Source organism: Camellia sinensis, chromosome 8, assembly GCF_055761805.1.
Source record: "Camellia sinensis isolate YWXY chromosome 8, ASM5576180v1, whole genome shotgun sequence".
Classification (NCBI taxonomy): domain Eukaryota; kingdom Viridiplantae; phylum Streptophyta; class Magnoliopsida; order Ericales; family Theaceae; genus Camellia; species Camellia sinensis.
The window spans coordinates 121,208,928-121,281,016 of record NC_138968.1 but is presented as its reverse complement, the minus strand read 5'-3'; the positions used below and the strand labels follow the sequence as shown (position 1 = coordinate 121,281,016).

General features: G+C 38.8%; 3 protein-coding genes across 10 annotated transcripts; 1 reads left to right on the top strand and 2 right to left on the bottom strand.

The window, feature by feature from the left end:
* Window positions 1–16,147: 16,147 nt before the first annotated feature.
* LOC114300929 (uncharacterized) lies at window positions 16,148–24,687 on the top strand. Of its 8 annotated transcripts, XR_003642859.2 has the most exons (6): window positions 16,148–16,284; window positions 16,547–16,602; window positions 20,276–20,386; window positions 20,545–20,766; window positions 24,039–24,190; window positions 24,277–24,687. XR_003642859.2 is itself a non-coding variant. In XM_082883262.1 (4 exons), exons 1-4 carry the CDS (start codon window positions 16,266–16,268, stop codon window positions 24,365–24,367), a joined length of 240 nt encoding a protein of 79 aa, XP_082739388.1. In that variant the 5' UTR covers window positions 16,148–16,265; the 3' UTR covers window positions 24,368–24,687. The 8 variants fall into 8 exon arrangements, 3 of the variants coding, with proteins under 3 accessions (XP_082739388.1, XP_082739387.1, XP_082739386.1); XR_014338125.1 differs by lacking the exon at window positions 20,276–20,386; XR_014338127.1 differs by lacking the exon at window positions 24,039–24,190.
* Window positions 24,688–34,732: 10,045 nt separating this feature from the next.
* On the bottom strand, window positions 34,733–36,848 carry LOC114300933 (protein FAR1-RELATED SEQUENCE 6-like). Its single transcript, XM_028245810.2, has 4 exons — window positions 35,925–36,848; window positions 35,342–35,481; window positions 34,829–34,884; window positions 34,733–34,773 (listed from the first exon to the last, which is right to left on the bottom strand). Exons 1-4 carry the CDS (start codon window positions 36,846–36,848, stop codon window positions 34,733–34,735), a joined length of 1,161 nt encoding a protein of 386 aa, XP_028101611.2.
* Window positions 36,849–37,144: 296 nt separating this feature from the next.
* LOC145798015 (protein FAR-RED IMPAIRED RESPONSE 1-like) lies at window positions 37,145–38,110 on the bottom strand. Its single transcript, XM_082885457.1, has one exon. The coding sequence runs from the start codon at window positions 38,108–38,110 to the stop codon at window positions 37,145–37,147; it is 966 nt and encodes a 321-aa protein (XP_082741583.1).
* Window positions 38,111–72,089: the final 33,979 nt, after the last annotated feature.

Here is a 72,089-nt window from a genome sequence, read left to right as displayed (position 1 = left end):
AAGCATGCAAGGGGGTAGATGACCCCCAACAGAAAAATGATCTTAAACAAACATGTTAAGGGCCTCAAAATAAGACTTTTTTCAGTTTACACCGAAGCTCAAATATGCTTTCAAGTGTAGCTAAAAGATGAAGCAAAATAAAACCCTAAAAGGGAGAAAGTGTGTTACCCTTGTAGCACAAAAAGACCAACAACCTCTTGTAACGCCCTCCAAATAATACATAAAACCCATTACTTTAAACATGCATTGATATAAAAGAAACCAATCATTTCTATTTATCAGAGTAATTCTTACAACTGTATTACATGTTAATAACAAAAGTAAATGCCCTATGGGCTTACAGCTTTCCAAGTTAACACTTGGTTATAAAAAGAAGAGTGCTAACTCAATACATATTAAGCCCTTGGCTTGAATTTACAAGTAATACATCAAAATAAACAAAAAGAGTCTTCAACTCTCATCCTCACCCAAGCTATGTCTTTGAAGGTGACATACTACCTGTACCTGAAAATAATGTCCCATAAAGGGTGAGCCAACGCCCAGTAGAGATATGCTAAACACAGTATGAGCAATAACTAAGACATTAGCAATTGATAAATGTTCAATTTCCATAAACCAATTCACAACCCGTTTCCATTCCTTATCAGTTTCACAATTTACATTAACGGCTCAGAGCCTGGCCAACCACTTATATGAGACACAGCCTCATATTAATATTTCCCATTTTACAATAGATAAACATACTAGTCGTATCAACATCTCAACAGATAAGCATACAAGCTGTATCCACATTTCAATAGATATGCATATTAGCTATATCAACACTTCCAATGATAAGCATATGAGCTGTATCAACACTTCCAAAGATAAGCATATGAGCTATATCAACACATTATCTGACAAGCATGTGAGCTGTATCAGTGGAGTCCATCCCCTATCTCCTCCCAAACAACATCCGGTTTAGAGGTCCATCCCCTATCTTTCCCTAAACCGTGGAGTACATCCCCTATCTCCTCCCATACACACAGCGTATATACAAAAAGGTCATATATATAATCAATCAATACATAACGTTAATGTATTCTATCAACTGCCATACTCTATGACATATCCAATTGATTAGTTTTAGTTTGCCTAATCATCATGCATTGTCTACAACAATCAAAACTACCCTCCACCGGTAGCCCAAGCAATTATTTCTAAACAGATAATAAAAGCTCCAACAGATAAAATATCAATGTTTTCCAAAGTGAGCGATTAATAAATCTAACTCCACTATTCTACCATATAATGAACCAATTTCATTATTTCCCACTCAATTCCATAAGTCTACAATTTTCCCAAATTAGTTTTACCAATTAATTTATACAACAAATTAGGGTTTTCTACCCCATTTCCCAATATTGACACAATGGCCTATATATCAATAACTAACAAGAATATCATTATTTTGAAAACCAAAATACATATTTTTGAATCAAAATTACAAAACTCCCTTTCAATATTTTCAAACCCTAACTTCCCAAAATCAACCATTTATACAAATACCCAAATATCTAGGTCAAAACCCATAATAGTGAGTAAGAATCCCTACCTCAAAAGATGACACCCAAAGAAGAAGATGGCGAAAACGAAGTTGCTCCAAACCACGAGTTTCTCGGATCAAAAGATAGCTCTCGACGATCAACAACCATTTCGTAAAGGCCAAAGGTGAGGAGACAACTCTTACTAGATCAATACCTAGAGAGAAGGCAAGGTTTTAGAGAGAGAAGCTCTCAAATGGCTTTTTCGAAAAAGTAAGAGAGAGAAATAATGAGAAAAAGTGATTTAAAACTGCCCCTCAGCCAACTGATATACGACATTCCCGCTCGAGCGGAGAATACAGCGCTCGAGCGTCAATAACAAAAACTAGGTATGCTCGAGCGCAAGAAGACCCGCTCGAGCTCCAAGACACAAGAATAAAGCACATCCGCTCGAGCGCGAAAATCAGTCCGCTCGAGCATAGATTTTTTCCTTCCAGAACTTACACCAAAAGGTACTACCCGCTCGAGCGCCAGAGTACCCGCTCGAGCGCCACCGCTCGAGCGTAAAGAAACCCGCTCGAGTGTAAAAATCACACCTGTAGAAGTTTTGCAGGGACACGAAAAACTAGGAGTGTGCAATATCTGCTCGAGCACAATAAGACCCGCTCGAGGGGAACGACCAAAAACCTGGCAACAAGATTTCAGACCAAGGTTCAACCCACCTGTTCGAAACAAGCCCAACACATCCTATAACTCAAACAAATGGAATTAAAGGATGACAACAAGATGGATACAACTACCAACTTCACGGAACCGAGTCCGGAATACAACAGAACAGTAAAGAGACAACCGGGATCGTTATAACCTCCCCCCCTTAAAGAATTTCGTCCCCGAAATTAAACACAAGTTTTTCAAAAACAGGTTTTCTCCATTCTCAACAATATTATAACATAATATTAAACAACTCGACCCATTACTGGTCAATCCCATCTCTTTTCAAGAGGCATATCACATTATTCATAACAACCTGCATTATCAACATGCCTGCATTTCCACAATACATTGAACATATACAATGTTATAACAAATTTCCATTAACCAAAACATTCACAATGTTTTACAACTTAAGACACATATAATGTTCTTAAAGTTCAACGATATTACAAAATTACAAATACATGGTTACACATCAACAAACAAGTCCGGATATTTCTCGCGGACTTCCAACTCACGTTCTCAAGTGGCTTCCTCCACTCTATGATGTTTCCACAAAACCTTCACCAAAGGAATGGTCTTGCCACGCAGGACTTGATCCCGCCTATCCAAGACCCGAACCGGTCTCTCCTCATACGAGGCATCCTCATCAACCTCCAAGTCGGTCCAATCTAACACATGGGATGGATCCGGCTCATACTTCCAAAGCATACTCACCTGAAACACGTCATGCACTCCGGACAACTGCGGCGGTAAAGCTAAACGATAAGCAACCTTGCCTACCCTCTCAAGGATCTCAAAGGGACCAATAAACCAAGGGGATAACTTCCCACTCTTCCCGAACCTCATCAAACCTCGCCTAGGTGATATTTTCAAGAAGACATGATCACCTACCTCAAACGCCAAAGGCCTCCTCCTACGGTCGGCATAACTCTTTTGGCGACTCTGGGCTGTAACAAGCCTCCTACGGATAAGTTCAACTTTCTCCGTCGTCTCCCTAACCAACTCCGGACCCAACAAAGGTGCATCACCCACCTCGGCCCAACACACTGGAGACCTACACGGTCGGCCATACAAGGCCTCAAACGGTGCCATACCGATGCTAGATTGAAAACTGTTGTTGTAGGCAAACTCCACCAATGGCAAGTGCCTCTCCCACGTCCCACTAAAGTCAAGGACGCAACCTCGAAGCATATCCTCAAGGATCTGAATAGTACGCTCGGACTGCCCGTCAGTCTAAAGATGATAAGTTGTACTAAAGGTCAACTTAGTGCCCAAGGCACTCTGCAAAGTCTGCCACAACCTGGCAGTAAAACGAGGATCTCTATCTGAGACGATCGTCACTGGGACTTCGTGCAACCTCATTATGTCCCGAATATACAAGTCGGCGAGATGATATACCGAATCTCTCACGCTCATAGGAATGAAGTGCGCCGACTTAGTCAACCGCTCTACAACCACCCAAATGGCATCACTACCCCGCTGAGTCCTCGGAAGACCTACAACGAAGTCCATAGTGACATGCTCCCACTTCCACTCGGCAATAGGCAAGGGTTGCAACAAACCCGCTGGCCTCTGATGCTCGGCCTTCACTTGTTGACAAGTAAGGCACTTCGATACGAAAACAGCCACATCTCTCTTCATACCCCGCCACCAAAACTAGCGACTCAAATCCCGATACATCTTAGTGCTTCCCGGATGCACCGCAAGACGCGAATGATGGAACTCTCGGAGTACTTCCTCTCGGCAAGACTCCGGCACAAACAAACGGTCTCGGTATCTCACACTCTGGTCAGGATACACCATCAAACCCTTCTCAACCTTCCCATTTGAGATCTTCTCTCAGAGGGATTCTACCTCAAGGTCACCTCTCTGTGCCCCTAACACTCGAGTCACAAGTGTAGGCTACGCAACAACAGAAAACAAGGCCGTAGCCTCAACAGATTCGCCCAGAAGCAAATCAAACTCGCCAAGTGTACCCAACATCTCCCATTCCCGGATGGCTATACAAGCTACATCACTAATGGATTTCCTACTAAGGGCATCGGCCACAACATTGGCCTTTCTCGGGTGATAGTGCAACTCAAAATCATAGTCTTCAATGAACTCCATCCATCTCCACTGCCTTAAATTCAAGTCTCTTTGTGTAAACAGATACTTCAAACTTTTGTGGTCCGAGAACACCTCGAACCTCTCACCATAAAGGTAGTGCCTCCAAATCTTCAAGGCAAAGATCACTGCTGCTAACTCTAGGTCATGTGTAGGGTAATTCTTCTCGTGTATTTTCAACTGACGTGAGCCATAAGCTACCACTTTCCCCTCTTGCATCAACACACAACTCAAACCCTCTCGTGAGGCATCACAATAGACTACATAACCCAACCCTCGCTCCGGAATAATCAAAACCGGAGCGGTGGTCAATCTAACCTTCAACTCTTGGAATGACTTTTCGCAAGTCTCACTCCACACAAACTTGACCCCTTTCCGCGTCAATCTAGTCAACGGCGAAGCTAGCCTGGAGAAATCTTTCACAAACCGACGGTAATACCCAGCTAATCCCAGAAAACTGCGGATCTCAAACACACTCTTAGGCTGTGCCCAATCTTGTACTGCCTCTACCTTGGATATATCAACAGACACCCCTTCCCTGGATACCACATGGCCTAAGAATTTGACCTCTCCTAGCCAGAACTCACACTTCCCAAACTTGGCATACAGCCTATGGGCCCTAAGCAACTCGAGCACCACTCTCAAGTGTTCCTCGTGCTCCTCCTCAAAAGGCAAATAGATAAGAATGTCGTCCACGAAAACGACTACAAATCGATCTAAGAATTCTCGGAAGATCCGGTTCATCAAGTCCATAAAGACTGCCGGTGCATTGGTAAGCCCGAATGGCATCACCAGAAACTCACAATGGCCATACCGCGTACGGAATGCCGTCTTAGGAATATCCTCCTCCCTGACCCTCAACTGGTGGTAACCCGATCTCAAGTCTATCTTAGAGAAACAACGAGAACCCTTCAACTGGTCAAACAAATCATCTATACGGGGCATAGGGTACTTATTCTTGACCGTAGCCCGATTTAACTTCCGGTAGTCTATACACAATCTCAAGGCACCATCTTTCTTTTTAGCAAAGAGGGCCGGTACTCTCCACAGCGAAACACTAGGGCGAACAAAACCCTTATCTAGCAATTCTTGGAACTGAGTTTTTAACTCACTCAACTCGGCTGGGACAAAACGATAAGGTGCCATAGAAATCGGCGCTGTGCCGGGCACTAAATCAATAGAGAACTCTATCTCTCGGTGAGGTGGCAAACTAACGAGATCCTCAGGAAAAACAACCGAATACTCACAAACCACCCTCGGCAATACAATCTGAGTCTCATCACACTCACCACTCATAAAGCTAGCAAGTAGACCACTAAGCTTATTCCGCCCTCGCGGATCATACATCGGTGGAAACACACTACCAACCCTATCCCCCAAGAAATGGAAACATTCCCTGCTCAAGGTACAAACCGTGACCCTCTGGCGGTAGCAATCAATAACAACTCGGTATGACGATAGCCAGTCCATACCCAAAATAACATCAAAACCCTTCATGAGCATGACCACAAATGGAACAGGAAGCTTATGGTCGGCGACCTCTATATCACAACCTCTAACACCTTGTTTCAAGATCAACTCACCACCAATAGGCGATACCACACATATAAGAGATGCTAACTGTGCTAACTCCAATTCCAAAACAGATGCAAATGCAGCAGATACAAAAGAATGAGATGCACCCGTATCAATCAATACACTAGCAACCGAGTTGCAAAACAGAAAGGTACCTCTCACTACTGACAGAGCCGGTACTAGGTCCTGCGCGGTAACAGCATATACGCGCCCTGTAGGCCCCTGATCCACCTGCTCACCTCTAGGAGCAAAAGACTGCTGCACTGACTGGGATGACGAAGCTCCCGGGTTGGCCCTCGAGGCCTGCACAGACTGAGTTGGCTGATAACTCTGCGTCTGCCTAGAACCAGACCCTCCTGAAGTAGCACTCAACTGTGGGCAAAACCTCTTCAGGTGCCCAGGCTGACCACACTGATAGCAAGACAAAGGCTGGCCGCTGCCCTGATTCTGGCTCTGAGGTCTAGCTGAAGAAGAAGCAGTTCGCTGACCCCCTCCCTTCTGCGGGCAAACCGAAGACTTGTGACCCAGCTGGCCACATGCAAAACAAGCCAAACCTCCCTGGGACTGCTGAGGGTTAGAACCCTTCTGTCTCCTGCCGTCACCCTGACCATCTTGGCTCTTCTTGGAGCCTCTCTGCCCCTCGTCTTCCTCCTGCATCATAATCTCCATATGAGCAGCAGCATCCACCAAACGTCTATACTCTCGGATAAGGGACCCTCCAACTCTCAACTTGAGTCCACGTCTCAACTTCCGCTCAAACTCAAAACAACGGCATTCCTCGGACGCCACCAGTTCAGGTGCGAACCTGGACAGACTAGTAAAAGTAGCCTCAAACTCAGCCACTGACAAGCCCTGCTATCTAAGTTGGCAAAACTACTCTCTCAGCTTCTCCTTAGCCGCTGAAGATAAAAACTTCTCCTGGAAAGCATTCACAAACGCCTCACATGCACCACCAACACTGCCCTTCTCGTACTTCCACCATTGACCCGCATCTCCCTTTAGCTGGAAGGATGCCAAGGTCACCTTTAAAGTCCCGTCCTCGATGCCAAGCATCTCGAACGTCTTGTCCATCTGTTCCAACAACTCGTCAGCCTTAAGTGGCTCCTTCGGATCCCCAACAAACTTGTCCGGATTGGATCGAAAGAATTCCCTCTTCAAGAAGAAAGGCCCTGCCTCAACAACCTGGGCCTGAACTGGAGCCTGAACTGGATTCTCAGCTCGAAAAATACCCGCAGACTCCCTCAAAGCATCGGCTATCCCTTGGGCTAAAGCGTCCATAGCCTCCTGAGCCTCCTGACCTGCTGGCTCGGCCACATTGGCCTGGCCAACCCCATCCTGCTGTGCCGGAATATCAACCGGTAAAGGCATCTCTTGCCTACCACGTCTGCCTCGTCTACCACGTCCTCGTCCTAACATCCTAATAAAGGTAACCAAGACCATTAGCACATTCACAAATGTGCCGAAGCTATAACACTCACGTCCTAATGCATGGACAACTGTAATTCACTCCACGTAAGCACATAAACACATAAGCACTTACAAATTTCATTTCCGGATAATGATAGTCCCGAGGCGTTACTAGAGTTCCGGTTAGAAACAGCATTGATCAAGTGCTTTTCCAACAAGACTCCTAGAAACCCAAGGATCCAATTAACATCCTAGAAACTACATTCCATACCCACATAGTCACATAAGCATGTTATCAATTAAACATATAGCATATGACACTACATCTAAGTCTCTATCAAGCGAGACAAACCCATTGTGATCCTAATCACTTCCCACGTACCTAAAGTATTCGAACCCGGTACGCTCTGATACCAAGTTGTAACGCCCTCAAAATAATACATAAAACCCATTACTTTAAATATGCATTGATATAAAAGAAACCAATCATTTCTATTTATCAGAGTAATTCTTACAACTGTATTACATGTTAACAACAAAAGCAAATGCCCTATGGACTTACAGCTTTCCCAGTTAACACTTGGTTACAAAAAAAAGAGTGCTAACTCAATACATATTAAGCCCTTGGCTTGAATTTACAAGTAATACATCAAAATAAACAAAAAGAGTCTTCAACTCTCATCCTCACCCAAGTTATGTCTTTGAAGGTGGCATACTACCTGTACCTGAAAATAATGTCCCATAAAGGGTGAGCCAACGCCCAGTAGAGATATGCTAAACACAGTATGAGCAATAACTAAGACATTAGCAATTGATAAATGTTCAATTTCCATAAACCAATTCACAACCCGTTTCCATTCCTTATCAGTTTCACAATTTACATTAACGGCTCAGAGCCTGGCCAACCACTTATATAAGACACAGCCTCATATTAATATTTCCCATTTTACAATAGATAAACATACTAGTCGTATCAACATCTCAACAGATAAGCATACAAGCTGTATCCACATTTCAAGAGATATGCATATTAGCTATATCAACACTTCCAATGATAAGCATATGAGCTGTATCAACACTTCCAAAGATAAGCATATGAGCTATATCAACACATTATCTGACAAGCATGTGAGCTGTATCAGTGGAGTCCATCCCCTATCTCCTCCCAAACAACATCTGGTTTAGAGGTCCATCCCCTATCTTTCCCTAAACCGTGGAGTACATCCCCTATCTCCTCCCATACACACAACGTATATACAAAAAGGTCATATATATAATCAATCAATACATAACGTTAATGTATTCTGTCAACTGCCATACTCTATAACATATCCAATTGATTAGTTTTAGTTTGCCTAATCATCATGCATTGTCTACAACAATCAAAACTACCCTCCACCGGTAGCCCAAGCAATTATTTCTAAACAGATAATAAAAGCTCCAACAGATAAAATATCAATGTTTTCCAAAGTGAGCGATTAATAAATCTAACTCCACTATTCTACCATATAATGAACCAATTTCATTATTTCCCACTCAATTCCATAAGTCTACAATTTTCCCGAATTAGTTATACCAATTAATTTATATAACAAATTAGGGTTTTCTACCCCATTTTCCAATATTGACCCAATGGCTTATATATCAATAACCAACAACAATATCATTATTTTGAAACCCAAAATACATATTTTTGAATCAAAATTACAAAACTCCCTTTCAATATTTTCAAACCCTAACTTCTCAAAACCAACCATTTATACAAATACCCAAATATCTAGGTCAAAACCCATAGTAGTGAGTAGGAATCCCTACCTCAAAAGATGACACCCAAAGAAGAAGATGGCGAAAACGAAGTTGCTCCAAACCACGAGTTTCTCGGATCAAAAGATAGCTCTCGACGATCAACAACCTTTTCGTAAAGGCCAAAGGTGAGGAGACAACTCTTACTAGATCAATACCTAGAGAGAAGGCAAGGTTTTAGAGAGAGAAGCTCTCAAATAGCTTTTTCGAAAAAGTAAGAGAGAGAAATAATGAGAAAAAGTGATTTAAAACTGCCCCTCAGCCAACTGATATACGACATTCCCGCTCGAGCGGAGAACACAGCGCTCGAGCGTCAAGAACAAAAACTAGGTACGCTCGAGCGCAAGAAGACCCGCTTGAGCTCGAAGACACAAGAATAAAGCACATCCACTCGAGCGCGAAAACTAGTCCGCTTGAGCGTAGATTTTTCCCTTCCAGAACTTACACCAAAAGGTACTACCCGCTCGAGCGCCACCTCTCAAGCGTAAATAAACCCGTTTGAGCGTAAAAATCACACATGCAGAAGTTTTGCAGGGACATGAAAAACTGAGAGTGTGCAATATCCGCTCGAGCGCAATAAGACTCGCTTGATCGGAACGACCAAAAACCTGGCAACAAGATTTCAGACCAAGGTTCAACCCACCTGTTCGAAACAAGCCCAACACATCCTATAACTCAAACAAATGGAATTAAAGGATGACAACAAGATGGATACAACTACCAACTTCACGGAACCGAGTCCGGAATACAACAGAACAGTAAAGGGACAACCGGGATCGTTATACCTCTGGACCACAAAGACAGCCTCTCAACCTCTGAAAATGGCCTCCAAGATGCTTAGAGTGATGGTGGAGGGGTTAGGTTGGGAGATGGTATGCAAAGGTGCAAGAACCATGCACTTTTTGAGCTTAGATGTAGAGATATAGAGGGAGAAGTCTTGTATGCCTTAGACAAAAAAAAAAAAAATTGAACGCTCTACAAGGAAGGGGAGCCCTTTGTTTATAGACAGGAGGGACTAAAGCTTCTCCTAGAAGCTTAAAACCAAGGGAAAACATCTTCCATACACGTGTATGGAGGATGCAGTCTGTGCCTCCCAGCTGGCATAGCTGGAATCAACTCACTGAGACAGAACTGATGGGAGCTGGCCGACCAGTTCAAGTGATCGGCAGACCACTTGCCCTGGTCGACCGACCAGGGCCAAAAGGTTCAAGTGGTCGGTAGCCTCCCAGGGTGGTCTCCACATGAAATGCAAGCAAGTGGTATGGTGGGAGACCAGTAAATGTGGCCCAAAAACCAAGGAGACCAGCTTCCTGTCAAGAAAATCGTCCGGCGAAGAGAAAGGTAGTCTCTAAGGAGAAAAGGTGGTCTCCCACCCTTGTACCACCTTCCAAACAATGAAAATAGAGTCCATGCCAAAAATGAACCAAGACCGATGCAAAACGAGGGTTCGGGGCCCAAAACGCGCAGCCGGGTGCCCCGAAAATAGGCTATTAAGCATCGAAAGTGGCGTGCGACCACAAATGTGGTCTCTCGGTCCACAGTGTCCCTCTAGAGAGAGGAAACAAGGTGTGTGCCAAAAACCATGCCAAACGGAGAAAGTTAAGCAGTTCCGAGCTGAGGCGCACGACCGGCGGCTCCGAAAATCGAAAACTGGTCTCCAAACGGGAAAAGTGACCTACAACCACGAAAAATAGCCTACGGCCACTGAGAGATGGTCTACGAGACCTCTCCCTCAATTCGGGAAGAGAAAACAAGACTTGGTTCACAAACCGAGGCAAAGCACAAAAGGGTCCCAAGGTCCGGGGGTAAGGCTCTCAGCCAAAACTCCGAAACCTCAGAACGAGCACAACATGCGCAATCATCGAGCGCTCAAACGATGACGTCTGAGTTTTAAGGTCGGTCAAAAATGGGGTGTCTACAGCTTCCTAACAAAGCTAGTAGAGTCCACATTGAAGTGCCTGTTCGGTCACACAATGCAAAACAAAAATTCGATGCTATAACGCCGAAATAAATGGTTTTGTCCAGCCTTTTGTGGCTATTCATTTACAGAGTCACATCCTCCCAAATGATGTGGTAATAATTTGTGCTGGGGCTGTTCGGTAATAAAATGCTAGTGAATTTTAATTAATCTAGTGTTGTGTTACCAGACAAAATAGTTTTTCCCATCATTATGTTGCCATACAATTGGAAAATTTTAATTTGCTTCATGACAAAGTCAGTGAAGCTTACTGTGAAGTGCCAGTTCAGTCACACAATAGTAGACAAATTACATTTGTCCGATGTTATGTTGCTGGAAAAAATATATTTGTCTAGCGTTCTGTTGCTATACATTTACAGAGCCACTTTGTTATAAATAATAATTTGGGGCTGATCGGTAATAGAATGCTAGACTTATATTTTTTTTTCGACACTGTGATGTCGAACTATGTTATTTTGTTCAATTTCGAAACGCCGAACAAAAGTCGCACACCAACCCAGAAAATCGAAACAAAAACCTACCAAACTAAAAAAAAAAACTCACAATTTCACTTTTTTGATGGTTTTTCACCACCGTTTCTTCATCCATTGCTTTTTTTGATAATCAAAACACTATGATTATCAGTTTTTCAAAAGAGATGTGTAAAAAAAGAAAAGAAAAGTTGAGAAAGGAAAAAGAGAAGTTGAGATTGAAAGGTCAAAGGGTGTAAGGAGATAATCAAATACATTTAATTTTAGTGTTTTGTCCATTTAAGTAATTTCATATATGGATAAAATTGAAAAAAAAAAATAATCATTCACATATATATATATATATATATATGCGGTGCTTTGATTTTGAAGGTTTGCTCTTTTCTTCCCAAGCTGCCCTTTCAATGGTGGCTTATGAAATTGGCTTCCTAAATTGTCCTTTGCACGTGGCTTATGAAAGCTGCCACAGCGTCGGCTGTGTTCATGACAAAAAAAAGTGTAGCCTACTTTGTTGTTATATGTGGATACTTTGATTATTATTCTATCTTCCACATTGTTTTTATTTTTATAATATTGCTAATGATAATCAGCATGCTTAGTTCAATTTTTTAGAGTTAATTTTTTAGAATTTTTTATTTTTTATTTTTAGTGAATATTTTTAAAATTGTAAGTAATTTTTTATATTTTTTTAAATGCACTTTACTTAGATTTATCTAAAAAGTAAAACATTTATAAAAATATATTTTAAAAAATTAATAAATACACAAGAATACAAAAAATGTACTGAATTTTTATATTTTTTATTTAAATTTTTGTTATTTAGTCAATTTTTTAAAGATTGTTTTCACAAATATTATACATTTTAAATGTGTTTATGTTAAGTGTATCTAAAATTTTTAAAAATTGCTTAGAATATTTAAAAAATTTAATAAAAAAACACGAAAAATAAAAAAAAAAATTAATTTTTTAAAAAGTGAATCCTAAAAATCAAAACAAAACAAGCTGAATTATATTTTGGGAAATTTTCATGACAGTGGTATTTACAAAAATTAATTACAAATAGATGGAAGAGTTTATAATTTTACTTTTTAATATTTGTAATGTTTACCATTAATTTGAAAATATTTTTCTACATATACATTGATTTGAAATTACCCTTTATATTTTACATCATCATTCTATGATAACATATAAGTGAAAAAATAATTACGAAGTGAAAAATTAAAAAATAGTTCAAACATGTTAACAATTTACTAATTTTTATACAATTAAAGTGGTATTTGATAAAATTAAAAATTAAGTACCGAAAACTAATCTATATATAGGCGGTGCTTGGGTAATTTTATTTCCGCATACTAGTTCTACTCAGTTCATACATTTAATGAAAATTTTCATTAATATAATTTTTTCCTAGAATAAAAATACCATAATACCCTCATCTTTTTCTACTCTAATCCTATTTTTAAAATGCCACAACCATTCTCTATCACCAACGCCACCTCTCTCATCCGCTATCTCCTCCCGTCGCCTCTTTTCTTATCCGCTGCAATCACTTTCCGCCATGAATCATACACTTTCACAAGTCTCTCACCACGAATCACTCAATGTTGACTGTGGAAGTCTAGGATGAAAAGGGATAAGCTAAAAGTGGCGATGGTGCTGGCGATGGAGGGTTAAAAGTGACGGCAACGACAATAAAAGATGAGTAGATGAATGAAAAAAAAAAGAAAAAGATTCTGTTTGATATAATTTTAGAATATGTTTGGTTTCATCTTTTTAGGGGAAAGAATTTTAAAAAATTAAAAAATATCTTTTTGATATTTATTTTTGTCAAATTAATATATATTTTTCTCTTAAAATTTTCAAAAAATTAATTCAAAATTTGAAACCAAACATAGTCTTAGGGTTTTTAAATTGAAAATGAGGATAATATTGGAATATAGAAATGTATACTGAGAATTTATATTTTTATAATATGTATATTGAAAAAGTGTTCATTAAGTGTGTGTATGAGAAAAATTAGTGGGTACAAATAGAATGATCTCGGTGCCTGCTCTTTGCTACCGTGCAAGCATTGCTTTTTGCCATTTGTTGCCAAATTTACCCTTCTATGACTTGTGAAAAGGATTCTGCTTGCTTATCAAATTTGAAGAATACTATACAATGCGTTTGATTTTAGTTTTTTGAAAATTGAGTTTTTTATTTTTTATTTTTTTTATTTTTAGTGAATATTTTTTAAATTTGAAGTAAGTTTTTTTACTTTTTTAGATGCACCTTACTTAGATGTATCTAAATAGTAAAATATTTGTAAAAAAATATTTTAGAAAATTAATAAATACACAAAAATATGAAAAATGTACAGAATTTTCATATTTTTTTAAATATAATTTTTGGTATTTATTGTATTTTTTAAAGTTTTTTTTCATAAATATTATACTTTTTAAATGTATTTATGTTAGATGTATCTAAAAATTAAAAAAAAAATTGCTTAAAATATTAAAAAAATTCATTGAAAACATTAAAGTACGAAAAATAAAAAAGTAGAATTTCCTAAAACTGTTTTATGAAAACTGAAACCAAACAAGCTATATTAGATGTTTCATGCCATATGCTATAATTTGAAAAATGTTTCAAAACTCTAAACAATGAGCTCTAAGAGAGCTTTAATAAGTGCATCCTACCTATTGATGTAATGTTTTGATTTTTTTTTCTTTACTGCCAGCTTATTAAAGCTAACTTTAGAGCTCATTATTTATAGCTTTCTATCATTTCTATATTACCAACTATTATTACTACTAGTTTTGCTGTTGTACACAATTGTTTTGTGGCGCATGTCTATAGAGTACAGAGTGCAGTTTCGGTAATTTTATAAAAAAATAATCTTGCACCAATCACAAAATAGTTATCTCTTATTATCTTAATTATTTTGGAGAAATAGAAAACGAAAATAACAGTTCAGTGCTAAAGTTAAAAAATATATTTAGACACATGAATATAAAATCATTTTTTAATATTATAAATTTTATCATAAATATGTAAACATTTCTTTAAAATTACATTGAAATGAAAATCCCTCAATAGTAAATTAGTAGTACTTTTATGCTATGTTTGGTTGGGAGATTTGGGAAGGGATTTGGAAAGGGAAAGAGAAAAGGTGTGTGAAACTATGTGAAATGTAAGTATATTTTTTTTACATTTCATCTGCATTTTCTATTTCTCTTTCCAAATCCCTCCTCAAATCTCTCAACCAAACACAGCATAAGGGTAAATCACAAATATACCTCATAAGATTTGTTTAAATTATGAATTATCCCTTATAATTCTAAAAATTATAAATACTTCTCTTGTCATATATATATATATATATATATTATTGTCTCATATGATAAAATTACTAATTAAAAATATTTTTCACGTTATTAAAATTATTAATTGACTTGTTGATTTATAAATAAAATTAGTAATTTGTTATGCAACTAGAAATTGAGAGAGGCAAGATGCAATTTTGAAAATCCCAAAAAACAATTCATATATTAAATAAATCTCAAGGAGTGTGATTGCAATTTACCTATGCATTTATGTATTTGATATAAATAAGGACAAATTACATTTTAACCCAGTCAACAATTGTTCCATGTCATTTTACTCATTAACTAAAAATTATAACACTTAACCCTTCATCTATTACTTTTTTCTCAATTTAAATCTTAATGACAAGTTTCTAAAAAAGTAAAAAAAAATAAAAAAAATAAAAAAAGTTCGCTAATCATTTTAAATATTCCATTTGAGATGTCATGGGTAAGTCACATGCTAATTTTTCATCTATTTAAGATTCGGAAAATGATTTAGAGCCCTAAAATTTCCCCACCTAATCCCCCTAATTTCCAATTTGGGCAACTTTTTCCTTTTTTTTTTTATACTTGATATGGAAATTAGGGGGATTAGGGGGAATATTTTTAGGGGGATGTAGCAAGACCCTTTAAGATTCAAGTCAGTAAGATAATGTTTATATTTATACAAATTAATAGTTTAAAAGGAAAGAATGAAGCATTTTTTCGTTGAAGAGGTAAAATGATATTAAATAATAATTCAAAGAAGTAAGGTGTAAATTATTATATTTCTAAAATGATATTTTTGTATTAAAAATACACTATACGATGATAATTAAAAAAAAAAAAAAACTGAAAAAAAAAACTAACTGCCTAATGCTTGCATGAAAAGAAATATCAAATAATCTTTCTATTATATTTAACTTCTATCAAGGCTCTTTTGAGAACAAATTTTTTTGGATAATTTTTTGATTTTTTGGTTAAAATATGACAAAAAAATCAGTATGTTTGGGATGACTTTTTAATTTTTTACGAAAATATATGCATATGCAAAAAGTAGAGAGAAAATAGAATTTTTGAATTTTTAGTATAAATTGTTAATTTATAAATTTTTTTAGTGACTTTTTAAACTTTTAAACTAAAAAGTAATGTTGTGAAACCAGATCTAAAAATGAAACTTAAAATAAAATAAAAAAAGTGAAAAAAAAAAAAAAAAATACAAGTCGCCCATGCCTTGAAGGGGCCTCATGTTCACTAGTCCACACAACGATTGATCGTCTACATTCACTTCGTCATCATTCACTTCGTCATCATTTCAAAAGGGTTAGGGTTGATTCTCTGTCTACTCCGGCGAGAAATGCCGCCTCAATCTTCAGGTAATGTTCTTACTTGATTTTTACTGCTTTGATCTGTAATACTTTTTTTTTTTCTTCACTTCATCTTGATCTAGATCCTCAGGTTCAATATTTCCGTTATCGTTTTTTTATTTTATTTTTTATATTACTTATAAACACTAATTAGTATATATCAATTAACCTCTGGAACTAGACCAGAGACCAGAGCAAATGCTTTCACATTTTTTTTCCCCCTAAATCCAAAGTAAATCATTTTGTATTTCTTTTATTTGTAATATCATAGGTTTATTTGGAAGTATTGGTGATGGCATGAGTGGAGTCGGAAAAAATCAAAATAAGGTATTCTTTACTTCCCTTCCTGCATATGTTATTTATTATTTAATTAGATACAATTTTTTTAAATATATGGTTTACTGTTTAGTTTCCATTTTAATTGTTCGGTAAAATGGCTACTCTATCTCATGATGATGACGATCCATATTTAGCTTGTATGAAGCATTGTTCTTTGGGAAAATTTAGAAGTTCTTTGATTTATTTGGTGATGTGTATTTTATTTATTGTCTTTTTTATTATATAATTTAGTGTGTAGTTCAATTTTTATTGTTCAATCAAATAGCTACTCTACGCTTGTAGTAATGTTGCATACTTAGAGTGTGTTTGATAACGTTTACGTTTTCAGTTTATATTTACAAAAATTTTATAAATTGGTTTTTGTTTATTTTTCGTTTATTTTTAGAAAAACATAAACTACAAACGCGTTTGATAATTGACAAAATGTTTAAAAAATTTAAAAAATATAAAAAAGGAGTGAAAAGTGACAAGTGGTGGCAAGTGGCGGTGGAAGACGGCAGTGGAAAGTGGTGACGGTGGGTGGTGGGTAGCTGGTGGTGGTGGTGGTGGTGGGTGGTGGCGGGTGGGTGGGTGACGGTGGCGGGTTGTGGGTGGTAGCGAGTGGGTGGTGGTGGTGGTGGTGGCGGCGGCGGTGGTGGGTGGTGGGTGGTGGTGGTAGGTGGGTGGCGGAAAACAGGTGGTGGCGGGTAGTGGTAGTGGGTGGGTGGGTGGGTGACGGTGGCGGGTGGTGAGTGGTGGCGAGTGGGTGGTGGTGGTGGTGGTGGCGGTGGTGGTGGCGGGTGGCTGGTGGTGGGTGGTGGTGGCAGGTGGGTGGCGGATGGCGGGTGGTGGTGGGTGGTGGCGGGTGGTAGCGAGTGGGTAGTGGTGGTGATGGTGGCAAGTGGGTGGCGGATGGCCAGTGGTGGCGGGTGGTGGTGGGGGTGGGTGGGTGGGTGGTAGGTGGTAGCGAGTGGATGGTGGTGGCAAGTAGGTGGCGGGTAGGTGGTGGTGGTGGGTGGTGGGTGGTGGTGGCGGGTGGGTGGGTGACAGGTGGTTGGTGGTGGTGGGTGGTTGGTGGTGGATGGTGATGGTTGGTGGTGGCAGGTGGTGAATTGTGGTGGTAGGTGGGTGGTGAGTGGTGATGGTAAGTAGGTGGCGGGTGGTGGTGGCAGGCGGTGGATGGTAGTGGCGGGTGGTGGGTGGTGGGTGGTGGTGGTGGTAGTGGCAAGGGGTGGGTGGTGGTGGCGAGTGGGTGGCAGGTGGGTGGTGGTGGCGGGTGGTGGGTGGTGGTGGCAGGTGGGTGGTGAGTGGTGGTGGCAGGTGGTGGTGGGGGGTGGGGGGTGGGTGGTGGGTGGTGGTGGCGGAAGACGGTGGTGGAAAATGGTGGCAGGTGGTGGCTAGTGTTGGGTGGTAAAAAAAAAAAAAAACTGAAAACTCAAAATGAAAATACATTTTTTGTGTTTTCATTTTTTGGCCAAATTTATAAACTGAGACCACTGATTTATAAATCAAAAATTTTACCAAACAAGTTTTTATTTAAGTTTTTTAAATTTTTATAAATATAAACAGAAAATTAAAAACGTAAGTGTTACCAAACGACACCTTTGTAAAAAACATAATTTGGACATCTCGAAGATTGTGAGATTACGCCAACCCATATGATTGGATGATGATCACTGAGTTTCGGTTTGAAGAATGTCAGATCATTGTAGAGGCTTGTACTTTGGAGCAAGCCAAGAAGGTAATTTGTATTACTGCTGTTGACATATTTGAGAGAAGAATCTCTTTTCATAGCAATCGCACTAGCCAGAGGCAACCAAATTCTTGTTAGTGATTATGTACAATTAAAAAAAAAATGAGATTTTGAAAAACACTTCACATGTTTGTATTCTTTTTCTACAAGATGCCAGGAATTCCTTGCACCGCATGCAATCCTGGTCATAGTATGGATAAAAATAAAAATAATATATAAGTAGGGAATTCCACCACTAGGAATTTGTGGTCATAAACTAAAAAATAATATTTAAGTAGGGAGTTCCACCACGTAGCATTTCTTTTTCAAGTTTTTTGAGGTAAGATTCACCATCTCTAGTCTTCCTTAATGTGTACGTACTTGATTTATAGGTTTTAGATTTGTTCATCTATTAATAATATGAAGATAGTGGGCTGAAGTTAAAGAACCCATTGCATGTTCATCCTCTTGGCTTGAATGACATGGCATCTTTGAGCTCTGTCTCTTCTTGCATGCATCCATATGATGGTTATAGCTTTTGATTGGCTTTATTACAAGTTTTATTTCATCCATATGATGCTATATATCTTTGAATAATCTCGTATGTGGGCGGAAATGGGTTTTGATGGTCTTTCTTACTAAAGATTGGATTTCCAGCATTGTTTAGATTTTTGTTAACTTGTAAAGGCTTGAATAAATTCTATGAAACCCATTTTTAAGATTTGAAGGTATTGGAGCATTGTTATCATGTATTTTATATGTATTTTTTTTATAAAATCATCAGATGACATGTTATACCCAAAATAAATATTTTCCTCCGTTGTTGTCTGCAACACAGAAGCAACAACCACTTTAAATGAATGCAATTTTCTCCACAAAATGTAGTTTTGAACAGGGCCTCTTGGAATAGTTAGGTATATGTGTTAGCCTTCATTTGCCACCATTTTTGCTTAAAACCAGTAAGTATTGAAGGAGATATGGTTGTTTTACTAAACGTCTACAGATCTGGTCCTATTAACTTAGAAACAATTATTTCTCATAATTACAGAGTTTTATAGCCTTTGAGTTCATCTAGAAAAGTCTTCCTGACTCACTACAAGAAACTATACTTTCAACGACAAATTTTGGCAACAATCTTAGAAATTAGTTGTTGAAAGGTAACATTTTGCAACAAATATCTTCACATCGCCCAAAGTAGTAAAAAAAAAAAGGGGGAATTACTTCCCAATGGGGACATAATTTGTTTGTTACATATTAGTGAGAAAAGAATGGGAATTATAACATAGTGGATAGTAGAAAGTATGTTACCAACTCATGGGTTTTGATGTTCAATGACCCTTTTACCCTTGCACCCCAAAATGACATTGTTTTGTCCCTCTTTTCCCCTTCCTAGCCTCTCTCTTACTCTCCTTGCTTTCGCGCGCATTTCTCCCTCCCTCCTTATACTCTCTCCCTCCATTCACGCTTCTTCTTCACTTATCTTTTCCCTTCTCTATTTCCATGCCCTAACCCACACTAATTGCCTCTCTCCTCACTCTGTCTGTGTCGCTATCGCTCCAATCCGACTCATAACAAAACCAAATTGAAGGCAACTCTCTCAAATTTGAAGGTAATGCATCACTCTCTCTCTCCATAATTAATTGATCAAACCTAATTTCTTTACATTGATAATTTTTGTGCTATTAGTATCATTTTTATATGCTAATTGGTTGTTTGATTGATGAAATGCCTGAACGAATTAGTTGTTTGATGAAATGCTAATTAGTTGTTTTATATGCTAATTTCTCTATAGATCTGGTCCTATTAACTTAGAAACAATTATTTCTCATAATTACAGAGTTGTCATAATTTTTTTGCAAACATCGATTTCTTTCAATCAATGTTTGTTGTTTTCTTTTTTTAAATTTTGTGTTCAGTCATTAAATTGATGTTGTGCTTCCGGTTTAACAGACTATGCAAGAAATAGTACAACAAGAAAAGCTAAAAAACCAAGACCAACTAAAACGACAGCAAATAATACTATATCACCTATTGAAACGATAGCAACAACTAATCCAGAAGGTTTTTATCGTTTTACTCATAAATACCTCATTTTGATTTTTGTTTTTCTAAACCTTAAATCGATTTGTTGATTGAGATTTTCGCAAGGATTTGATCAAAATCTCTTTCGATTTGTTGATCTGTTATTGATTTGTCGATTATCTGGATATTATTTTTAGGTATTTTTTGGATATTATTTTGAAGTTTGTACCTCAACCATTCATAAGGCATCTCCAACGCATGAGGCAAATGGAGAGAATTAGGCATTTTGCCTATTGAAGCTGCATTTCTAGGGCTCCAACGCATGAGGCAAATGGTGAGGCATTTTGACCATTCTCGTTTTGGCTCTCCATAGATAGCTAGCCTCCATTGCTAGGCAAAGTGTGTTCCCGCCAACTCAGGTGACTCTTTCTCTTTCTCTCTCTTTCTCACTTTCCCGTTCTTCCCCATCAACGATCTTTCTGAACCCATCTCCTGCACTACGAAACGCTTCCCTTTCTGTTTGATCTCGCTAAGCTTAGTTTACTTCTTGCGATTCAGGAAGATTCAAGAGGTCTAGACATTGAATTTCAAGGTCAGAACTCTTTGAATCCTAAATCAATACCTTTGCTTCACTTTGATTTCTTTCTTTGTTTCCTGGTATGTTTGCCATCAATTTATTGGACTCAATGAGGTTCCTATTATTGCCGTATACTGGGTCCCCAACCCAAATATCTGGTGGTGGTGGGTGGCTTTGAAATGTCGTCGCCACTCTCAAACATTGTACCAAACGAGTCCTTTTCAAACTAACCGGTTTTTGCTATGCCTTCTCTTATACCTTTCCAATCAATTTTGACTACGGCTCTGAATGTTGAATAGTTTTCAGAGCAGATTATTTCTTTCCATTCATGGGTTTTGCAGTGCTCGAGTTTTCCTCAATTGGGTTCTATCTGATTTTTCATTCTCTTCCTCTTACTATGATGATTGTACAGAGCACATGAAAGTTTGTTTCTTGTTCTTTAATATGCTTTTTCCATCTACATATTATTAGTTTCAATCCTTCATATTTGACTTGTTTTTCTTTTTGTTGTTTTTCTTTCTTTTTATTTATTTATTTATTTATTAATAACTTGGTTTTTGCCTCTGGGTTTTGAGTTCAAGCCCTCGTCATTTGTTCTTAATTTATAATTGTTTTTACTTCAAGATTTTGATCAATTGTAACTGAAGGAAAATTCAAGTTTTGTTATGGAATTTTTGAGAGAGAGAGAGAATGGATTTATGGGTTGTTGCAGCAGCAGCAGCTGGAGCTGGGTATTTAGCCAAGTATTGGCAAAACTTGTCTGGGAAAATGGGTTATCAGATGGGAATTCAATTCGCAGGCAATCCAAATCCCAATATTTGCTTCAGCAAATGCAGGACCAAAATAGTCCATTCGGCAGATCGGTGCGAAAAGGATTGGGAGGAGATGTTTCTTTAGGGGGAGAACATGATGAATCAGTTTCAGATTGGACGTTTCATGAATTGGACTGACATGGTGGTAGTTTGGCAGCTGGAAATGCATCTACAAGTGACAGTGATGCCAAAGTTTTGGCAAATGTAGGGAATTATGAGAATAACAATGTGCTTATGACTAAGAATTTTCCACCAGGATTCCAAGGAAAAGAAATTTTTCAGGACAATGTGATTGGAATTGGTGAAAAGAATGAGAGTTCTGACAATTTTGGTGATGCTTTACTGGGATTTGAGACCTATAGGTTAGCAAAGAGCAAGCCTCTTAGAAGTAAAAGGTCTCGCGAGTTTTCTGTTAAACCATTGAACCCTTTAGAAAGTTACCTCACTACTCAGCTGTATAGAGAGCAGGCTCAAAAGGATGAGTTTGAGTTTAGTTTAGTTCCATCACCACTTACACCAACAGTGAGGCCATTGTTGGTAACTGATGGGAACCGAATAATTAGCAGAGATTTTAGTGATTCATTTGGTTATAAGCTTAAGAACAAAGGTGTGATTTCCTTAGAAGATGATAGTAATACAGTTTTAGAAAAGATGACTATTTGAAAAAGTCCTTCATGCAACCTAACGTATGTGGGCCTTGTAGAATAAGTTCAAACTGTGTATGAGATTTATATAACCTTCGAGTACTTGCTTTTATTTTATTTTATCATTATCTTTTAATGGGTTTTGCTTGATGTTTCACAATTTCAGCTCTTGTGTTCACTCTGTGAATTCTATTGTCAAAAATGATCTGTAGCTTGAATATTTCGGGCTCGAATGGCTCGAAAGTACAAATTTCTCTCCCTTCTCGATCTCTTCCCTCTCCGCTTTAGCAGTTCACTATATCTCTTTACTCTCGACTCTCTCACCTCTCTCACTCTCAACAAATTGCAAGAAATCAGCACTCTCACCTCTCTCTCACTCTCGCCTCATCCCTCTCTCCTCTTTATCTCTTTACTCTCGCCTCTCACCTGTCTTTTGAAGGAGTACGAAGGACGACGAGGCGGGGGACGAAGGATGACGAGACGGTGGATGAAAGACGATGGAGGACGACGAACCACGACACAGGACGAACGGGAGCCTGCGATAGCGAATCTGAGTTAAAGCTGAAATCGCAAAGTTAGGGTTTATGTTTGGCTTCAATTTTTGTAGAAATTAGTCGATTGGGAGTGTTTGGGATTGGATTTTGCTTGCAATTTGTGTTAGGGTTTGGGATTTGGCTTTAATTTGTGATGTGTTAGGGTTTGGGATTTGCCTTTATGCCTGTTATCTAGAATGAACTCTGTTATAATAGATATAAAACAGAGTAGGTTTGGGATTTGGGAATGAATTATGTTATTAAGATGTGTTGCTGTCCTGGTATATTTGGGATTCTTGATACCTGTTATCCCAAACCTACTTTGTATGACAGTAACACTCTGTTATCAAGATGCGTTACTCTGTTATCAAGAATGAACTCTGTTATCAAAATCTTGATAACAGGTATAAAGGCAAATCTGGTCATAGAAAGTATACCTACTCTGTTAGAGTTCAATCTGGTCATACAAAATATACCTGTTATCAAGAATGAACTCTATTATCAAGATTAACCTGGTTAACCTGGTGGTGTGCCTAGTTAAAGATTGAACTCTGTCTTGAATTAATTTTTAATCTTGATGAAATGTTCCTATGTTAAATAATTTCAAAATTAATTCAATGAATAATTCAATGTTCTGTGTGTGAAAAATAGATTGAACTCTGTTATCTTAATTTAACAGATTGAACAGAGTTTTGTGAAAAATTAATTCAAGATTAACCTGTTAACCAAATTAATTCAAGATTGAACTCTGTTATCAAGATTAACCTGGTTAATTCAACATATCAAAATCGAACTCTGTTATCAAAATTAATTCAAGATTAACCTGATAAGAGAGTTCAATCTTGAACGTATCTGTCTCTATTTTAAACAGATTGAACTCTGTTATCAAGATTGAACTCCTTAAACAAATCTGTTATCAAGATTGAACTGCAACATCATCTTCCACTAATAATAGGAAGATAAAAAAAAATGGAAGAACAGCTTGGTAGGTAGTTGAATCATTATCTTCTGCTAATAGGTAGTTGAATCATCATCTTCTACAAATAGGTAGAACTAGAAGATAAAAAAATAAGAACATCATCTTCTACTAATCGGTAGTTGAATCTGTTGGTATTTTTTATGCAGATAAAAAAATGGCTTCATCTTCTACTAATAATAGGAACATAAGATTAAAGCCAAGATTGTGTAATTGTGGAAGAACAGCTTCCATGCATATTATACGAACCAATAAGAATGGAAATGAAGGACGTGTCTTTTTTGTTTGCCCAACAAAATATGTAAGCATTTGTTATATAAATTGATCTTTTACTTTCTACAAATTTCATTTGTTATTTATTGATTAACTGATTCTTGTGTATTGTAGATTGCGAACGAACACTACAATTACTTCAGGTTCGCAGATGACGACGACGACGCTACCTCCACAATCCGTGCCAATGCTGGACTTCGGATAGATTCAAGAATAGAAGAAATTAATGATCTAAGGAGAAGGTTTGGTGAGATGGACAATGCAATTCATGAGCATGATAAAAGGCTTCAAATGATGGACAAGATTTTCAAGGCAATGACTTATTGTATTTTGTGTATTTTTGTACTTTATCATATAAATGACTAAGTTGTTAGGTTTTGGAACATGCTACGAATGTAATCTACTTTTCTACTTGTTTTGTATTTTTTTGTTGGTGCTTAAAAATCTGATGGTTTGAAAAAACAGGTGTATTGATTAACAATGTGTTGAATGAATAGGTGCTTAACAGTGTATTTTTTTGGACAATGGTTGAACAGGTTGATTAACAATGTGTTGAATGAACAGGTTGAACAGGTTGAAGGTGTATAACAGGTTTCTTTGAGATGAAATTTGTTGAATGAACAGTGTGTATTGATTATGAACAATGTGTGAAATCTGTTGAATTATGCTGGTTGCTTAACAGTGTGTATTATATGTGATGGTTTGAAAAAACAGGTGTATTGATTAACAATGTGTTGAATGAACATGTGCTAAACAGTGTATTTTTTTGGATAATGGTTGAACAGGTTGATTAACAATGTGTTCAATGAACAGGTTGAAGGTGTATAATAGGTTTCTTTGAGATGAAATCTGTTGAATGAACAGTGTGTATTGATTAACAATGTGTATAACAGGTTTCTTTGAGACGAAGGTGAAGGACCTTGAATGAACCTGTAGAATGAATAAGTAATATTTCAAGAAATTTGTTGGCTTGAATGAGAAGCATACACACAGGTTTCTTGTCACGACCCAAACCCGCCCCTATGGGTTTAGCACCGTAACCGGCCAGTAACCCGAGATTACCGAAGGCCTGCTTAACAGTAATACAGTAATACAGAGTACAGGGGCTGGCGGAAGCCAATACAGTAAATAAACAATGTCCAATGAGCTGTGATAATCTGTATGCGAAAAGACTTTTCATTCAAATATATATATACAGTCAGACAAAACAATATGTACATATATACGATTGTTCAGTCAGGGACCTAATCCCTATTAAATAGTACAGTACAGTTAACAAAACAGTTACAGAGACAGAAGGGGGAACTAAACACCCCTAAGCCATAACTTGACAGGCTCGGAACCCCATATTGAGGCACATAGGTTGGCTTGACAAAACTGAAGTTTACCCCGACGCTTCTAGCTGCGGTCTGGTGCCTGTATACCTACATATATATACGAGCAGTGAGCTAAAGCCCAGTGATTAACACAATGCGTAAAGAGGTTAAGAATGAATGTTCTTACAGAATGAAAACACTTCATTAAGCCAGTATTTCAGTCGTTTAGTCAGTAGAGTCATATGTGGTACATCCATTAGCATAACAGTACAGTAAACAGTAGGTCTTAAAAGACCGAGCAGTAAATGATGGCCATCAATCAATAAACAGTAGTGGTTCCAACAAGGGAACCGACAGAGATCTGTGTAACAGTAACAGTAAACAGTAGGTGCTAAGAATGCCACAATACAGTTCAGAATATAGGACATACATTCATTCGATTAACAGTATCAGTTCAGAAAGCAGTACGGTTCAATTGTTCAGAAGATAATCATTTTGAACATATCTTTACACAGTTGTTACTCACAGAGTTCTGGGCTACAGTAAAGCTAGAGCGTGTCCCCTGTCGACAACCCTACACAGTTACAGATTGAACACACACTAAGCTACACAGTTGGGAAAGATAACAGCTTAATCCCTAATTTGCCTCGGTGTGGTTTTACATCTATATCCTCAATAAGATGTCTTAAACTAGGCCTAAGAATGCCTAGAATGAGATGATGATGTAAATATGCACTTTAAAAGCATTTTCAGACTTTTCAGAAAACAGGGGTCACGCTTGAGCGTAGATTACTCCGCTCGAGCGGACATGCAGACCAAAGTTTCTGCTCGAGCGCATCATTACCCGCTCGAGCGTTTTGCAAAACAATCAAAAGTGCTGGATAGGCGAAAATCACGCTCGATTGGGCGCTCGACACCCGCTCGAGCATGAGACACAATGTCCCGCTCGAGCGTCAATTATTCCGCTCGAGCGGACTTCAAAACAGAACAAAATGCTGGGAGCACGATTTCCACGCTCGACGCCAGTCACCCCGCTCGAGCGTGAGTCCAAATTCTGGAAATTCCAGATTTGAACCTCAAGCTCAAAACCAAGTTTTAAACCATAAATTTCGATCCTCTTGGGCCAATTTTCCAGAAAACACATCAAAACTCATACTTTAACATAATTCAAAGCTCAATTTGTAAAATCAAAGCCCAAGGGTGTTTCAAATAAATCCAATTCAAACCAATTTCCATGAATATGAAAAACGTGCAAACATGCATGAATTTAAACACTTCAAAGCTTCAAATGCTAGCTCAATTGAGCCAATTCTTTCTGAAAACATGATGAAATCATGGACTACTCTTAAAACATGAACATGCATGTGAGGAATGTGAACTACAACCTCAAAACTTCAATATATATACATGCATGCAACAATTAAGCTTCAACACAACAATTTGAGCCATAAGTTGGCTCTAGTCTCCAACCTAGGTCTAAACCATGCAAGAAACAATTTAAACACAAGAATGAGAAGATGAATTTCTACCTTAAGTCTCCAATTCAGGGAAGGGAAGCTCAAATATGCAATTTTTTCTTCAATTCCAAGCAATTCACGAGCTAAAGTGAGATGAAATCAACTCTTCTAGTCTCTCTCTCTCTATGGTCGGCAATAACAAAGAGAATGGCTGATGAATTGTGTGCCTAAGTATGTAATTAGGCTCAAATATGTGTAAGAAAGTGGCCACTAAGGGGGTAGTTATGTAAATAAGCTTAACTCTCTTGATTACTCGATTTAATCTAATTAAATCATACCAAATCACATTTTAACTAAATATGCCATAAAATCGCATTAATTCTAAGGATCACAAATCATCAATCAATTTCAGATTCGGCCGCCGACAAGGCCTTCAATTAACAGTTTAAACATAAAAACTGAACAGATAATTAAACAGTCAATAGATAGACATACAGTTAAACAGATATACTTAGTCAATTCAATTCCATATTTCAGTCAGTCAGTTCAGTATTTCAATCAGTTCAATTACCAATCATAATCAGTCTCAGTTTAGCAATAATCAGTAGTTAATCGGTAAACAGTGGTGAGGGTTATTACAGTCTCCCCTTCTTATAAAGGGTTTAGTCCGCTAAACTCGAGTTACCTTCATTCTGGAAGAAAACAGGATTTAGTGGAAACAGTTCAGGATATCTTTTGGCCATGTCATCTTCCCTTTCCCAAGTGGCATACACGCCTCCATGGTTTTGCCAGTCAACTTTCACTAACTGGATCTCTTTGTTTCTCAATTTCTTGATCCGTCTGTTCACAATCTGTATGGGCCGTTCCTCGTAAGTGTAGTCATCACTCAGCACTACACGAGTAGGCTCTATCACATGGAAAGGATCCCGGAGGTAGTCCCTCAACATAGAAATGTGGAAGACGCTATGCATATGCTCCATTTCAGGAAGAAGCGCAACTTGATACGCCACCGGATTGATTTTCTCAATAATCTCGTACGGCCCGACATATCTTGGCGCTAACTTGCCTTTGACTTCGAAACGAGTCTGGCCTTTCATTGGTGTCACTTTCATAAAAACGTGATCACCCACTTCATATTCTCTGTCCTGCCTTCGGACATCTGCATAATTTTTCTGTCTGCTCTGTGCGGTTTTCAGTCTCTGTTGTATCAGTTTCACTTTCTTGGTTGTTTCGTATACAATCTCGGGTCCAAGCAAAGGCCCATCTCCAACTTCTGCCCAGCAAATCGGAGATCTACATTTTCTGCCATATAGTGCCTCGAAAGGTGCCATACTAATACTTGGATGATAGCTGTTGTTGTAGGCGAATTCAGCTAAGGGCAAATGGCTTTCCCAGTTTCCCTGAAAATCAAGGACACACATTCTCAATAAATCCTCCAGAGTCTGGATGGTCCTTTCTGATTGACCATCTGTTTGAGGATGATAGGCACTACTCAGTCTCAATTCAGTACCCAATGTAGTCTGTAAGCTTTGCCAAAATCTCGATGTAAACTTCGAATCCCTGTCAGAAACAATGGACACAGGCACTCCATGCAGTCTAACAATTTCACCAATATAGGGTATAGCCAATTTGTCCTCATTATAAATTGCCTTAACAGGTAAGAAGTGAGCAGATTTAGTCAGTCTATCAACAATAACCCAGATTGAGCCCATACCTTTACTGGAGCGAGGCAATCCCACAATAAAATCCATGGTGATATGTTCCCACTTCCACTCCGGTATTGGTAAGGGCTGCAATAAGCCTGCGGGTCGTTGATGTTCGGCTTTGACTTGTTGGCAATGAAGACATTTTGATACAAAATCAACAATTTCTCTCTTCATTCCCGGCCACCAAAAATTCAGTTTCAAATCTTGATACATTTTCGTATTCCCTGGATGGATAGACAATTTTGAATTGGGGCCCTCCTGCAGAACTCTTCTTTTCAGTTCAGTATCATTCGGTACACACAGTCTTTCTTGAAATTTCAGTACATTACTTTCAAATTTGAAACCCGGTCTTGGTTTGGATTCCCTTTCTTCGATGATCTTTTTCAAGAAGTCATCCTATTGCTGTTTCTCTTTAATTTCCTCAATCAATGCCGGTTGAGCAGAAATAGTAGCTATTGTCCCACCTTGTTCTCGCAAAACAACTTCAATTTCAGACTTTTCAAGGTCACAAAGCAACTCTTTCTGTCCGGTGAGCAACAGGCTAAATTCCCAATTGATTTCCGACTCAATGCGTCGGCAACAGTGTTGGCTTTTCCCGGATGGTACAAAATCTGTAGGTCATAGTCTTTAATCAGTTCTAGCCATCTCCGCTGTCTCATGTTCAGTTCTTTCTGTGTGAAGAAATATTTTAAACTCTTGTGGTCGGTATATACTTCACATGTTGCCCCAGAAATGTAGTGACGCCAGATTTTCAGTGCAAATACTACTGCAGCAAGTTCCAGATCATGGGTCGGGTAGTTTTTTTCATGCGGTCTCAGTTGTCGGGAAGCATAGGCAATTACCCTCCCATTCTGCATTAAAACACACCCCAAACCCTTATGAGAAGCATCACTAAATATGGTAAAACCATCCGTACCTGAAGGTAAGGTAAGAACTGGTGCAGTCACGAGTCGAGTCTTCAACTCTTGGAAAGCTGATTCCCTTGGTCAGTCCAGTTAAATGACATCCCCTTTTGGGTTAGTTGAGTTAATGGTAAGGCAATTTTGGAGAAATCTTTGACAAATCTTCTGTAATACCCGGCTAGTCCTAAAAAGCTTCGAACTTCTGTCACATTTGTTAGTCTAGGCCAGTTCACTACAACTTCAATTTTCTGCGGATCAACAGAAATTCCATCTTTGCTAACAACATACCCCAAAAACATAATATGATCAAGCCAAAATTCACATTTAGACAGTTTAGCATAAAGTTTCTGTTCTCTTAGGGTCTGTAGGGCAAGTCTCAGATGTTGTTCATGTTCTTCTCTAGTCTTAGAATAAATCAGGATGTCATCAATGAATACAACAATAAAGTCATCGAGGAATGGTTTAAAGATTCTGTTAATGAGGTCCATAAATGCAGCAGGTGCATTGGTAACTCCAAAAGGCATAACTAAAAATTCATAATGTCCATACCTCGTTCGAAAAGCAGTTTTGTCTATGTCTTCTGGTTTAACTTTCAACTGATGGTATCCTGATCTGAGATCAATCTTAGAGAACACTTGAGCACCCTGTAACTGATCAAGTAAGTCATCAATACGCGGTAAGGGATACTTATTTTTCACAGTTACCTTATTCAGTTCACGGTAGTCAATACATAGTCTCAGTGAGCCGTCTTTCTTTTTCACAAATAAAATAGGTGCGCCCCACGGTGAAGTACTAGGTCTGATGAACTTCTTATCTAACAGTTCTTGTAGTTGCACTTTCAATTCCTTCAGTTCAGTTGGAGCCATTCGGTAAAGAGCTTTAGATACTGGTTGGGTACCCGGAATCACATCAACGGTGAATTCAATCTCCCTGTCAATCAAATCCCTTGGCAACTTTTCTGGAAAAACATCTGGGAATTCTCTGACTATGGGAATACTATTCACATTAGCACTATCAGCAGTAGATACAGTCAATACAGAACACAGATATCCGTTACACCCTTTTCTAAGCAATTTAACAGCTTTTACAGATGAAATCAAATACGGAGGAGGTACCACTCCAACCCCATTAAATACAAATTCGGGTAAACCCGATGGACGGAAAACTACTTGTTTCGTTACACAGTCTATGGTAGCATGGTATTTTGTTAACCAGTCCATTCCCAATATTACATCAAAATGATCAATGTTTAGGGGTAGTAAGTCAATAAACAAATGTGCATCTCCAACAATAATTTCACAAGCAGGATACATATATGCACAGGTCATAGATCCCCCAACAGGTGAAGATACGGCTAACAGGTAATTCATGGGTTCTAAGGGTCTATTCAATTTTCGCGAAAAAGCATACGATACATTCGAATGGGTAGACCCCGAATCAATCAGTACATATGCATTTTGAGTACAAATAGAGAGGATACCTGACACCACTGTCTCGGTATTTTGTACGTCTCCCGGTACTAGGGTGAACACTCGGCCCTGCCTCATAGGCTCCTTCCCGATAGTTTTGGGGTTCGATTTTGGTGCAACAGTTGAGGCTGCCACGCTTGGTGTAGCTTTACTACTGGCCTGCGGAGCAGAGGGACAGTCTTTAACCATGTGGCCCACCTTGCCACACCTGTAACAGGCTCCAGATATTTTGTAATAGACCCCTTTGTGCTTCTTGCCACACTCAGAACAGGGTGGTATGAAACCACTCCCCTGGCTAGGGCTAGTTGTTGACCCCGTATTCTGTTTCTTGTTCACTGGGTTATGCTTGCCTTTCTTGAATTTGAAACCCTGCATTTTCCCACGCCATTCAGACGCTGGTGTTTCAGTTTTTAGTGCCTTGATGTTCGATTCAGCCATCAAGGCTCGGTCAAGAACATTTACATAGTTTGGTAGCTTCAGGACATTAATTCTGTCGAGAATTGAAACATTAAGGCCACCTTCGAACTTTCTGGCCTTCTTGTACTGGTGTCCACCATGTGTGGTGCATATCTAGCAAGTTCGGTGAATTTTGTTTCATATTCAGCAACAGACATTGTGCCTTGTCTCAGCTGTTCAAACTCAGTTACTTTTCTATCCCTGACACACTGAGGGAAATACTTTTCGAAGAAGGCTCCTTTGAATTGAGCCCAAGTCATAAACGATGTTGGTGTCGCGGACTAACATCCACCACCTTCTGGCCTTTTCTTGTTGTGTAAAGGTGGCTAGCAGTACTTTATGTGCTTCAGAGCACGGAAAAACTTCAAACAATTTTTCTGTCTCAAGCACCCAAGCTTCAGCCTTTAACAGTTCAAGGCCTCCCTAAAACGATGGCGGTTTCATTTTGCTGGACTTCCGGGTGAGAGCAATTATGTCATCATTAATAGGTGGTTCTGGCTGTACTAGAGGAAGTGGGGGCTGTTGGTTCTGTTGTTGCCCTAACCTTTCAGTTATTAGTTCCATCATTCTCTCCAGTTTTGCCATTCTTGCCTCAGAGGATGAGGTTTCAGATTCATTTGCAGTTCTCGCATTATCCATTTCACTATAGGCAGTTATAACAGTTATCAACATAGGCAGTCATTTATTTAAACAGATTAACACATTAGTATATATTCAGTCATATCATAGCCACACGCTTATCATGCTCATGTGATGCCCTATTTACTTTTCTAGGACACCCTATAGCTCATTTGGACACGTGTGTACGGTATAACTCGTGGTAAGTATCGCTCTGATACCACTCTGTCACGATCCAAACCCGCCCCTATGGGTTTAGCACCGTAACCGGCTAGTAACCCGAGATTACCGAAGGCCTGCTTAACAGTAATACAGAGTACAGGGGCTGGCGGAAGCCAATACAGTAAATAAACAATGTCCAATGAGCTGTGATAATCTGTATGCAAAAAGACTTTTCATTCAAATATATATATATACAGTCAGACAAAACAGTATGTACATATATACGATTGTTCAGTCAGGGACCTAATCCCTATTAGATAGTACAGTACAGTTAACAAAACAGTTACAAAGACAGAAGGGGGAACTAAACACCCCTAAGCCATAACTTGACAGGCTTGGAACCCCGTATTGAGGCACATAGGTTGGCTCGACAAAACTGGAGTTTACCCCGATGCTTCTAGCTGCGGTCTGGTGCCTGTACACCTACATATATATACGAGCAGTGAACTAAAGCCCAGTGATTAACACAATGCGTAAAGGGGTTAAGAATGAATGTCCTTACAGTAATGAAAACAGTTTATTAAACTAGTATTTCAGTCGTTTAGTCAGTAGAGTCATATGTGGTACATCCATTAGTATAACAGTACAGTAAACAGTAGGTCTTAAAAGACCGAGCAGTAAATGATGGCCATCAATCAGTAAACAGTAGTGGTTCCAACAAGGGAACCGACAGAGATCTGTGTAACAGTAACAGTAAACAGTAGGTGCTAAGGATGCCACAATACAGTTCAGAATATAGGACATACATTCATTCGATTAACAGTATCAGTTCAGAAAGCAGTACGGTTCAATTGTTCAGAAGATAATCATTTTGAACATATCTTTACACAGTTGTTACTCACAGAGTTCTGGGCTACAGTAAAGCTAGAGCGTGTCCCCCGTCGCCAGCCCTACACAGTTACAGATTGAACACACACTAAGCTACACAGTTGGAAAAGATAACAGCTTAATCCCTAATTTGCCTCGGTGTGGTTCTACATCTATATCCTCAATAAGATGTCTTAAACTAGGCCTAAGAATGCCTAGAATGAGATGAGGATGTAAAGATGCACTTTAAAAGCATTTTCAGACTTTTCAGAAAACAGAGGTCACGCTAGAGCGTAGGTTACTCCGCTCGAGCGGACATGCAGATGAAAGTTTCCGCTTGAGCGCATCATTACCCGCTCGAGCGTTCTGCAAAACAGTCCAAAGTGCTGGATAGGCGAAAATCACGCTCGATTGGGTGCTCGACACCCGCTCAAGCATGAGACATAATGTCCCGCTCGAGCGTCAATTATTCCGCTCGAGCGGACTTCAAAACAGAACAAAATGCTGGGAGCACGATTTCCACGCTCGAGCGCCAGTCACCCCGCTCGAGCGTAAGTCCAAATTCTGGAAATTCCAGATTTGAACCTCAAGCTCAAAACCAAGTTTTAAACCATAAATTTTGATCCTCTTGGGCCAATTTTCCAAAAAACACATCAAAACTCATACTTTAACATAATTCAAAGCTCAATTTGTAAAATCAAAGTCCAAGGGTGTTTCAAATAAATCCAATTCAAACCAATTTCCATGAATATGAAGAACGTGCAAACATGCATGAATTTAAACACTTCAAAGCTTCAAATGCTAGCTCAATTGAGCCAATTCTTTCTAAAAACATGATGAAATCATGGACTACTCTTAAAACATGAACATGCATGTGAGGAATGTGAACTACAACCTCAAAACTTCAATATATATACATGCATGCAACAATTAAGCTTCAACACAACAATTTGAGCCATAAGTTGGCTCTAGTCTCCAACCTAGGTCTAAACCATGCAAGAAACAATTTAAACACAAGAATGAGAAGATGAATTTCTACCTTAAGTCTCCAATTCAAGGAAGGAAAGCTCAAATATGCAATTTTTTCTTCAATTCCAAGCAATTCACGAGTTAAAGTGAGATGAAATCAACTCTTCTAGTCTCTCTCTCCCTATGGTCGGCAATAACAAAGAGAATGGCTGATGAATTGTGTGCCTAAGTATGTAATTAGGCTCAAATATGTGTAAGAAAGTGTCCACTAAGGAGGTAGTTAGGTAAATAAGCTTAACTCTCTTGATTACTCGATTTAATCTAATTAAATCATACCAAATCACATTTTAACTAAATATGCCATAAAATCGCATTAATTCTAAGGATCACAAATCATCAATCAATTTTAGATTCGGCCGCCAACAAGGCCTTCAATTAACAGTTTAAACATAAAAACTGAACAGATAATTAAACAGTCAACAGATAGACATACAGTTAAACAGATATACTTAGTCAATTCAATTCCATATTTCAGTCAGTCAGTTCAGTATTTCAATTAGTTCAATTACCAATCATAATCAGTCTCAGTTTAGCAGTAATCAGTAGTTAATCGGTAAATAGTGGTGAGGGTTATTACATTTTTGAAATTCACTCAACAAATTCACGCATGAATGGTCCATGTTCAACAGCTGAAATTCACTCAACAAATTCACTCAATATGTTTATGAAATTCACTCAACATACACAGAGCTTGCAACACAGTAAGATGCAGACTTTTGAGGTCAGGACAGCCCCTTGTACTAAAATAAGAAATTATCCAATTGTTAAAGATTCAATTCAGACCTAGGAGCTTCTAAAGTTCATAACTGCTAAGCACTGTAGAAGATCCATGGACACAGTAGAACTGAATTTAGTGACTGTAAAACTTCAAATTGAATATCATGCAAATTGAAATATTGTATTCTCCAATCATGGCATCAAGGATCGTAGTTAAATGGACCAAAAAAACTAAATAAAAGAACAGAAACATGGCTATTAACCCTGATCCCTAGCAGCTTATCAAAAGGTCAACTAGTAAGCCCATAAAACATGTTAAGAACCATTTGTAAGAATATCCAACACCCTACAGGTTTCTATTCTTTCAAAAATGGGACCTTCAATTCATTCAACTCAAAAAAATGGGGCATTCAAGTGAACAATCCGAAGTTTACAAATGAAATTCATGTACAATTAGCACTTCGAAACTAAAAAAAAAACGGGACATTCGGATCCCCGTCGATGTTCAAGTCAACAAAATTTGATGGTACTATCGAACTTTGACTGCTAATATTGTTGACCATTCCAGCTTGAGTATAAGATGTGCTTCCAATGTTGTCCCCAATTGTGCTAACTGGTGCCTGTAAAAATAAAGTAAATATTAAAAAAAAAAATTCCACAAACATATTCACCAATATCAAGCGACAACAAACAAAGTGCAATATATTAAGTCTGTTCAACACATATCGGTACATACATATTGTCAGCTATGGCATCCATAGAAAGACAATATTAAGGCTGATTTGGTGGCACCTAATGATAAAATAGTAACACAAGTTAATTAGTAATTTCAAGCACTAAAATTAAAAGCCAAAAAAAAAAAAAACACGAAATAACCTTCATATTTAACACGTATCGGTTCATATATAGTGTGTTGCACACCTCCCGTACAAGGAAAACTTAACTTACGAGGTTCATCTTGATGCACCTTCTGACCCTATAGTACCAAACATTGATGAATATTTGAAGTTTAACAAATTTTGCAATATACATGTGTACTGCGGAATGAAAAATGTACCTATACTGGGTTAGCCTTCTTATTCTTTCCCTTCAACCGATTGACTATTGCATCAACCTTGCTAACCTTCTGTTTCGTACATGGACGGCCTCTTCGGCGAGCAACCAAAGGACTTAGTACCTTGCGAGTCATGATTTCTTTTGTAGTATTGATACGAGGCGGACTTTTTGGTAAAGTATGGGAAGATGGTAAAGTACTAATACATGGCACATTACTTGCACTACTTGATTGAACTGTTCTCACTTCATCTTTGATTTTCATCAACCCAAGTTGAATCACTTTGTGTTTACCATCATCATTGGTAGCAAGTTCTAGGATCTCATCCAACGTGTTGTGATAGTTATCATGCAACTTTGGATGTAGAGAAGAGCCAAAGTTAGTATGTGTGGTTAGAATGCATGCGTAGCCTCTTTCCAAGTCTTTTCTCCATCTCGAAACAATGTATTTATTTGGCACCTCATATATGGATCTTTCAATGAGCACACAAAGTGAATTGGCACACATAATACCTCTAAACTCAAACAACCGACACATACATTGGAGCTCACATTCAGTTGAATTAAAGTGCACAACAAATTCCACTTTCTTCATCCCCTCACCCACAACAACAGCCTCCCTCACATGATAGGTACAAATTGCTCCCTCCTCTTTGATAAGATTTGCACGACAATACACTAGACGCTTCATTTCTAGTTGAACTTCTTTAAATTTGGAATTAGTGTAAGCTGTACGAAATTGCTTCTCAAAATGATACACCGTTAAGCAATCATACACTTTGTTACGAGACTTAAAATCTACTTTTGTCTCATTTTCTACCTTACTTCTCAACGCATTGTCATATTGCTCAACAAATTGCTTCAAGGTGGTCTTGGAGTTCACATATCCATCAAAGAATGCATTTATACTCTCATTTCGTTGTGTAGTTGACATGCCAGCCCAAAATATGTCTTTAACATAGGCAGGAATCCACCTATGTCGCTCACGATATAATACCCCAACCACTCGTTATCATTCAAATTGAAATTTTCAATCACTGCTTTCCAGTATTCCTCAAATTCATCTTTTGTGAATGAATCATAAACTGCATTATTGAAAGCAACCTTTATGGACTCCTATTGTGAATATCCTCTCAATTTCTCGGGAATTTTCTTCATAATATGCCATAAACACCAACGATGCCGAGCCTGTAGGAAGACAATTTCTATGGCATTTTGCATAGCTCTGCACTAGTCAGTTATTATCGTTTTTGGGGGAGCATCTGACATGCAACTTAACCATTCTTTGAATAGCCAAACAAAAGTCTCCGTGTTCTCATTACTTAACAACCCACAACCAAACAAAATTGACTGTTCATGGTGATTAACTCCTACAAACGGAGCAAACGACATATCGTATTTGTTTGTCAAATAGGTTGTGTCAAAAGAGACAACATCCCCAAATGCTTTATAACCCGCCCTACTCCTTGCATCCGCCCAAAACAAGTTGCGCATGCGACCATCTTCATCAAGGTCAATTGCCGAATAAAAGTTTGAATTTTGTTGTTGCATTTCATGAAAATAATGTGTAACTGATTCGGCGTCTCCTACCCCAAGTCTCAACCTTCTAGCATTCTCAATATAATTCATTGCATCTCGTTCATCAAACGTTAATGCCTCATATCCCCCCGCTTCAACAACTATGGAATGAAAATTCTTAGCCACCCCAATTCCTGCTGCATCGTTAACTTCTAGTCTCCTCTTCACCGAAGTAACAATCCTTTTATTCATTGCAAAATGCCGTGAGTTAGTAGCAACCAAATCATGAGTGTGCTCAAGCACAACTGTGGTTAACTTATATGTTCCATCCTTTTGTAGACTGGCTCTTACCATTGCTTTACAATCAATTTTTGATGACAAAGATGGTTCCAAGAGATTTATTTCTAATCTTTTTGTTCTGTTTCGTGCCCTAGTACATTCAATTCCAAAGTACTTAACTTCCCCATCACATGTTAAATTTTGTGTTCTATAAGCTATAGCAAATCCCGAGTGTTTCGCATATTTTGCATAAAATGCGTACACCTCTTCCTTTGAGCTAAAATACATTCCTTTCTTAGGTTCTTCAACTTCACCACACTCATTAAATGAAAGAGTGTTATCTTCTTCTTCAACTTCGTCACTCCCATTGAAAAAATTATTGTTCGAATCAATATCCATTCTACCTTCAAAGTTAAATAGAATACAAAATTTTAGAGTACAAACAATTATCTTATTAATGGCAGTCACCTTAAGAATGGGGCTTTTCAGATTTGTAAAATATGAGAGCCATTAGGCTAGAATCAAAAGGAGTTGAATTTTATAGCTTAAATCAATCATGGAATCCAAAAGAATTATTCAATGTGAGAAGATAAAAATCTTTGCAACCATAAGTAATTGAAAAATGGCATTTTGAATTGAATTGATGATAGAATACAGCCATAGTCTACAACAATAAAAAGCAATAGATAAAACCATAAAAGGTATTATTAAACATGTAAAGTCAATTGAGAATGAAAAGATGTTGACAGGTTCCAAAATTCTATTAAACATGTAAAGTCAATTGTATTAAACATGTTGACAGGTTCCAAAATTCTGTATTATCAAAATTCATGACAGTATTAAACGTGTTGACTGTATTATTAAACATGTTGACAATATTATTAAAGTCAATTGAGAATGAAAAGATAACAATAAAAGGTATTATTAAACATGTTGACAGTATAAAAGATTCAAAATTCTGTATTGACAATATTTACAAATTCTGTATTTTCCTCACATCTCCACCTCCAAAACAGTATAATTCGAAGGGGTATTTCTTGTGTAAATACTGTTTTGGGTTGAATCTGTATTTACAAATTCTGTCAACACAAAATTTGAATATTGAGTGAATTGAAGGTCCCATTTACACAACACAGAATTTGAATCTTGAGTGAATCTTGGGTAAATACACTATTTACACAAGGGGTATTTCTTCTGTATTTTCCTCACATCTCCTTATCCAAAGTTAAATACTATTTTGACGAATCTTGTGAAAATTCACGTACAAATTCTGTTTTAAAGATTCAACCCAAAACAGTGTTGATTTCTTGCCTTGAAGAGCAAATGAAGAGCAAATCACACAAGGGAAACAAAAATACCAGTCAAGACTCCTTTTCTTCAACTATGGATGACACAACGGTAGTAGCTTGTGGCACCCATGGCAGCAACAAGAACCCAGATCGCTCCTCTCATTGTGCCGCTAGGTTACGAACGATACATGCTTCTCTCTCTTTAATCTCTGTTCTTGTCTTTCTTTTTATTTTTTTTATTGTTTTGCCAAATAAAATGATGCTTGGCTGTGAGACTTCATTCAAGCACACGCCCACAGAGGACAAAAAACAACATTCAGGCCACTCTTGAGCCACACTCTTTCGAGCTACGAATCGCTATTGTTCTATTGTTGATATAATACACATTTTGTGGAATGAATAACTGTGCTTTAGATGGAATATCAAGGAAATGCATATTTTAGCAACCTAATGAACGACGAGTTTGACCTTGACTATGATGTTACCACTGAATCTCCTTAACAAGAGAGTCAATCTTTATCATTCGCTCCTGAAATTATTACTCAAACCACAAAGATATCACAACGCAAAGGAAACTTCACTGTAGAGGAAGACATGATGCTTATATCTTCATGGCTTAATACTAGCTTAGATCTAATTAGAGGAAATGAGCAAAAGTCAAAGGCATATTGGTTAAGAGTGTGAGAGAACTTGAACAAGTACAAAACCTTCGATTCTGAAAGAACTCAAACTTCTCTTATGAATCAGCGGTCGACGATTCAACTTGCCACAAATAAATTTTGTGGATGTGTTTGCTCAAGTTGAACGGTTGAATCGAAGTGGTTCGACTGAAAAAGACAAGGTATTACTAGAATTTAATTTTGTACCTATAATGAATATATATTTTTCATTACGTGATAGTGATTATTCTTTAATCTATTTTTCAGATTCGGGATGCGAAAAATTGTACAAAGACATGTGTCAATTGAAATTTCCCTTTGAGCATTGTTGGAATGAATTAAGATCCCAACCAAAATGGATGGAAGATACAACAACGAAGAAGCAAAAAAGCACAAAAAATGCATCTCCGGCAACGTCTACCCCTTGTACACCAGATTCAGTAAATTTAGGGGACAATGATAACTATGATGTTGTGGAAAGACCATCAGGAAGAAAGGCCGCAAAGAAAAACAAAGCCAAAGATCTTGGAAATAATGTTACAGAGTCGCCTTTTGTGAAGCTCTTAGAAGAGATAAAGGTAAAGAACGACATAACAAATAAGAAGAAAATAGAGATATTTGAGAAATCTTATCTTCAAGAGGAACGAAGGATTGAAAATGAGGAAATGAGAGAGGAACGAAGGCTTGCATTGGAGGAAGGAAGAGAGGAAGAGAGAATCATGTCAATGGATACAAGCATGATGCCTCCATTGCAAGCGCAATATATTTGCCAACGTCAGATGCAAATCCTTGAAAAAATGAATTAATTGTTTCTAATTAGCTTTGAAACTATGTTTTTATTTAATTTAAGTTTGACTGCATTTTATTTTTGGGTTTGCTGGCACATCTTGTATCAGTTGGGGTTGCTTTGCTGAGTTGTCATGCTTCTAGAAAATAGAGATATTTTGTGATGTTTTTGGATAGTTTCAGTTGGGGTTGTTGCTTCTTGTTGCTGATGGTTTGTCAAACAGCTAAATTCATTACATCACTTTTATATGGCTTGTTAGCACATTTTGTATTGTTTTATCTAGAGTAAATATGATACAAGCTGCAATGATATATTGTTTTATTGTTTTAGTATGGCTTGTTTTATTGTTTTATTGACAGAAAAAATTTATTCTAAGTATCACTAAAGATCATAGATTAAAAACAAATCACTAATGATATATTATTGAAAGCACATGAAGTAGTACAAATATTTTTGAAAACACACTCACTAAAGCATATAAACTAGTACATAGTGCCTGTTTGGCAGAACTTAAAAGCAGCTTATTTCAGCTTTCAGCTTAATTTAAGCTATTTTGATGTGTTTGGTTTAGCTTATAGCTTATACCTTATAGCTTTTTGGAAGTCAGAAATCAGCTTATTCTTTGAGTGGGGCAGGAGATGCTTAATTTATAAGTCAGAAATCAGCTTATGTTCATAGTTATAAGTTATAAGCTGTTTAGGCATAAGCTATAAGTACTTTCCCACAGCTCTACCAAACAGGGCCATAAATCAATAAGAACCAACAAGTACTTCTCACAAGGAGTCTCCATGTAGTGTTCACAAGTGTTTGACCAAGTCTTGTTTGAGTTTGGAGTAAGTTCCTCTATCTTTGATACGATGATGATTTTGAATGAATTCAAAAAGTTCTGGTGTACGCTCATGAGACAGTGGTGGAAGACTTTCACTAATTGTATCATAATTAAAAAATGAATGAAGTTGAGAAATATAGTTCAAATTGGTAAAAATGAAAGAGCAAATTCTTTTCATAAACAAAAATATATGACCGTTAGGAATATATCCGTTTGAGAATATTACCGTTAGAGAATAATACCGTTTGAAAATATGACTGCTGAGATAATATGATTGTTTGAAAATATTTTTTTTATAAATAATTTAATTATATATTTTAAATAAATAAATATTTGCAAATGCCACGTCAATATATGCAGCATGTCATAAAAAGATTATTTATTTATTTATTAATGTTTATAATAGTTTTCTTTTAAAAATTAGTTATGTTAGTTTGATTGGTTAACTAAAATAAAAAGTATGGTTGGAGTGTATACTAGCTAAACTAGTTAGGCAAAATAAAGATTGTAGTTTTTTTGTGTACTTTGAGGAGGCATTTTAGAGAGTATGGGTGGAGATGTTCTAATAATTGATAGGTATTATCTGGATATTATTTGTTTTTTGCATGAATTTCAATGCTCCAAAGGGAGACCACCATTTTAGCTTTTTCTTATTTTGAAGTTGTCCCTTAAATTTAACTTGATCAAGAAAGAAACCTCAAGTTATAGCTTATTTATTTTTATGTAATCTAGTAATTATTTGATAATATTGTAGTAATAACCATGACCAAATAAGCAGGAATTAGAACCACTTATTTGGATTTTTTTTTCTTTTTTTTCACCAAAGAACCTTGACTAACTAAATACACTTCAATATTATTTGGTCTAATTTGTCATTATTTGGTAATTGTTATTAGTTTTGCATTGCAAGCATTCTGGTAGTGATTGATAGATAAATGTTCATAAATTTTGCTGAAACTGGTGATTACAGACTTTTTTTTGAACTACATTGATTTTCCACATCCACTTTTTACTTGGCGATGGCGCTAAAGTGTTGCCGCTGCCTTGGACATGCACTTGCATGTGTTGGGCGTGTGCTGGGCACCTTGGGCAATTTTGCCTTGCTGCCTAGCATTCTAGGCTTGGCTGCCATGCCTTTGGGGCACCAAGTGCTGACCTTAGCTGCCATGTGCCATGCCTTAGTGATGGTTTTTATTTTAATTGTCAAAATAGAGCAACAATGTGATTAAGAAATGCCTCCTTTGGACCCAATTTAATCAAAGGCTTGTACATACCAAAATTATATTCATGTTTGCTCACACTCTGCCCCCATGTGACAATGTGTGAAACTTAAAAGAGCAAAAGAACACTATCACAAAAAACACAAGGAAAAAAAAGAAAAAAGAAAAAAAAGAAAAAAAAAAAGAACATAATGACAACATGGTCAATAAATAGATTTTTTACAAATAGTATTGAAGTTTTTTTCCCCTATATATGCCATTGTTGCTCTTCTAACGTGGTTCAATAGGATAGTATTTACTTCTTGATTGAAGTAATTAGATACATACGTATTGTATGTGAACTATTAAATGAATCTGTTTAAATCCAAATAGATAAATTTCAAACATGTAATTGAAATTCCCCAGGGTGAAATTCAAACATGTAATTAGATATATTTTTTTAAGTAAACAGATTCAAGGGGGTGAAGAATGCTGTGAGGTCCCATTGTGGGTGAAGAATGTTGCGGAGATGGATTAGATTAGAAGGGGATGAAGCCCTTGGTGAAGTTAGTTGTCCCCCTTTTTTTCTTTTCCTTTTATTTTGCTGCCCTTGTCATTGTTTTAAATTTAGTTTCAAGTCCTATTGATGCACCTTTCTATATAAAATTTCTATTTTGCTCCTGAACATTTGGTGGCTGTCTTATCCCCAATCCTATATGTTGGCTTTTAACAAAATTTTGTTATGCTTTAATTATTTACTGCTAAGTTATTGCGTTTTATTATGTCATATTACAGATATGGTCCTAGGACGTCCTTCCAAACATCGTCCGTCAATGTCTAGATAAGAGATGCCTTTATCATCTGAAGATACTTCTCATACAGAGTGACATATAAAAAAGCTGCAATAATGAAGTATAAAATTTTATGTAGTCACCATATTTTAAGGTGTTTCATATGTTGCCTTCTAACAAAATTTCGTGGTCTTATCTGGTGATAATAGATGGGTTCGTGGTCAGACTCGAGGAAAGAATACATCGAAAATAATGGTCAACAATGGTGGCCAAAAACTACTTGTCGAGGTGCCTACAAATAAAGGATGTGCAATAGTACGTAAGTACACTAAGTTGGCAAATGAGCTTGATGCAGAGATTCGATTGAGGGCACCGTTGTAGAGAGTGACAAGTTGGGGTGAGATTCCTAAACCAATTAGAGAGGCAATCATATAGACTGCTCGAGTATTTGCATTTGATTCCTTCATATAAGTAGGTTAATAAATAAAGGTTATCTTCTTTACGGCGGTCCCATAATTCAGAAATTTGTGGGCAGCCATTCACTATGTGCCACATAAGTCAATTGGTGAGTGGCTGTGTAATGAGTCGAGTGGAGTCAAATTCAATTCGTACTTTCTTTTTTGGTCTAGTTTGGTAATTATCTTAGTATATTTGTGGGTTGGTGTCTTGGTTAGAGTTGGATTGGTACGAGTTTTCAAATCGTTTAATTGTGTAATGATTATTATGATTGTGATGTTATGGATCATTTTATATAAATGGTGAAAACAAATTATGTTACTTTTTGATTTTGACTTTTTGGGATCTACTCAGTAATGTTTTTGGTTTTAGTTATTAGATCTGTATATGAATTTAATCTTTGGGTTTTATATGATTAGCCCATGTGGCTCATCTATCTATCTACCTATCTACCTATCTATCAATATATATATATATATATATATATATGTTGGCTTTTTGGCTTTTCGAAGGGTATTTTTGTGAATGTGAGCGTGCCAGCAAGGATCAATCAGTCCTTACAGAAATTATAATTGCCAACCAATTATCAGACGATTGTGTTTTAGTTCTTTTCAGCCTCAATGAAGAGGACTTTTACTGGTGGCTTGACTTAGGAGAAATTAAGAGAAATAACAGTAATATGAAGAACAATTGAAGTATTTCATAAAAATGAACACTTACAATGGTCCGAACTCAGCCTCGGAGAGGTTTACAACAGCAATCTACTTGAATCTACTTGAAGCTACTCCTATGAATCGAAGTGCAGTGCGAGTATTTAAAGTGCAAGTATTTAAAGAACAGGTATTCAAAGAACAGGAAATGTAAATGACTGGAAAGAAAATATATGAAGTAAATGACTGGTTTGTATGATCTGAGCCCCCTCTTTCTGGGGGCTGCCCCGCTATTTATACTCGTCAGTGATGACCTTCGAACTGCACTTCGAACTGTCGAACTGCTCCTCCATGATCGCTGGTCATGCTCCCTTACAAGTAGCTCCATTACGCCATTACTGGCAGTTGAGCTTCCCTCTTGTACTTAGATTTGAATATGAGTAACCGTTTGAAGACACGTCATCTTGCATCCCGTTATTTGATCTAGTGTTACTCGGATCATGTGAGGACCAATGTTTATTGTCACGTGTACGATCAGGATTAAAGGCTTGAATAACCTTCCTTTATTACCCTTATTATGCCACGTGTCGAACTGTAACTGGCTTTTACAAAATATGTAGCCAACATTACCCCCCGCACTAATATACCCAATACTTGGTGATATTAGTGGATTGCAGTTTTCCCGCGCTTCCAGAACGTGTATGGAGTCCATATTCTGGAAACACAACCGTCATCCATTTGGAGATCATCTACATTAACTCGTCGAACATCCCAATACCTTAGTATTCGAACAGGCTATGGCTGCATCAACTTCCCTTTCTATTGATCAAGCATATGAAGAGCCTTTGAGTGATGTTATTTCCCCTCGAAAGAACCTCCACGCATTCATTAGCCACCTTTACCCGCCCTTCTATATTCAGGTAATGGAGGCTTTTGTAGATTATAAACCTCTGGACTATGAACACATTGCCTTTAATCCCTTGGTTTACAAACTTACAGATACAAAGAGTTCTTCCCCTAAGCTCCCTTTGTATTCTGACCGAACTACCCTCGAGCCTTTGCTTCGACAAGTTGAAAATATGGATCTAGGAAACTCTTCTTCACAGACCTCTGCATGGGATGAAACTGTGACCCCTTCATCCTCTGGAGCTTCTGGCTGGACAAGCTGGTCCACTCCTGAGACATATGATCTAAGGGAGCGAGTTAATCACCATTTTGTTGAGTTTACTGACCCCTTGGAGTTTCCCTCCTACGCTCGAAGCTCAGTGGTCTACCCTTACGTGCCCATTGACCTTCGACGTAGCTTGGAGGAGAATCTGCTTGTGTCTTGGTATACTTTTTCCATGCCTACGAAGATAATGCATCCTGCCCAACGTTCAGAAGAAGCACAAGGGTACACCCCTTCATTTTTAGCCAAAAAGGCGAAGATTTGTTCTTCTGATTGGCTTGACTACATTAATGCTTTTGTTCCATCTGCTCCCGTGCCATCTCCCATAATAGAAGCATTCACACCTTCTTCTGCATCTGCATCCTCTGAGATAGAAACACCTGCACCTTCCCCTTCGTCTTCTGAAGCAGAATCATCTTCTCCTTCTCCTCCTCCCGTCCTTTCCTGGACAGAAAAACTAAGACTTGCCCTTCCAATGGACAAAGTCTTTCCACCTTATCAACCTCCGTCACCCCCTTCTCCAGCCGAGCGAAAGCAAGCTCAACTTTTGCTTGCGGCTTTCTCCCACCTGCCCTTCAATGTTCTTGAGGATGATATTCCTCTTAAGAACTTTCAATGGGCTTGTGATATCCTTACTAGGGGTCATGTCCTCAACCCTCTTGCTCAAGCAGAGCTCCATTTGTTTTTGGACCAACTCCCAGTGCTCCTCTACTGGCATCAGAATTCTAAGATCACTATCCAAAATCTGGACGAACTTTCATCTCTCCGAATTCATGCCCAATATGAAGCAGAGAATTTTATCGAAGAGTTCGATGACTTCAGGAATAAAGATTCTGCGTACTGGGATGATTTGGTTATAGATGAACAAAAATCAAAGGAAGAGGCCTTCGAAGCAAAGGCTGAAGAACTCTATTATGAAGTGAGAGCTCATCAGCTTATGCAATCAACTTTAGAAGAAATAGAAGAAATAATAAAGAAAGAACAGAAATTTATTGACCATTGCTGGACAAAATTTCATGACCTTGTTATTTATTCCATTCCTTATTTTTATGAGCTTGAATTTGTACCGAGATAGAATTACTTAATGTAATTATATTGGCTTCAATACAAACAAAGTCTTTCTGTACTTAACACTGTTTGACTCTGTTTCCTTTCATCTCTAAAAGCTAATTCATAACTTTGAATTGAACAATTTCATCCTTCGAATCAACTGTTTAATGAAGTACTAAAAGAACCAATCATGTCTTCTTCCAATTCATGGAGTAAAATTGACAATTCTGGCAGATATTATTTTAGTACTTCGATTTCAATGACTTTATACTAACTGTAACCAATATATGGTCATAGTTGATATAGCCAATCAATTTGAAACTGATCTCTTTTGGCTTCGAAGGGCAAACTATGGCAATTCCTTCTTGCTCATGTAAAAACCAATAATTGGTCTTGGATGTTCCGATCAGTGCCCTTTTTTCCTGAAAGAGTCCTAGGGCTTGTTTCGAATGTTGTCACTTCGAACAGGTCTTTAGATTTTTTGAAGTAGACCAATACTTTGAATATTCAAACATTTTTAAGCATGCAGTATGCTTCGAAGTCGGCTCCTGCATTTCGAAGCCGTTGTTGTTTGAAATTTTAGCGCCAAAATGTGGCTTCGAAGCTGGCATCAATGTGCTTTTCCCTCCAGAAATTATCGATGTTAAGAAAGATTCCTTGTTTTCGCACGTTTTAGTACTTAATGACTTACGAGATGTATCCCCGCACACAAAAGTTATTTAAAACCTTTTCACTCTGTGCCCCGGAATTGCTTACACATTCAAACCCCCTCTAGATTTCCATTTCTCTCTACTCCCTTCTATATTTTCCGAAAACTCACTATCAATGGCTTCTTCCCCATCAAAAGTTCCGACCATAGAGCGCGTAAGCTCATCTGTGGCTTTGAAGCGGCTTATTGATGCTGAATGTGAGAAATACAAGGGTGATGAGAAAAGTGCTATCGATGGGCGTATCTTTATCCCTCGTCGCCATGTGCAGCGAGAGTACGTGCTAGGACCCATTTTCAAGGAGATCCCTTCCGAGCTTCCCGCCCTATATCCTCGCTTGGAGAATCAATGCCTTCTGTATGAGGGTGGTCTCGACTGGCAAGGTTGGAAAGTCAATCGTCCTCACCGATGCTGGCCCACGATGAGACCAGAGTGGCAAGAATGGTACGACCGAGTTGTCCCTGCTAGGACATTGGACCTTCAAGAACTCTGCCTTCTTGATGCTCTTCGACTATCTAGGGTAACTATCTCAGAAGACCCTTTTCTAATCCCCGCTGCTTTATGTTTTTGGAACCCTATTTTCAATTTCTTTCAGTTTAGGTGTGGGATGATGGCTCCCACTGTTCTTGATATTTGCCATCTATTAGGAGTATCCCCCATTGGTACCCCCATCACACCAGATTTTCCTGACTTAGTAGTCCCTTTCTCCCTCCCCTCTCTTAATTTATCTTACAGTGATTTTGTTAGAGCCGAGAACAAAAGAATGAGTCCAGTAACTGATAGGGAATTCTTTTCCTTTTTATTATATTGGCTTTGCAAATTTCTTTTCTGCACCTCCTCCCAAAGAATCATGCTTGAATTTGCTCCTCTTGCCAAAGCCTTGGTTTTGCAGAAAAGAGTAGCCTTAGCCCCATACATTCTAGGTCATGTATATAGAGTTTGTTCCCTCTTTTGTGAGAAACCCCTAGATGCCAATCAAGGGGGACCATTTTGGATTCTTCAGCTTTGGCTCTTTGCCTATTTTACTGAACTACAATCCAAATGCCTTAAATTTTCTGGGCTACACTCTCTCACTCATGGCATAAAACTAGCCAATGCTTCACTTTATCCAGCTACTTTTGCCTTTTATTTCTCCTTCTTTCATCAACTACCAGCTGCTCTTCCTGATCATCGTTTCTGTCCCTTCGAAGCTAGCATAGGCCCAACCTGGTTGAATCACTTCCTCAGTGACAGGCTCTGTGCTTTGCCTATTCATAAAGATATGTGGGCTTCCCTACTGATCCCTAGGGAACTGTTTATTGGGACCACCAACCCCAGAGCCTATAAATGCATAGCTGAGCCTTATTGTCCTGCTCAATTTGCTAGACAATTTGGCCTCACTCAAGGAGTTCCAATACCTCTTTGCAGCAACACCAATCTGAGTCTTACTAAGAGGGATCTGAAGGTTCGAAAATCAAGATTAGAAGAGGCAACCTTCAAGTTTATGGATGATTTGGCCAGTTTTGAGTTCACCCCTTTCTCCCCCCATGGTACTGAATTGAAGAGATATCAAAATTGGTGGGTGAGTAACATGGAAGTTTATTTGGCCATCTCCTCTCAAAACCTATTGGAGGTGCTGGATGTGCCCAAGCCCAAAGAAGCTGAGACTGTCATTTCTTCCACTATTCCAATTACAGTACCTGCTACAACTCAGTTTACTTCTGCTGCTTCAATTCCTCCCAGAGTCACCCGAAGTATGTACCCCTTTTTCCTCTTCTCTAACCTCTCCACATAATGCTTGCTATCTTATCTCTAATCCTTCTTTAATGAAGGTGGTCAACAACAAAAGAAGAAGAGACTCCTTGAGCTAGAAAGGGAAAAAACTGAACTTCCAGAGATAGAGGAAGAAGAAAACGATCAAGAACAGGAGTCTCCCTTGAAAAGAAGCAAAAGAGAATCTCAATTGGCTCAAGAGGGGATAGCCGCTAGGAGGGAAGAGGAGGAGCTCACTTTTGAAGAGTCTGGACCCCAACCTAAAAAGGTCGAGAAGACAATGGAGGAGCGAATGATACCAACTCAAAGGAAAAGGAGAAGAAAAATTACCGTTTCTCCTTCCGATTTTACCGAAGATTCTGATTCCGAGACAATTGCTCAAGTAATAGAAAAGAGGAGGAAGGTTACTGCTTTAGTTACCAGCTCGTTTGAAGACCCCATCCATGAGGTTGTAGAACAAGAATATCCCAAGGCCATAGTTGTCCTTGAAAGAGCTGAGGAGAGGCAGCAGCAACAATTCCTTGGAACAAGTAAGTTTCTTCACGCCTTTATTCTTTTCTTGTCGACTCTTCAAGACTAAGACTTGACATTACCTCACATTTTCTTTTTTTTCTTTTTTTTTTTTTTTTTTTTACAGTAATGACCACTGCATTCATCTTCCCAACGGAACCTTCCCCAATTTCAGTCGAAGTTGATCAGATGCAACGCGTGAAAACCATTCAAATCACGCTCCCACTTCCTAAGCCTATATTCAATACGTCTTTACCGAGGCCAAGTATCCCTGCATCTCTTTTCCTTGGCTTAGAGCCATACCTCCCTTTCTTGACTCTCGATCTGCCTCAGTTTGTTTCTCCGATCCTCACTCTTCCTCCTACTGCTACTTCATCTCGCATGGCAGTTGATTCTCCTTCAGAGGATGCCGATAATTCTTCAACTCATGACTCATCACCAATGCCTACTTCCAGCCCTTCCTCACTTGATTTGCTGGTGGCCAAGACCATAGAGGCTGCCAAAGATGCTCCATCTGTTTCTCCCATCCCTATGCAGCCCTTTGCGTCTTCCACCACAACACTCTCTATGCCCTTAATGTCAAGGGATGAGGTAGACATTTTTGAAGGAAGACTAGCTAGTCTTTTTGACATACCTTCTACCTCTCCTACTTCTACTACTGAAGCTGAGCCATTAGCCTTGGCTAACTCCCTTTTGGAAATCTTCGAGAGTTCTCCTTCCTCCAGCAACAAGCCTTTTGTAACTTCAGTAGATTTGGACACATGCTTGCAACTGTTGACTTCCTTTTCAAGGATCCCCTTCGAGGCTCTACAAAAGCCTATCATCAGGAATGGGTTCCTTCAATGCTGTAACATTGCTGAGCAGTCTGCCATGAGTGTTTCAAGTCATCTATCTCAGGCTGCAGCTACTATTGATTTTTATCTCAACATTTGCCATGCTGCTAAAGCTGCGGATGATAAGTTGGCTAAGGACCAGAGTTTTGTTTCTCAGGTGCATACTGAAGTATCAACTCTGAAAGAACAACACTCTTCTGCCTCCCACTTTCGAGTCCAACTTCTGGAGAAGAAAGCTCAGCTCGAAGAGGAGTTAGCTGCAGTAAACCAAGCCTTGGTTCGAACTGATAAGAAACTGCACATCACCAATCAAGGACTGGCTGATCGAAAAGAAAACATGGCTGCAGCTATTCAATTATTTCCTTCCCTTAGTAATAGGAAAGCTATTGTACAAAAACAATTAAAGCATTGTAATGATTTTTGGGCCAATTTGTGGCATAATGTACTTGATTCTTTATGAAAGCACACTATTTTTTTTTGAATATAATTTGAACAAGCTTGTGTTTTTGCATATGGTGTTCACTCTATCCCTTGTGTCTCCCAAATGGTTGGAAAATAAGGTTTTAGATATCTGCCATTAATCTTTTTGGGATGTACATAACCATTCAAATTTCTTAAATGGTATGCTCCAAAAGGCAGAACCCTATGGATTTGATATGGTCCTTCCCAATTAGGTGACCATTTGCCAAACTTGTGGCTTTTAATCCCAATTGGGAGTATTGTCTTCCATACCAAATCACCTTCATCAAAGCCAATGTGTTTGACTTTCTTATTATAATTCTTGGCTGCTTTCTTCTTTTGGAAAAGAATGCTATTTAACGCCAAAATTCTGGCTTCATCTATGCCTTCTAATTCTAAGCACATACTTTGATGGTATTGTTCAGGATTCAATTGATCTTGACATCTTACTCTCAAAGATTTAACATTAATCTCTACTGGTAAGACTGCATCATGTCCATATACCAAGGCATAGGGAGTGACCCCTGTGCTTGACCTCGGTGAGGTTCTATATGCCCACAGAACATCCAACAATAGGTTATGCCAATCCCTGGGATTGTCATCCACAACCTTTTGTATTCCCTTTTTCAAGGACTTATTGGATGACTCAGCTTGACCATTAGCTTGTGCATAATAGGGTGTGGAATTAACAAGGCTAATTCCAAATTCTGCCGCAAAAGCCTTCACCATCTTCCCATCAAACACAGTTCCATTATCAACTGTTATGGTTTGTGGGATTCCAAATCTATGGATCAAACCTTTAATAAAACCAATAACCTCTGTTTGGTCTACAACCTTGTATGGCTTAGCTTCGACCCATTTAGTGAAGTAGTCAGTGGCCACTAGAATGAAACAATGATGTTTCGAAGAAGGTGGGTGTATTTTTCCCATCATATCCATGGCCCACCCTCTGAATGGCCAAGGCTTCACTACTGCATGTAGGTCAGTTATGGGCACGTGCCTTATTGTGCCATGCTTTTGACATGCCTGACACCCCTTTGCATATTCTATGCAGTCTTTAAGGATGGTTGGCCAATAATAGGAATGCCTTCGAAGCAACCATCTCATTTTTACACCAGGTTGATGAGCACCACAAATGCCTTCATGAACCTCAGCCATGGCTGTTAATGCTTCTTTCGGGCCTAGACATTCCAACAATAAGCCATCTCCCCCCCTTTTGTAGAGAGCATTACCATATATCATATATTGCATAGACTGCAATTTAACTTTTCTACTGGCCTTCGAAGATGGACCAGCCAAGTACTGCATTATTGGATGCCTCCAATCTTGTTCTTGTAAGTCATTATGATTGACTTCCAAGATCACATTCCTTTTATTCAAAGGTTGAATTAATCTCTGATATGTTGTTTGGCTTATGTCCCTTTGGATCTTATCCCTTCTCTTGAAGTTCGAAGCCTTTTGAGCCACATCATTGGCTCTATTGTTCAAGAATCTTGGAACATGGGTTACATTTGCTATTTGAAACTGAGAAAGCAAATGTAATGCAACAACATAATATGGCAAGATACTTATGCTTTGACACTTGAAAATTCCTTTCACTTGGTTAACCACCAATTGAGAATCCCCAAATATGTCAACTGCATGTACTTGTAATCCAATAAGAATCTCTAGTCCCACAATTAAGGCTTCATATTCAGCCTGGTTATTGGAACAGGTAGCTTCATCCACTCTAAAACCATGGGTAGTTTCTGTCCCCTGTGGAGACTTGATTACAATACCAATTCCAATTAACCCATTTGCTTTCGACCCATCGAACCACATTTGCCATGGCTCAACACTGGTCATACCAAGTTCCATTATCTCCTGGCTCTCAGTTTGAGATGGATGATCTGCCAAGAAGTTGGCTAAAACCTGCCCTTTTACTGCCCTTTGAGGGACATATTCTAGATGAAATTCTGATAAGGCAAGTATCCATTTGCCAATTCTTCCCCTCAACATTGGTCTAGATAACATATATTTAACCAAATCTGTGGTTGCAATTACCAAGACAGTTGTAGGCAAAAGATAATTTCTTAATTTTATTGCAGCAAAATACAAAGCAAGACACAGCTTTTCAACAGCTGAATATTTACATTCACACGAATTTAAAAACCTACTAAGGTAATAAATAGCTTGCTCCTTGCCTTCTTCATTGTCTTGGGCTAAGAAAGCTCCCAATGAATCCTCTGCTGCAGCTATGTATAACTTCAAGGGCTTGTTCCCCTTTGGTGGCATCAGCACTGGAGGGTTAGCCAAGTAGGCCTTGATACCTTCGAAAGCAAATTGATGCTCTGCTGTCCACACGAATTCCTCTTCATCTTTCAGCCTTAACAAGGAAGAAAATACTTTAGTTTTCCCTGCAGTGTTAGAAATGAACCTTCGAAGAAAGTTGACCTGCCCAAGGAACCTTTGTAATTCTTTCTTACTTGATGGGGGTTTGGCTTCGATGATTGCTTTGGCTTTATTCTGATCAATCTGTATTCCTTTCTTGTGAACAACATAGCCCAAGAAATTTCCAGATAATACACCAAAAGCACATTTAAGAGGATTAAGCTTTAATTTGAACTTCCTCATCCTTTCAAAAGCTGCTTCTAAGTGAAGCAGGTGATCCTCCATGGACTGGGACTTAACCACAATGTCATCAATATAACATTCCAAATATCCTCCAATAAGATCATGAAAGATACTGTTCATGGCTCTTTGATATGTAGCTCCAGCATTCTTTAGACCAAATGGCATTTTAACCCATTCAAAGGTGCCAATATTCCCAGGACATCTGAATGCTGTCTTGTGGATATCTTCCTCTGCAATGCAAATTTGGTTATAGCCGGAATGCCCATCCATCATTGACAAGACTTGGTGACCTGCTGAACTGTCCACCAGCAAGTCCACTATAGGCATAGGGTACTCATCTTTGGGAGTTGCCAGATTTAAATTTCTGAAATCGATACATACCCTCATTTTGCCATTCTTCTTGACTACAGGCACAATATTAGATAGCCACTCAACATACCTGGCTGTCCTAATAAAACCTGCCTTGAGTAGTCTGAGGATCTCTTCCTTGACCTTCTGAATTACTTCTGGACTCATCCTTCTTGGTTTCTGCTTATATGGCTTGAAGTTAGGCTTCATAGGAAGCCTATGTTCCACTAATGACCTGTCCAATCCTGGTAGTTCATTATAAGACCATGAAAAGCAATCTTTGTATTTCTTCAGAACAACCAATAGCTGGTTTCTGTCCAGAGCATTCAAACAAGCACTTACATAAGTGGGCTGTTGTACAGAACCCTCCCCTAGATTTACTTCTTCTAAAGGGTCTTGTGCATGAGAACTCCCCCTGGTTTCTGCTACCTTTGAAGTGATCTTCGAGCTTGATTCTGCCCTCAGGTTCTTCAGTTCAATATCTCTGCCCTCCTCCTCATAGACAAAATCTGTCCACAAGGCTTCCTCTTCCTGTATTTCTTGGACTTTTGTTTCAATGTCCAAGGCACAGTACTTACCAAGAGTCAAGACTCTAACCTGTTGCTGCTGCTGTTTGCAGCCAATTATCATGGCCTCTCTCTCTTGCTCCCGAACTTTCTAGACTATCGCTTTTATATCCAATGCTGAAAATTTAATCAAAGCCAAGGACTTGGCTTCTGGTGGTTCCTCTCTTTGCCTATAACCAGGCATCATTGTCATCTCTAAGGACAACCTCTTCACCACCACTTTTTTGGACTAAGTGCTTCAGGTGTGTCACCTCCTCATCAGCCGTCACTTCGGCTGAACTGTCATCTTTCATCAGTATACTGAGAGGTGTCACTCCCTCAATATACAATTTAGCCTCCGCAAAGTCTGCACAGGCTATGAAGGGTTGAGGATCTGCATCGATCTCCTCTGTCTCTCCATTGCCTAAGGCCATCATGATTTTCTGATGTAAAGAAGAAGGCACACACTTGTTTGTGTGGATCCAGTCTCTTCCAAGCAAAGCATTGTATTTAGCATTACTGTCGATTACGAAAAATGCTGTCATACAATCCTTGGTTCCCACACTTAAATTAATGGGTAGAATCCCCTGAGCCATTTGTTTATCTCCAGCAAAACCAGCAATGGTTGTGCTGGTTGGTATCAACCTGGGATTCTTTTTTCCTAGTTTCTTCAAAGAAGATTTCGGGAGTAGGTTCACTGCTGCCCCATTGTCTACTAGGACTCGGTTCAGCTGTACCCCATCAAAGAAAGCCTTGATGTACAAAGGCCTGACGTGCTGTGTCATCGAATCCGAGGGGTACTCAAATGGATACGATAGATTGATGCTTACCACCTCTTCGCTCTCATATCCATCTTCCATCGGGATGACCATTTCGAAGTTATCTTGCACCATACTTGCTTGTGAGTCTTTACTGGAGATCTGAACTGGGTCAGATTCCTGCCCCTCTTGACTCTCATCTCCAGCTTGAAATTCTTGTGGCAGTATGTGTACCATGTTTACTGATACTGGGGGAAACGAGCCAAACTGGATGGCTGGCTGTTCTTGTTTCCCCTCTTGGTTACTTTGGTCGACTCCCTCAGAAACATCCTGCATGATGCATTCTGGTATTTCATCACTAACTGATCCCTTCGAAGGATCTTTCTCAACTGGCTCTTTAGTCAGAAACGTTTGCTCAGCCATGAAGGCTTCAAACATCTCTTCCTCCACAACCTCTTTCTTCTGACTTACGCTAATCTCTTCTTCAGTTTCGCTATCTGTCTCCATCAGAGCTTTCTCCAACCCTACCAAACTAGCCTTTTCTCTGGTTTTCAGTTCAGAATGAACCTTGGCCAACTGTTCTCGGCTGCAGACCACTGTGCTCTGTGGAACTGGCTTTGGAGCATGGTCTGACTTTGGGTTTTTCCTTCCTTCTGTTTTGACTGATGAAGAATTTTATCCACCTTCCTTCAGATCCTTTTGGTACTGGGTGTACCTGCGCTGAATTTTTCTCCTCTGTGATCTTGAGATGACTGGGACCATGTCTGGTTCCCTCGTTTTTGGGTGTTTAAGCAGCACCCAGTTGTTCGGAGCCACCATAGGAGGCTTGATCATCCTGCCTTGGTTTACAGTATCTTCATAAGCAAGCACCTCCCTAGGTTTGTTTTGCATTACAAACCAATCCGGGACCCCAGGTACCCATGAGCTTGTTGATTCAGACGCTGATCTGCCCTTTTCCACCCTCGAAGCCATCTTCGAAACTGGCCGTGAAGGTAAGTGCCTGGTTTTGTCCTCATGTTTTGAATCTGATTCAGACCTTCGATAAGGGTGACCATTTTCTGTCCTGTGTAAAACCGGTCTAGGGGGCCACTCTCTGGCTCTGATTCCATGAACTGAACCTCTCTCCAGTTTTCTTTCGGAATGGCTACTCTCCACTCTATAATAGTTATGTGGCCTGGATTCATGCGAGAGCTTCTTGCCTTTGTCATGCATTCTGTTTACCATAGGCTCAACCACTGGTGGTCTCTGCCTATCACTAGCCGGATACGGCCTTTTGTTGTAAGCATTGGTTGATTTAGGACGTCTCTGAACATCCCTGTAGTATTGCTTCCCATCAGTTGGAAGCCCCTTCAACCATTTGTAACTGAGTCTGCATCTGGGGCACATTCTCTGCATCACCGCTGCTTCTAAAGAATCATTATCCAGTGATTCTTCATCAGAACGTTCCATCTGGTGTGAGGAACCCTGTTCAATAGCTGGTGGTCTTCTAGCGTTCTTCTTGACGTTGGTTTGATTAGCAACATGCATCTGCACATTGACTTCCTCCAATTCTGTCAAGGACAAGTTCTGGAAATCTGATGTAATGACATTGGCTGCTGCCTCTCCAACTTCTGGAAAGGGATCACTGTCAATTCCCATGGCTTTTTCTGTTTTAGCTGAGAACTTCAAACTTCCTTTCCGAATCTGTTCTTGGATCCTGTCTCGAAAAACAATGCAGTTTTTAGTCGAGTGAGACCAAGAATTATGCCATTTACAGTATACTTTTCCTTTCAGTTCATCTGGAGATGGTAATTTTACTCCTTTAGGTAAATTAAGGAAATTAGCCGCGAGCAGATGATCAAAGATGTCATCTGCTTTTGTTAAATCGAAAGAGTATTTTCTGTGAAAGTCTTTCTTTTTAAACTGCTGGTCTATAGTTGTATCCTTACGAATTAATGCTTCACAGATTACAGGTTCTTTGCCTACAATCTCTGCTGCATCTATTTCATAATTAGGATCTCTATAATATGTCTTGTATGATGCATTATTTCGATCTTGTTCCTCTTCTAATAATGTTTCATATCGAGACACCTTATAGGTCAGTTCGACCAAATCTCTGAATTCAGTTGAATCAAACTTCTTTCGAAGCCTGAATTCTAAACCATTTTGAGCCAATCTGACGAATTCTGGCTCTGGCAGGATGACTCTACATTTATTTCGAGCCCTTTTAAATCTGGCAATAAACTGAGTAGCCTTTTCTTCAGGCCTTTGACTCAACCTAGCCAAATCTGCCATAGATACTTCTGGCTCTGATTGGAAGAATTGGGCATGAAATGCCTCTTCCATTTGTTGCCAATTTTGAATGGAACCAGGTGTAAGGTTGATGTACCATACAAATGCTCCTCCCGTTAGGGAATTTGGAAATAATCTCAGTTTCATATAATCATGGTTAGTGAATTCACCGCATTGAGCAGCAAATCTAGCAATATGCTCTATCGTTGATTGATTTCCAGTCCCATAAAAAAGGGTAAAATCTGGTATCCTGAATCCTCTTGGGTATTCATGTACCCTATCTACCCATTCTGGGTATGGTTTTCTGTATATAGGAGTCTGGACCCCCCGAGCCATTGGTCCACATATCTCCCTAACAATGTCAACAATCTGGTCTCTAGGGACCATATTTTGTGCCTGCTGAACCACTACTGGAGGAGCAAACACAGGATTTGGTAGATAAACTTGTGCTTGTGGTCCTCTTGGTCCATAAGGTGGTAAATTTGGGGCTGGTTGTCCTTGCGGTGCAGGTTGCTGTTGAGGGTATGGGTAACCCCTTTGAGCATGACCTGCGAAAGATCCTGCAAAAGGTGCTGGAACAGGTGTTGTGTCTCTACCATTTGTAGGAAAACCCTCCAACCCCCCGGGTGTAAATTCGAATAAGGGATTAGTGTACCCCCTTGTGCCAGGTATGGCTTCGAACATGGGATTTGTAACCATTCTTACGCCAGTTTCTTGTACTTGGCCAGATCCACCAACTTGTGTGGCTTCATTATTAAGTACTGAGGCATTTTGGCCTGCTATAGGCCTTGAAATGGGTTCATACCAAGACTGAGGTGATGGTCTTTCAAAGTTTTGGGTACTAGTTTGACCATTAGTATGTCCATTAACTTGCATAGGCTGTTTTTCTCTAGCCAATCTTTGTTGGGGAACATTTACAACTTCCTCCGTTTGTCTTGTGTTTGTTGGTTGGTGGTTATTCATTCGATCCAAAAAGGATGTTGCCCACCTTTCCATTGTGTTCATTAGTTGTTGTCCCATGGCATTCACTAAACCATCCCATGGATTTGTTGGTTGAATAAATGGCATAGTGGACGGTCCAATTCCTTGGTTTTGTCCAATAATATGAACATATGGTTCTTGTCCAGAAGTACTGGTCTATTCGACCATAGGTTCTGACAATATAGGAGTTTCCACAGGATGTGTTACCACATTATCCTCTGGATTTGGTATTTCTACCTCTCCTTCCACGCCTTCTTCGAAGCGTTCATTTTCTCCTTGTCGTCTTCTTCTAGCCATTTTTAATTAAGTCCCACCGGGCGTGCCAAAAATATATGTTGGCTTTTTGGCTTTTCGAAGGGTATTTTTGTGAATGTGAGCGTGCCAGCAAGGATCAATCAGTCCTTACAGAAATTATAATTGCCAACCAATTATCAGACGATTGTGTTTTAGTTCTTTTCAGCCTCAATGAAGAGGACTTTTACTGGTGGCTTGACTTAGGAGAAATTAAGAGAAATAACAGTAATATGAAGAACAATTGAAGTATTTCATAAAAATGAACACTTACAATGGTCCGAACTCAGCCTCGGAGAGGTTTACAACAGCAATCTACTTGAATCTACTTGAAGCTACTCCTATGAATCGAAGTGCAGTGCGAGTATTTAAAGTGCAAGTATTTAAAGAACAGGTATTCAAAGAACAGGAAATGTAAATGACTGGAAAGAAAATATATGAAGTAAATGACTGGTTTGTATGATCTGAGCCCCCTCTTTCTGGGGGCTGCCCCGCTATTTATACTCGTCAGTGATGACCTTCGAACTGCACTTCGAACTGTCGAACTGCTCCTCCATGATCGCTGGTCATGCTCCCTTACAAGTAGCTCCATTACGCCATTACTGGCAGTTGAGCTTCCCTCTTGTACTTAGATTTGAATATGAGTAACCGTTTGAAGACACGTCATCTTGCATCCCGTTATTTGATCTAGTGTTACTCGGATCATGTGAGGACCAATGTTTATTGTCACGTGTACGATCAGGATTAAAGGCTTGAATAACCTTCCTTTATTACCCTTATTATGCCACGTGTCGAACTGTAACTGGCTTTTACAAAATATGTAGCCAACAATATATATATAAATATTAAGGAAAAAGGGGTTTCTAACCCCCAAGCAACTTCAATATCCCAATCTGAATTTTCTAAATTTTTTATTAAAAAAAAAAAACTCTCAGCATTTATTGATTTAGTCAAAATCTCCTAATCAGCATTTATTGACTTTTTTCAATCCACATGTCTTTCCACATGACTACATTTATTGATTTGGTCAAAATCTCCTGATCAGTATTTAAAATCCTCTCATTCAAATAGTTATAGATATAACCCATGCATAATTACTGCGGTACCCTTTTCAACTTCTCCCATACACTATGGTTAATGTTAAGATTGTTAAATTATTTTTATAAAAAATCTTAAAAAACATAATTTATATATTAAAAAAAAATCTAAAACAAATATAAATATGTATAATTATCCTGTGCACAGTACGGATCATAGGCTAGTATGTTATATAAGGAAAAGAAGCTTTTAGTGAGATGAGCCAAGAGAGCTCTAAGGGCTCAATCCAAATTTCTTGATTTTTTAATTTTAAAAAATAATTAATAGATCACACACTAATATTTTTTTTAAACAAAAAATGTATTTTTTATTCTTAAAATCATTCCTTTTTTACCATCATATAATGAAGGAGTTTTTAAATTAAGAAAAAATGATTAATAAATCATACACTCAAAAAAGGAGTTTTTCAATTAAAAAAATTAATATATTACGCTCAAAAATATTTCATCGTAAAATATTTTCTATTAAAATATTTTAAATTCTTCACCATAAAGTGATAATTTATATAATTAATGAGCTAACTCGAAAATATTTCATCGTAAAATATTTTAAATTCTTCACCATAAAGTATAAAAATAATTTATATAATTAATGAGCTAAGAGAGCTCTAAGGGCTCAATCCAAATTTCTTGATCTTTCAATTTAAAAAAATAATTAATAGATCACACACTAATATTTTTTTTAAAAACAAAAAATGTATTTTTTATTCTTAAAATCATTCCTTTTTTACCATCAAATAATGAAGGAGTTTTCTAATTAAGAAAAAATGACTAATCAATCATCCACTCAAGAAAGGAGTTTTTCCAATTAAAAAAATTAATACGTTACACTTGAAAATATTTCATCATAAAATATTTTCTATTAAAATATTTTAAATTCTTCACCATAAAGTATAAAAATAATTTATATAATTAATGAGCTAAGAGAGCTCTAAGGGCTCAATCCAAATTTCTTGATTTTTCAATTTAAAAAAATAATTAACAGATCACACACTAATATTTTTTTTAAACAAAAAATGTATTTTTATTCTTAAAATCATTCCTTTTTTACCATCAAATAATGAAGGAGTTTTCTAATTAAGAAAAAATGATTAATCAATCATCCACTCAAGAAAGGAGTTTTTCCAATTAAAAAATTAATACGTTACACTTGAAAATATTTCATCATAAAATATTTTCTATTAAAATATTTTTAATTCTTCACCATAGAGTATAAAAATAATTTATATAATTAATGAGCTAAGAGAGCTCTAAGGGCTCAATCCAAATTTATTGATTTTTCAATTTAAAAAAGGAATTAATAGATCACACACTAATATTTTTTTTAAACAAAAAATATATTTTTTATTCTTAAAATCATTCATTTTTTACCATAAAATAATGAAGGAGTTTTCTAATTAAGGAAAAATGATTAATAAATCATCCACTCAAGAAAGGAGTTTTTCCAATTAAAAAAATTAATACATTACACTTGAAAATATTTCATTGTAAAATATTTTCTATTAAAATATTTTAAATTCTTCACCATAAAGTGTAAAAATAATTTATATAATTAATGAGCTAAGAGAGCTCTAAGGGCTCAATCCAAATTTCTTTATTTTTCAATTTAAAAAAACAATTAATAAATAACACACTAATTTTTTTTTAAAACAAAAAACATATTTTTTATTCTTAAAATCATTCCTTTTTTACCATCAAATAACGATGGAGTTTTCTAATTAAGAAGAAATGATTAATAAATCATAAACTCAACAAAGGGGTTTTTCAATTAAAAAAATTAATACATTACACTCAAAAAAAAAAAAAAAAAAAAAATACAAGTCGCCCGTGCCTTGCACGGGCCTCATGTTCACTCACGGGCCTCATGTTCACTAGTACACACATATATAGATCACACCGATTGATTGTCTACATTCGCTTCATCATCATTTCAAAAGGGTTAGGGTTGGTTCTCTCTCTACTCCGGCGAAAAATGCCGCCTCAATCTTCAGGTAATGTTCTTAGTTGATTTTCACTGCTTTGATCTGCAATACTTTTTTTCTTCTTCACTTCATCTTGATCTGGATCCTCAGGTTCAATATTTCGATTATCGTTTTTTTTTATTACTTATAAACACTATTTTAATTAGTATATATCATTTAACCTCTGGATCTAGACCATAGACCAGAGACCAGAGCAAATGCTTTCATATTTTTTTCTCCCTAAATCCAAAGTAAATCCTTTTCTACTTCTTTCATCTGTAATAAAATAGGTTTATTTGGAAGTATTGGTGATGGCATGAGTGGAGTCGGAAAAAAAAATTAAAATAAGGTATTCTTTACTTCCCTTCCTGCATATGTTATTTATTATTTAATTAGATACAATATTTTCAAATATGTAGTTTACTGTATAGTTTCCGTTTTAATTGTTCGGTATATAGGTACTCTATCTGATGATGATGATGATGATGATGATGCATATTTTGCTTGCATGAAACATTGTTCTTTGGAAAAATTTAAAAGTTTTTTGATTTATTTGGTAATTTGTATTTTATTTAGGGAAATTTTTTTTAAGGTCCCTAACAATCATACTAATAATAATAATAATTTAGAGGATAGAGGACACTAAAAAAATAGTAAGATACTTAAGGTCCCCTGTAGACGTCCCCGAACGCCCCGGGAGGAACGAGGTCCCCGTTCCGTTCGATATTGGGCTCACTACAGCTCAGGACTCTCAAATTTGTCACGGTTCTAAGTCTGAACCAAAGAGTCCAAATCCGGCAAATCGTTTTGAGAAAATAGATTTTGAAAGAAGTGCCAAACATGGACTGTTTTGCCAGATACAGAGTCGCCACCTAAATGTTTTATTTTGGGGAAATTTAGGAAACCCTGACTCGTTTGCCTAAGGCCACGTGTCCGTCATCACCAAAGTTGCCTCGGCTTGGGAACTTGGGTACGATTGGGGAAGGTCACTTCGTGAGCATCCCCGCTCGCCCGATCAATGATCGGCCTCTACTAACCATGATATCTATTTTTGAAGACATTATGTGTTCTTATTCCGGTTGTTAGCCTAGATTACTATGTGATGCGCACAGCATACAAGTATAGACTGGATCGCCTGAATTGGAACAAAACATTTCATGTTTGTTTGTTTGAAAATGGTTTGATGGTGCTACTCGCAAGTAGGCTAAGACGTGGATTTGCCACCTTCAAGTGGGCTTAGAAAACATGATTTTGCCACTATCTAGTGGGCTTAAAACACACATTTGATGAATTGTTCCAATTCAAATAACCCAACCTTCACCCACAGGCATTCAGGCAGTTATATCACATAAGCATATAGCCTCATGGTAAGCATGCTATTCATGACAGTCACTCACAAGCATGCAAGGATGCTAAAGCATAAAAACTTACCGAGTACTCTAAGCCAAAACAGAAGCTATGTTAGAAATCCATGCATGATCTTAACTATACAGAAATGCCTAATGCAACACATGCAAAAATGCAACTAAGATAGGCTCAGCTATTCTAAACATGGCACATGTAATGCTACAGCTAACATGTATTCAACTTGGAATTGAAAATACAATGCAGTTAGTATGATGCGCTGAGCCCGGTGCATGCAAGACAGATGAATGAATGCAAACATGCTATCATACTGTATGCTAATTGAAACATGCCCTAATCTAACCATCATAAGCGGGTAAATAAAAGGGAGAAAGATGTGGGGTTGGAAGACATACATCACACGCACGCACACTTATTACAACATTGCCCTCGCGCAGAGGGTCCGAATAAAATAATATACAGTCCCAAATAAATAGTACAGTCCAAATAAATAATACAGTCTAAATATGTACAGAATCCAAATTAAATAACGAATTTAACTAGGAAAGCGGTAAACTAGCATGCAAGCTAGGGACTGTCTCGACTCTGTTCCGAATAATGGATGATGCATGCTCGGGTTGCTTGGCACGGAAATCCACTGCGATGCCCTAATTAGCCTCTGTTTGCGATTGATGCTGGAATGCTGTGCAAGGCCTTTAAAAGGCTACTGATTCTTGATTTGCTGCAACAGAGAGCAAGAAAAGGGCATGGCAATGTATTTTCACAAATGTATGCATTCCTCGATCCTCGTGCCACCAATCACGCATCTCGATGCATGATGGCCGAGGAGTCGAATTGTGCAACTCAATATAGAATGAATGCATATGAAAACACAACAAGACCTAACTCCATCATGGATAATCTGGAGTGTCGGTGACTGGGAATTGAGACACGTTCCGTCACTCGGAGTACGGAACGTACCTCGTTTCCCGTGCTCGGGCTAACTCCTATCCCAAGCACAATGCAATATGCATAACATGCATGAAATGCAACTAAGATACAACCTATCAAGCACAATGCTAGGAAATGGCATACACGACGCACGAGATAACATGGCATGCACAATGCGTTAACATACGGCCTAGCATACACAATGCTATGAAATGAAATGGCATACACAATGCATAATGGACTTACACCAACACAAGTGGACCTCAGCCACACTCACATAGGAGGCCATGAGATGAAAATGAGACACTCGAAATGTATACGCACATGCACGTAAATCGAGGACCGAACCTAAGGCACAAATGCCACTCTAACAAGGCATGGCAAGGCATGAAACATGGTATGCAAACATGCAAATTTCAGTGCTGAAATATGATGCAAAACAGCCCCGAAATATGGAAACATGGCACCCGATGCATGGAATGAACCCGAAATACAAAACTAGGCATATGCATTGGCCTATAGCTATACAAAACATGCGTTATTTGATCATGAAGCATGAACACAGATTCAAGGCAGTCCCAAAACAAGCATATTTACAGTTTTAAGCAAGGCCAAAAAGTGAACACAAATAGGGCTAAGCTAACATGCAAAAATGGCCCCAAAAGAGAGATAATGAAGCAAGTAGCAGCTGCTGGCTCCAAAAAATGAACAGCGCTTCAACAAAGTTGAAGAGGGGCTCAAAACAAGGTATTTTACAGTTTATGGCCGAGCCCAAAACAGTGCACAAGTAAGCTTAAAATACTATGCAAAATAAGGCCTAAAAAGAGGTTTAAACACAAAGTGTAGAAAGGGAGCCTCAAACAGAAAAAGACCCTTGATCAAACATGAAGAGAGGGTCAAAATAAGGCTATTTACAGTTCGAACCAGAGCCCAAAAATACAAGCACGAGGGGCTAACAAAACATGCAAAAATAAGACCAAAAGAGGGATAAAGAGACAAGTGGCAAAAGGAAGCCTCAAACAGTGAAGAGCCCTTCAACAATGTTGAAGAATGGCTCAAAATAAGCCACTTTACAGTTTGTAACCAAGCTCAAAACAATTTACAAATGAGCCTAAAATACTATGCAAGAAAGAGGCATACAAGAGAGGTAAAGAAGCAAATGTAAAAAGGAAGCCTCAAACAGGGAGAGGCCCTTAAACAAACATGAAAAGGAGCTCAAAATAATGCTATTTTCAGTTAGGGTCGGAGCCCAAAAATGCAAGAAACTAAGGCTTATATACAAAGCAAAAAAAGACTAGAAAATGGAAGAAAGTGACTCACCCTTGTAGACCAATGCTCCAACAACCTTTGAGCCAAGTTTGGGAGTTCTTCACCTCTGGAAATCAGCCTCAAGCTGCTGCAATGGAGGATGGGGGTGTGGTGCTATGAGGTGGTGTAGAAATGGTGTAGGGTTTGGGGTTTTGGAGCTTGGAATAGAGAGAGAAAGAGAGATATAATACAAGAGCCTTAAACCAAATTTTGTAACCTCTGAAATGCAGCTGGAGCTACTGGTTTTGTAGACAAAGGAGTGGAAAAGAGGGGGGGAAAAATAGGGGGGAAAAACAATTCAAATTTCCCCCCAAAAGGTTGACCCTCGGGCATAGGGCCTAGGGGAAAACAAATTGCACATCTAGAACACACTTGGGGAGGGGGTCATGGCCGGCCAGCTCAAAAGGGAAAAAAAGGTCATCCAACTAGGTAAGTGGCCGGCCTGCTACTTTTCAGAACAAAAAAAAGGTTCTGTCGGAAAGAAAGGTGGCTGGCTGGTGATTGGGAAGTCTAATGGTGGCCATTCAAGTGTCTAAATTGAAGCCCCGGAAGTTAGATTTCCAATGGCGCAAACCTTGCATTAAAATTCCCCCTATGGAAAAAGTTATGCTAGTTTCCGTGAAGTCGCGCAGATGCGGTCCTACTCGGATCCATGCCGAACTTCTCCCAACCTTGTTTTCTTCTCTCCTCTCCTCTTTTCTTCAACTCCAAACCCCTAAACAAGGTGCTTTGAAAGATTTTTCAAAAGAGTTCATCTCTCCTTCATTCATTTCCACTTTGTCCTCGCTCGGTTTACCGAAAAGTACGACATTTAACAAAATGCGAGCGTCGGGACATCGTAGAAACTTTATTTAAAAAATGTTTTTAAAAGAGAGGGTTTCAAGGTCTAAAATCTTTTGATCAAGATTGTTTTGGTCCAAAAAAGGGGTATGAAGTTGAGATTTGACTCTCTCTCCTTGCCGAAGAAATTGAACCTTTGCCCTGCACATCTTTCAAAACTATCATTCGCGTCCAAGTCTTAAAGGCGGTCAAAAATGGGGTGTCTACAATTGCCCTTCTTTGACAGAACTCGGAAGTTAAGAAGTGACGGGAGTGAATGTCAAAGCTTAGAGACGACCTATTTTTGATAAGGCCGAAGACTTTGGACAAACAAACAAAGTACAGACAAATAAATGGTTGCGCCCTGTAACAAGCCCGCGGGGGGACCTCGCTACAGCTCGGACTCGATTTGTGTCACGGTTCTTAATCTGAACCAAAGAGTCCAAATCCGGCAAATCGTTTTGAGAAAACAGATTTTTGAAAGAAGTGCCAAACATGGACTGCTTTGCCAGATATAGAGTCGCCACCTAAATATTTTATTTTGGGAAATTTAGGAAACCCTGACTCGGTGCCAAAGGCCACGTGTCCGTCATCACCAAAGTTGCCTCGGCTCGGGAACTTGGGTACGATTGGGGAAGGTCACTTCGTGAGCACCCCCGCTCGACCGATCAAAGATCGGCCTTTACTAACCATGATATCTATCATTGAAAACATTGCGTGTCCTTATTCCGGTTATTTAGCCTAGGTTACTATGTGATGCACACAGCATATAAGTATAGACTGGGTCGCCTGAATTGGAACAAAACATTTCATGCTTGTTTATTTGAAAGATGGTTCGCTACTCGCAAGTAGGCTTAAAAAAAACCATTTGATGATTTATTCCAATTTAAGTAACCCAACCTTCACCCACAGGCATTCAGGCAGTTATATCACATAAGCACATAGCCTCATGGTAAGCATGCTATTCATGGCAGTCACTCACACGCATGCATGGATGCTGAAGCATAAAGCTTACCGAGTACTCCAAGCCAAAACAGAAACTCATTAGAAATCATGCATGAATCCTAAGTATACAGAAATGCCTAATGCAACACATGCAAAATGCAACCATAGCAGGCTCGGCTATTCTAAACATGGCATATGAGATGCTACACCTAACACGTATTCAACTTTGAAATTGAAATACAATGCAGTTAGTATGATGCGCCGAGCCCGGTGCATGCAAAACAAATGAATGATGCAAACATGCTGTCATACTGTATGCTAATTAAAATATGCCCTAATCTAATCATCATAAGCGGGTAAATAAAAGGGAAGAAAGACGCGGGGTTGGAAGACATACATCACACTCACGCACACTTATTACAGTTGTGCCCTCGCGCAGAGGGTCCGAATAAATATACAGTCCCGAATAAAAGAATATTACAGTCCAAATATTACAGTCCGAATAATATACAAATTCCTAATTAATTAACAAATTAAATAAGAAAACTGTAAAACTGGCGTGCAAGCCAGGGACTGCCTTGCTCCTGATGAATGATGCATGTCTGGGCTGCCTTGCGCGGAAATCCACTGGGATGCCCCAATTAGCCTCTGTTTTGTGATTTTTCTTGGAAAGCGCACCAAACTCTGGAAGTTTGCTGATTCTTCATTTGCTGCAACAGAGAGCAGGAAAGGGGCATGGCAATGTATTTTCACAGATATATGCATGCCTCGATCCTCGTGCCACCAATCACGCATATCGATGCATGATGGCAGAGGGGTCGAAATGTGCAACTCAATATAGAATGAATGCACGTATAAACACAACAAACCCTAACTCCATCATGGGTAATCCGGAGTGTCGGTGACTGGGGAATTGAGACACGTTCCGTCACTCGGAGTACGAAACGTACCTCGTTTCCCGTGCCCAGGCTAACTCCTATCCCGGACACGATGCAATATGCATGATATGCATGAATGCAACTAAGATACAGCCTAGCATGCACAATGCTATGAAAATGAGATGTCTCGAAATGCGTGCATACGGGCACGCAAACTGAGAAAATGACAGAATGCGATCTAAGATACAACCTAGTATGCACTATGCTGTAAATATGAGATGCCTCGAAATGCGTGCACACTGGCATGCAAACCGAGAAAATGACAGAATGCGATCTAAGATACAACCTAGTATGCACTATGCTGTAAAAATGAGATGTCTCGAAATGCGTGCACACGGGCACGCAAACTGAGAAAATGACATACGCAATGCAAATGACATGAAAATAGGATATGGGCTTACACTAACATGAGAGAGCCTCAGCCACACTCACATAAGAGGCCGATGAATGAAAATGAAGTGCCTCGAAATGCGTGCACACGGGCACGCAAACCGAGATAATGGCATACGCAATGCAATATGGCTAAAATGGCATATAGAATGCAACATGGACTTACACTAACATGAGAGAGCCTCAGCCACACTCACATAAGAGGCCAATGGATGAAAATGAAGTGCCTCGAAATGCGTGCATACGGGCACGCAAATTGAGGCAATGGTATATGCAATGCAATATGGCTAAAATGATATGCAAACATGCTAATAGATTTTCAGCAATGAAATGTGGGGGAAAACGGCCCCGAAATGAGGCAAAAACACACCCGATGCATGGAATCTCTCCCGAAATGCAAAATTAGGCGCATAGAATGAACTACAGCTATACAAAGCATGCATAATTGGTACATGGAATGAAAAGACAGAAGCAAGGCAGCCTCAAAATAAGCATTTTTCCAGTACAAATCATGGCCAAACAGCAAACAAGGATAGGGAAACAATGGCATGCAAAAATAGGGGCCAAGAGAGGGCAATGAAACAAGTGGTATATGAAAAGGCCAAACTTAAAAATTCCCTTCTACAACATTGAAGAGGGACCAAAAATATGCACATTTACAGAACTGTAAAAACCCCAAAACAGTATACAAACATGCTAGAAATGCAATGCAAAATGAGGCTCAAAAGAGGCTATAACACAAAGTATACAAAATATTCCGCAAACGGCCAAAGACCCTTAATGAAATATGAAGAATGGGCCAAAATAAGACTATTTTTAGTACTGTAAAAAGGCCAAAAACCGAAGCATGATAGGCTGCCAAAACATGCAAAAATGGGGACCAAAGAGGGAATATAAAGGCAAGTGTAGCATGGAGGTCCCAAACAATGTTGAGCCCTTCTTCAATGTTGAAGAGGGGCTCAAAATAAGCCTGTTTTTAGTTCTGTAAAATGCCCAAAAATGAAAGCATAATGGGCTGCCAAAGCATGTAAGAAAAGGGGACCAAGGAGGGATATAACATGAAGTAGCATATGGAGGTCCCAAACCATGAAAGGCCCTTAATAAAACATGAAGAATGGACCAAAATAAGATTGTTTTTAGTACTGTAAAAAGACTAAAAACCGAAGCACAATAGGCTGCCAAAGCATGCAAGAAAATAGCATTTAAGGAAGACATTGAAGCAAGTGCAAGATGGGGGGCTCAAACAGGGTTGAGACCTTAAGAAAAAGTGAAAAAGAGCTCAAAAGAAGGCCACTTTCAGTTATGGCTGGAGCTCAAAGCAAAAAGCATATATGGCTAAGAAATGTTGCAAAAATAAGCTTAAAAATGGGGAAATGGCAACTCACCCTTGTAGACCACTCTTTGGTTGCTCCTTGGACCAAGTTGCAGCACCTTTAGCCTCTGAGAAGCCCTCCTTGCTGCTGGAAATGGAGTGGTGGTGGTGGTGCTTGGTGTTGATGAAGAAATGAGGTGTAGAACTTGGATGTTTTTGAGAAAATGAGAGAGATAGAGGGAGATTTGGATGCAAGACTTGAAGACAATTTTTCTAACCCCTAATACAAAGGCTTGCAGCTGGTTATAAGGAACAAAAAAAGGGGTGTAAAGGTGGGGAAAAGGTGGGGGAAAAGGAGGTAAGTTTTCCCCCAAAAAATATCCCCCGGATTGAGATATTTTCTGGGGGATACAGCTATACAGCTGTAAAGTGTGTGGTTCAAGGAACATGGCCGGCCACTTTTTGGAGCTTCATGTGGCCGGCCAGCCACTCCCCCTAGCCGGTCGGCTAGGGGTCAAAAAGGTCAAATTGCTTTAGTGGCCGGCCACCACAAAAAGGTGGCCTCCTAGGTCTCCTCTTCACAACCCTATGGTTCGAATTTGGAAACTCTAAAACAGGAGAGAGAACAAGCCACTTCTAGGGGGGGTCAAAAGGGTCAGGTGACATTAGTGGCCGGCCACCAACTTTTAGGATCCTCCCAAGTGTGTACATCACAAATATGTGGTTCAAAGTTCAAGCAAGTGGCCCAAGGGTGTTCAACATTGGCTCGGAAGAAGGGGTTCAAAAGGGTCAAATGGAATTAGTGGCCGGCCACCAACTTTTAGGGTCCTCCCATGTGTGTACATCACAAATATGTGGTTCAAAGTTCAAGAAAGAGGGCCCAGGTTGTTCAACATTAGCTCGGAAGTGAGAAAAACGGGCGTCGGAGGGCGCCGGAGGAGCAAAAACTGGTTGTTGAAACAATTGCTAGCCTCCCACCCTTCTACGGCCTTCCCGGTGATAAAACAGAGGTACCTGCCAAAAATGAACAAAAACCGATGCAAAACGAATGCTCGGGGGCCAAAACGCGCAGTTCGAGGCCCCGAAAAATTGCCTAGTAAGCACCGAACGTGGCATTCGGCCACGAAGTGGGTTTCTCAGACCCCAGTGTCCCTCAAAAGGGAGTAGAAAGGAAGTATGCCAAAAATTAGAACAAACGGAGATGGTTAGGCGGTCCCGAACCGAGGCATACGGCCAACGGTCCCGAAAAACCAGAAACCGGACTCCGAAATGGGCAAAATGGCCTGCGGCCACAAAATGTAGCCCACGACCACTGGGAGATGGTCTACGGGACCTCTACCTCCCCTCAGGAAAAGAAACAGAGAAAACCGAGTCTGGTTCGCAAACCGAGACAAGGCACGGAAGAGGGTTCGGAAATCCGGAGGCAGGGCTCACGGCCGCGACTCTGAAACTTCTGAACGAGCACATTATGCAACATCACCAAGCGCTCAACTGGTGACGTCTGAGTCTTAAGGTCGGTCAAAAATGGGGTGTCTACAGTTGCCCCTCTTTGACAGAACTCGGAAGTCACAAGTGACGGGAGTGAATGTCAAAGCCCAGAGACGACCCATTTTTGACAAGGCCGAAGACTTAGACAAACGTACAAAGTAAACAGAGATGTGCCCGCAGGCATGCCCGCAGGCGAGGGGGCAAAATGCAAAACGATATGCATAGAGCCGGAAGTAATTCAATGATCATACAAACGCAGCAAGCTGTAATGAAGCAAGTATTCGCAAATAGATGCAACAGTTTTAAGCAAGAATGAAAAGCAACAACTACATTTCATGCAGTTAAGAATGCAGAGGATTATTCAATCCCTGCCACGTCTCACACGGAGAAGATACGATACCTGCGCGATTCGTCTGGTCGCACCAGCCTCAAATGAACCGTACATGCAATATCGTGCCTGCAAAAGAGAGAAATTTCAACAAGTACAATATGCTACCATCATATATTTAATGTGATTCTGAAAGTTTGACACACGCAGTGCCGGTGAGTGAATGCATCGCAATGCAACAGTAGAACATGCGTGACAACGCATGCTCAAGCATAGAGGTATGCCAATATCAAGAAATGTGCATAAAAATATAAGTATGCTCATGAGAATGCAAGTTATGTGCATGATAGTGCAAAACGAGCATAAATCAGGGTGCCCATTTGTCATGAAATAACGAGCACGGAAATGGGTGTTTCGGCGAAGGCGACTCGATCACGGCCTCCGATCCACTTCCTGGAAAGACTACAACATATTCAAAAGGATACATCTTGATTTTGATGAATAATGATGAGACACATGTCAGAACTTGAAGCTGAAGTTCCGGCGGAGCA

Excerpts from the sequence above, each read along its gene's own strand:
- LOC114300933 (XM_028245810.2), bottom strand. The coding sequence starts at position 36,848 with ATGTCAACTACACAACGAAATGAGAGTATAAATGCATTCTTTGATGGA. Across the intron at positions 35,482-35,924 it reads AGAATAAGAAGGCTAACCCA|GCACCAGTTAGCACAATTGG; the intron begins GTATAGGTACAT and ends TTATTTTTACAG. Across the intron at positions 34,885-35,341 it reads GACGGGGATCCGAATGTCCC|TACAAGGGGCTGTCCTGACC; the intron begins GTTTTTTTTTTA and ends TTCTTATTTTAG.
- LOC145798015 (XM_082885457.1), bottom strand. The coding sequence starts at position 38,110 with ATGGATATTGATTCGAACAATAATTTTTTCAATGGGAGTGACGAAGTT.
- LOC114300929 (XM_082883260.1), top strand. The coding sequence starts at position 18,289 with ATGTCAGATCATTGTAGAGGCTTGTACTTTGGAGCAAGCCAAGAAG. Across the intron at positions 18,335-24,038 it reads CTTTGGAGCAAGCCAAGAAG|ATAAAAAAATGGCTTCATCT; the intron begins GTAATTTGTATT and ends TTTTTTATGCAG. Across the intron at positions 24,191-24,276 it reads TTGTTTGCCCAACAAAATAT|ATTGCGAACGAACACTACAA; the intron begins GTAAGCATTTGT and ends TGTGTATTGTAG.